This window comes from Chenopodium album, chromosome 23 (assembly GCF_948465745.1).
Source record: "Chenopodium album chromosome 23, dcCheAlbu1.1, whole genome shotgun sequence".
NCBI lineage: Eukaryota > Viridiplantae > Streptophyta > Magnoliopsida > Caryophyllales > Amaranthaceae > Chenopodium > Chenopodium album.
The window spans coordinates 39607104-39679192 of NC_137856.1; the positions used below are offsets into that span (position 1 = coordinate 39607104).

At 36.3% G+C, this 72089-nt stretch overlaps 4 protein-coding genes across 4 annotated transcripts in view; 2 read left to right on the forward strand and 2 right to left on the reverse strand.

Moving 5' to 3' along the window:
- The window catches only part of LOC145608836 (uncharacterized), a 2600-nt gene extending 744 nt beyond the window's left edge, over window positions 1-1856 (forward strand). The window contains exons 1-3 of the mRNA XM_081664427.1: window positions 1-201; window positions 631-774; window positions 881-1856. The exon at window positions 1-201 is cut by the window's left edge and continues 744 nt beyond it. Of these exons, the coding sequence (XP_081520553.1) occupies window positions 1-201; window positions 631-774; window positions 881-1424 (889 nt within the window). The 3' untranslated portion in view covers window positions 1425-1856. The remainder of the gene's footprint in view (window positions 202-630; window positions 775-880) is intronic.
- Window positions 1857-29362: 27506 nt separating this feature from the next.
- On the forward strand, window positions 29363-31343 carry LOC145609572 (peroxidase 40-like). Its single transcript, XM_081665026.1, has 4 exons — window positions 29363-29656; window positions 30125-30316; window positions 30413-30578; window positions 30872-31343. The coding sequence occupies exons 1-4, from the start codon at window positions 29363-29365 to the stop codon at window positions 31267-31269; spliced, it is 1050 nt and encodes a 349-aa protein (XP_081521152.1). The 3' UTR covers window positions 31270-31343.
- An 823-nt stretch (window positions 31344-32166) lies between these two features.
- On the reverse strand, window positions 32167-51693 carry LOC145608329 (flowering time control protein FCA-like). Its single transcript, XM_081663946.1, has 19 exons — window positions 51108-51693; window positions 47494-47564; window positions 46426-46504; window positions 42458-42540; window positions 42327-42384; window positions 41567-41634; window positions 39500-39566; window positions 38662-38741; window positions 38475-38539; window positions 37230-37286; window positions 36949-37117; window positions 36247-36327; window positions 35611-36153; window positions 34879-35076; window positions 34598-34783; window positions 34462-34500; window positions 32926-32985; window positions 32795-32837; window positions 32167-32627 (listed from the first exon to the last, which is right to left on the reverse strand). The coding sequence occupies exons 1-19, from the start codon at window positions 51514-51516 to the stop codon at window positions 32620-32622; spliced, it is 2364 nt and encodes a 787-aa protein (XP_081520072.1). The 5' UTR covers window positions 51517-51693; the 3' UTR covers window positions 32167-32619.
- Window positions 51694-60313: 8620 nt separating this feature from the next.
- Window positions 60314-72089, reverse strand: part of LOC145607627 (uncharacterized) — a 14689-nt gene continuing 2913 nt past the window's right edge. Inside the window, exons 2-3 of the mRNA XM_081663218.1 lie at window positions 63149-63319; window positions 60314-62344 (exon numbers count right to left, since the gene is read on the reverse strand). Coding sequence (XP_081519344.1) covers window positions 60314-62344; window positions 63149-63319 — 2202 coding nt within the window. The remainder of the gene's footprint in view (window positions 62345-63148; window positions 63320-72089) is intronic.

A 72089-nucleotide genomic window follows, 5' to 3' on the forward strand; every position in this document is an offset into this window, starting at 1 on the left:
AATAGATCCGTGTTACAGTGGTTGTTCAACTGTTGTCGTACCTGGGGAATCATCGGAGGCTGTCAATACCCCCGCTACCCCTAATTCTCTCTCTATTTCTTCGTCGTCGTCGGATGCTGTCAACGATGACCTGCCTAACCACCAGAGTAAGACCGCTGACGATGCCGATGATCATCATGAAGAGGACAAGTCTAAGAAACAGTATGCTTTTCTTCTTACATTTTTTTTAATTATTTTTTTATTTTCCTTTTTAATATGTGTCTGAACTTAGTACACATAATTAATTTATTTTATAATTATGTTGGAAAATAAGAAAGGGGCCGAAAAAATTCATGTGAAAAGAATTTTTATTTGGTTGATTGAGCATATACATACATATGTATATAATCCCGTGCTCTGTTTACGCTTGACTAACTACTTAGTCAAACCTGATTTTATGGGGGATAATTAAAAATGAAGAGATGAATATTATTTGGTCAATGGGATTTGGTTTTTTTGATTTGAATTTATAGCTGATTCCTTAATTACTAAGGACTTGGCTTTTTAATTTTGTGAATTTTTATTAATTTTTATACTATATGGTTTTTATTTTAATTGTATTTGTACTATTGTGTGGTGGTATGAACATAGGTTGAAACCAAAGAAGAAGAACCAGAAAAGGCCCAAGGAGCCGAGATTCGCGTTCATGACAAAGAGTGAGGTTGATCACCTTGATGATGGCTACCGTTGGCGAAAGTACGGCCAAAAAGCCGTTAAAAACAGCCCTTTTCCACGGTAATAATAATGCTTTACTTATGATCGAGTTCATCATTTTGTATGATTTATGTTTGTTCTGTGTTTTGTATTGAGGCGAAGAATACTAAAATTGATTGATTTGCAGGAGCTATTATCGTTGCACCACAGCAGCTTGTGGGGTGAAGAAGCGAGTGGAGCGATCTTCTGATGATCCATCGGTTGTAATGACCACCTATGAGGGGCAACATACTCACCCATGTCCGGTGATGACTCGTGGAGGTATTGGTATTGGCATCGGGATGGGGATGGGGATGGGGATGTTCTCGATGCCAAACCACCTGAATCAATGCAGCACCGCTCCCACCACCCCATCTGCTTTTGGTGGAAGCGGTGCTGCTTCCTCCACTCTTCTCTTCCCACACCCTCAACACTACCATCAATCTAACAATCTCTATCCTCAACATCAACATCAGCACCAACAATTTCCGAGCTTCTTTCATAATCCCACTCCAACATCATTGAGCTTCTCAGCTAGTGGTGGCGGCAGCAGCCAGCAACAACCTAACTCGATTGCTCTCATGCGTCCTCCTTGTTCTTCCTCCTCGAACCAGGTTAGAGATGATGGACTTCTTCAGGATATTGTGCCTTCACAAATGCGTAATGATCAACAACCAACTAAACAAGAATAGAAAATCATGGTTTTTATATAAATTCTCTATTCAGATAAAACTGGGATTTTTGTCACATAGTAGTATATCCCTTTTTCCTTTCTTAATTTGTGTCTTTATCATTTGCTTAATTAGTTTTAAGTAGGCATTAGCTCGCTAACTTTCAAAGGAGGAGGAAGAGGAGGAGGAAGGAGACCTAATCTTCATCATTTCTCAAGAGGCCCTCGGTAATCTTGGTTGAAGATTCTAGCTAGTTGAGGGGTATGTAACTTTCATGGTAGATTGGGTTCATGAAATTCCTATATTTTTTTCTTCTTTTATATTTTCTGTATATCAGGCTATTTCTTAATCAAATCTCAGTTATCATGAAGAATGTTCAGCAGTAAATTTTTACCCTTTTAGATCATATCACTTTATATATTTGGAGTATAATGTATATATGCATTTTTTGCATTTTATTTTATCTATTTATGGTGTATAGATGGCAATTTTTTTTTTCTTTTTTACCTCAGTAGCTATCTAGGGTTAGGGTTTTGGAATTGAGCATATATATTTGGATGAGTGCAACTTTTAGAGAATTAGCTTCTCTTTTTGTGTGCCTGAAACTTTAGAAGTAATATATTGGGGAAATGAAGACAATTGTAGCATTACCCAAGCTTTGGAAATTGAGCCTTGTGGCCTGGCTTTTTTCCTTGTTGAGAAGCAAATAGAATAAGGAACCCTAAAGATGATGGAATATGCATATTGAAGTTGTAATTTAATCTTTTAAGATCTTGAAGCAAAACTTTACTAGCACTTTTCTTTAAGTGAGTTTGTTAATGGTAGGGTTATGCATATATGTGTTGAGACAAACCTCTATATATGTATGTATAATGTATGTATGTATGTTTATTTGTTGTTATCGAATGTTTAGTTTTCCGAGAGTAATAATAAAGATGAGATTCATTTTCAAAATCTGGTATCACCCAAATATGTAACTTACTACTTGTACAGTTGTACGGAGTATAATTATAAACTTGTTCATAATCGTGAAAGTAGTGTTAAAGCATATTTTCCCTATTGTTTTACATTTGTGATACAGTACATGAAGAATTTGACCCTCTATTAAGATTTTGAGTAATTTGTACAATTCCTTGAATTGTGCAAAGAAGTCTAAAGCTGAGTGTTTACCTTTTAAAACGGGATAGAGTATATTGAAATCAAACAAGAAAAACCAAAATTTTGACGAGGGAATAATATTAAAGAGAACATTGATCATATGGTGTTCCTTGTACAGTTGTACTATGGCACAATATTTTCTTTCTCAATAAACTTTGGTGTTAAATTACCCAAATTAATGAAACCATGCTTATTATATAATCGTGCACGCTAACTATATTTAGTCCACACTATTCCATATGCATCGCTCCCTATTGTATCATACATGTGGTGTTTAATTATCAGGCTAAAGAGCTACTCAAAATTGATTATTGTACAATCTTTATCAATTTAATGCATTGCACTTATTATTTTCCTTCTTATAATTAATTGAGGAATGGTCTTACATTTTGGTTGAGATGTTTTAATTACTTTCAGTTAGATCGTTGGATGGCTAGGTAGCTGCTTCTTTAATTTATGACTGATTCTGGGCTTATGTGAGTCTGGTATGTCCTTGCTTGTGTTGTGACGGTATGTACGTTGGAGTGCCTTTTCTTTGATTGCTTCTTTGCGGTTTTAATTTTATGGTGTCTACCACTCCGAGTTGAGTGGTAGACGCCAACGATTGAAGTGATTAAAAGGTAATAAACGCGTATGTTGTCTAAGAGTAGAAGGAAGAATTTTTAATCATTCTACTGGGGAAAGGATTCTTTTCACAACGTGATATAAAAGGGATGAAATCTTGTTAAAGTTAACCTTAGAAAAACTAAAAGTGCTTTGTTAGGTTTTTAGTTGCTTTTCGTCTTCTTGTGAATTCATACTCAACTACTAAAAGATGATCAAAGTTCCACATAAAAAAATTATCTTAAGCAACGTTATTATTCTTTTTGTTATAATATAATTCATATACTAATACGAAAGTTTGCAGAATTAAACAAGTGATCATTTAAATTTGAGTACTAAATAATACTAATAAGATATATAATCTTCACTTTTCTAATTCAACTCGAGATACTTGGAGAAGTTGATTCTTATATAGCGGCAAAAATAATAGTACGTGGTATTTCTTCTACCTTTAACATATATAGTTTATAAATTTGTACATGCTTTATTTAGCGACAATGTTACACGATGAAACTATCCCTATTAAATATATCTTCAAATACATAAAGATATGCTCTTAAGTCATTAGATATAAACAATTATTGTTGAGTATGTAACATAACAAAATGTCATAAATTAGTAAAGTATGGAAATCTATTGTTAGTTTGGCAAAGATACTTAAGAACATAAGTATATATGGTCAACAAATTTAATTAAATTTTCTAAAAAACGATTTTGGGATTAAAAGGAATGTGGACGGAACCTCTTTAGATTTTAGGAGCTAAAAGTTTAGCTAGTCTATCAATGTCATTCATAACTAAAGGATTGATAAGGCATAAAAGAAAAATAAAACTTTTATTCAGACGTTACAATTTAAAGAAGGGTGAGGGAGGACATAAATGGGATTTAAACAAAGATATTGGTGAAGAAAGAGATAGATTGCTACCACCACAACACCTTATTAGCACAAGGTGAGCAAAAAGGTGATAACTTTAAAATGGCTTATTTACTAACTTTAAACTTTCAAGTCTTTCTCCAAAAAGGTTAAGCTTATGTTGGGCATGTCTATCTTTTCATTTCATTTAGTCATTGTAGACAGGCTATAACTTTTCAGACAAATGATTGTTGCTGCTCTAATATTCCAATGAATTACTAGCTGTACACGCTTCCTTTAAATATACCCAGCATTTCCTGTTATTCGTTTTGTAAGTATTCTCCTCTTTTTATGAACTAAACATTGTTAGATGAGTACCTTTCTATTTTTAACTCATCAAAAATTGAAATTACTCCAATTTGGTGAATTATTATTTAGTTTCAATTTTGTGACTATAACCAATTCTATTATATGATTGCTTATTGCAATTATATAGGTCTAGAATTTACACAAAATCTGAAGGTTGACATAGTCTATTAATGGACTATAGGATTTTTTTTTTCCCTTCTCTAGATTAGACTCAATAGTTTAAATTAATAGCTTCTAGTGATTTATTCAATCATATTATCAAGAATTTGACTTTTTCAAGTGAAGTAGGTGCAAATTCAAAATGAAATACCGTATACTTTTAGACAACTTTAAAGATAGAGAAAAATTACACAAACGCGCGATTGAGGTTACATCTAATATCTAACTAGTAGCCCATTTAGATTAAAAAGTAGTAGCTAGCTCTTTTAATTAGCTTATACCGCGAGACAAGCAGACAACATAGCATCGCATTTGACCATTAATGAAATAAAAATATCTTACTCCCTCCGTCCCTAAATTACATTTCTCTTTGGAAATTTACACGAAAATTAAGGAGGGAAGAATAAGACAAATAACAATAATTTAATAATGCAATGGGAAGTACAAAGATAGATTAGTTATTACTCATGACAAGTCATCAATCTTTGCAAAAAAAAAGACCAATCACATGCTCCCAATTAAAAAAATTTAACCAATCATATTCATTGTAATTTGGCACAAGGATTATGAGTGAGATTAGGTAAGGATGAGTGAGAAAGCATTAAATATAAAACAGAAAAAGATAGTTGATTTACTAAAAAAAACTTACCAAAAATAGAAAGGAGGAATGTAATTTTGGAATACCAAAAATAAAAAGGAGGAATGTAATTTAGGGACGGAGGGAGTATAATTAAGATCCTTGATTTATTTTTTCTTCCTAACTTTTCTTCATGATTATTATGTTGTGTCCAAATTTCGAAACAAAGTGTTTTTGTTTCTCTGAGAGCTTTATACAATTTATTTACCCTTTATACTTTATTTTATATACAAGTATCTTTATTTCACTATGATAATATATGAGATTACAAAATGCACCATTTACATAAGCTGTCCGTGCAACCTAAATTCCGCCATTGGATGTCCTCTCATATACAGTACTTCGTATGTCTTTGACTATAACCCAAAATGTTTGTATTTAGTCTATAAATTACCACTTAAAAGCTTGGAACCTTGGAGATATCAATACGTACTAAATCCATAACGACCATAAGTGCCTTAAGTATTTTTTGGATCCCCAAATTTTGATAAAATTATCCCAAGAAAAATAACAAAAATACTGGTATAATCCTTATTGGTAGTCAATAAGTAATTTGAATGGAAAAATGATAATGAAGCATATTATATTCTTTCCTCAAGTACGAGTAAAAAAGTCATAGTTTTCTGTTGCAAGAAAGGGAGTAACTCTTTCACTAGTCCATAAAGATTGATTCATGTATTGTAGACAATAAACAACTATGTTGGAAAATGTTTATTCCCCTAGAAAAAAGGCATGCATTGTGGGAATTAGATCCTCTTACTTCTATAATTGTATAGGTTTTTTTACATAATTTGGGGTAAAACTCATAAAATTCTGATAGTATAATTTAATTTGTGCATAATAATCCCCAAACCCTTCTCGTCTCTCTATATTAAAGGTAGAGAATCAATATGGTTTGCAAATTTCAGATATTTACCCCCTCATACCAACAAAGATAAGGTCAAAGTTTGTACGGAAATTTACGATCCTTATATTAATGGTTAAAGTCTATCTTCGATGAACATAAATACCTTCTATTTCAAATATTGAGTGTATATTTATGAGTCATTTTGGGTTAATATCAGATATTGATGTGCAATAACAGAAAATTTTATTCATTTTGTACAGTACTAGGTAATGATATATTGATATTTGAAGGTATTTAGGATTTTAGGTATGTATAGGATTGTAATGAAATTTTTTGCGCATCATTTTAAATGTATTAGGAATATATATGAAAACATCGTATCATTATAGTATAGATTATATTGTAGGTACTATTAGGTATATAATGTAATGTACATATTACTCGTATGTCCTTATTTGGTGGTATCTTATACATATGCTAATATTTACCAAAATGACATGCTATTTGTTTGCAAATCAATATCAGATATTAACTAGGACCTTTGCAAACAATTTAGTAAAAATCAGTATGTACAATTTTTTTATTTTTATTTTGAGCAGATGTAGTTCTATATACTAAATTGGCAAATAAAATTGCATTTGCTAATCACAGTAAGTATAAACAAATGAATTCTAAAAATGGAATGCTCTACTTAAAAATTGCTATTTATTGTCGATCGGAAAGCCCATCATTAGGTCATTGTATAGAGGGCCGTCTAAGTTGGGATCTCCGTTGATTCCGTAGGACCCGTAATATAAAGTTACAAGTATGTACTCAATATCTATTAACTATTACTAATTTAAAACAGAAGTTGCTGATGGCATCATTGCACACGTGTCACTCTCACAATTAAAAATTTCCCGCCTAAATGCAATGATGATGTCATTTTTTTTGACTATTTTTTGCTATCATATTTTACATTTTTGAAATTTTAATATTAGAGGCTTCTACATTACAACTAAAACCTATCAATTTATTGTTGGAAATTTAAACAATTTTAAATAGGAAAAATTGCTCCCATAAATCCCAACTTTGCCTCGTCCGCCCAAATTAATCCCTACTTTTGATTATTATCTATTGCACCCAACTTTAGGGGGTATTAATTTCTATTGCACCCAATTTACCTGAAACCGGTTAATCAGGTTAACATTTGTGAATTAATTTTTTTTTGCACACGTGTCAATATGTAATTGGTTGGAAAAAAAAAGAAAATAAAAAAAATGAAAACAAAAAAAAAATTAATTTCCTAAAACTAATACAGCACTTGCCCCACCTCCACCACCGCACCACCACCACCAGCGCACACTCTCCCCTCACGCAGCCCAGCAGCAAGCCACCACACGCACTCCCTTCGTCACCGGCCACCACACGCACTCCCTTCACCCACCACAATCGAAAACCCATCACAGCCCCCTCACCAAATCGACCACCACAATGGCCGAAAATGGCCAACCACCACCGCACACCGCACGACTGTTTCCCCACCATAAAACAACCCCCTTCCCCAAAATCTACCACCAGAACTGGCCACAAATGGCTGAAATCAGTCGATAATGAGCCTGAATGGTTGATTTCAACCCTTTATCGGCCGATTTCGGCCGTTAGTGGCTGATTTCGTTGCCGTTTTTGTAGTATTTTCGAATGTTAGGGTTAAGGGTTAGGATTTGGGGGATTTTGAGTGGTTTGCAAGGTTGTTGATGGTGGTCGTGGTTGCAACGGGAAGTTGGTAGAGTTGCAGGGAAAGGGAAGCAGGGAGGTTGGTGGAGTACGTGTGTGAAGTGCGTAAGGGGAAGGGGAAGCGGGGAGGTGGGCTGGGAGGCGGCGATACGGAGGTGGGGAAGGGGAGGTAGTGCTGCCGCCGGCTGATTGCGGGTGGCCGTGAGGGAAGGGATGTGGGGAGGAAGCAGAGAGGGAAGGGGGAGAAGGGAGGAAAGAGAAGGTGTTTTAATTTTTTTTTATTTAATTTTAATTTTTTAAACTTTATTTATTTATTTTAATTTTAATTTTAATTTTTTTTGAGCGAATCATATGCTGACACGTGTCTAGGTAACCTGCTACATCAGGTTGGGTGACCTGTTGGGTGCAATAGAAATTAATACCCCCTAAAGTTGGGTGCAATAGATAATAATCAAAAGTAGGGATTAATTTGGACGGACGAGGCAAAGTTGGGATTTATGGGAGCAATTTTTCCTTTTAAATATCACACTAATATATGACCTCCTACATTGAAATATGAATTAGACAACGTTGATCACTATATCATAATTTTGATGAAAATAAATAATTTTAAAATATACGTAATTCTTATTATATTCATGTACAATAGTGATTTATTTTTAAAATGAAGTACAATAGATTTAATATAAATCGTGCATCGCACGGGTTCTAACTTAGGAACTAAATAAACATGCATACTATATACAATAAACAAGTGAACACATGGAATATGTACGTTTGGATTCCTTCCCTCAAAGTATCACTACTTTGTCGGGAATGGACATTACTTAATATAAATAATATGCTCTATCGTTCCTTCAAAAAAAAAAAAAAAAAAAATACTCCCTCCGTGTTTTTGTAAGTGTTGCAATTTGATCGACACATAATTTTAGGCAATTTAATTGACAACCTATAATAGTCATATATGATTCCAAACGTCATTATATGACCCTAAGATGTATTCGCCACCGGGCCCCGTAACATAAAAAATTCCCCAAAAAGCGTGGATAATAGCCTTCAATTTTGGAATTTTTTAACCGTTTTTCGTCCGGAAATAAAAATTACCAAGATGTTTACCATGGTCCCTAATACCCTCCATGAGTCCAATTGGGTAGGTGGAACCATCCAATTTGCCTTAAAACAGTCAATTTACCTGTTCGAAACTTGCACCGATTTCGTGAACTGAACCTTACCACGGACATATTTGACAACCTATAATGATCATATATAGTTCCAAACATCATTATATGATCCTAAGATATATCCCCTAGAGTCTCAAGAATTTTCGCCACGGGCCCCGTAACATAAAAAATTCCTCAAAAAGCGTGGATAATAACATTCAATTTTGGAATTTTTTTAACCTTTTTTCACCCGGAAATAAAAATTGCCGAGAAGTTTACCATGATCCCAAATACCCTCCGGGAGTCCAATTAGGTGGATGAACCATCCAATTTGCCTTAAAACAGTCAATTTACCCGTTCGAAACTTGCACCGATTTCGTGAACTTAAGCCTTCCACGGACATTTTTAACAACCTATATATAATGGTCATATATGGTTCCAAACTTTATTATATGACATTAAGATGTATCCCATAAGGTCTCAATACTTTTCGCCACTGGGCCCCGTAACATCAAAATTGACCTTCAATTTTGGAATTTTTAGACCTTTTTTCGCCAAAAAATAAAAATTGCCGAGATGTTTACCCTGGTCCCTAATACCCTCCAGGAGTCCAATTGGGTGGGTGGAACCATCCAATTTTCCATAAAATGAGCAATTTACCCGTTCGAAACTTCCACCGATTCTGTGAATTGAAGCCTACCACAAACATTTTTGACAACCTATAATGGTCATATATGGTTCCAAACATCATTATATGACTCTAAGATGTATCCCCTAGGGTCTCAAGACTTTTCGCCACCGAGCCCCGTAACATCAAAATTTCCTCAAAAAGCGTGGATAATAGCCTTCAATTTTGGAATTTTTTGACCTTTTTCGCCCGGAAATAAAAATTATCAAGTTGTATACCATGGTCCCTAGTACCCTCCAGGAGTCCAATTGGGTGGGTGGAACCATCCAATTTGACTTAAAATGGTAAATTTACCCGTTCGAAATTTGCACCGATTTCGTGAACTTAAGCAATCCACGGACATTTTTGACAACCTATAATGGTCATATAAGGCTCCAAACTTCATTATATGATCCTTAGATGTATCCCCTAAGGTCTCAAGAATTTTCGCCACCGGGCCCCGTAACATCAAAATTTCCTCAAAAAGCGTGGATAATAGCCTTTAATTTTGGAATTTTAGACCTTTTTTCGCTCGGAAATGAAAACTTTCGAGATGTTTACCATGGTCCCTAATACCCTCCATGAGTCCAATTAGGTGGATGGAACCATCCAATTTGCCTTAAATCGGTCAATTTACCCGTTCGAAACTTGCACCGATTTTGTGAACGTAAGCCTTCCGCGGACATATTTGACAACCTATAATGGTCATATATGGTTCCAAACTTCATTATATGACTTTAAGATGTATCCCCTAGGGTCTCAATACTTTTCGCCACCGGCTCCCGTAACATCAAAATTTCCTCAAAAAGCATGGATAATAGGATTAATATCTTTCAATTTTGGAACTTTTTGACCTTTTTTCATCCAAAAATAAAAATTGCCGAGATGTTTACCATGGTCCCTAATACCCTCCGGAAGTCCAATTGGGTGAGTGGAACCATCCAATTTGCCTTAAAACGATCAATTTACCCGTCTGAAACTTGCACCGATTTCGTAAACTGAAGCCTACCACGGACATTTTTGACAACCTATAATGGTCATATACGGTTTCAAACGTTATTATATGACCCTAAAATGTATCCCCTAGGGTCTCAAGACTTTTCGCTACCGTGCCCCGTAACCTAAAAAATCTTAAAAAGCGTGGATAAAAGCCTTCAATTTTGGAATTTTTGACCTTTTTTCGCTCGAAAATAAAAATTGCCGAGATGTTTACCATGATCCCTAATACCCTCTGAGTGTCCAAGTAGGTGGGTTGAACCATCCAATGTAACACCCCCAAATTACTCTCTAATATTAATAATAATAATCCAACTTAGGGAGTAACATGGGAGTATTACCGCCACGTGATTACGTAAGGCTTAACAGAGTTTTGCAGCGGAAATAGTACTTTACTTTCATTAATGATAATAATAGTAGTAATAATAGTTTGATACACTTTCAAAGTTACTACGCCACTAATACTATGTTAACTAAGTTAAACTAGGTGATCACCGCCCATGGTTCCCAATGCAGCACATAGTTCACGTTGTCCGATCGCCATCACCTATCTACTCATCAAAATGATAAGTAGGGCCAAGCCAAAACAAAACAAATACGCATTAGCCAAAATGCTAAGTACATACAAATGCTAGACATGTAAAATCAATTTATTAATTAAACATGCTTTCGAATAGATTCAACTTTAATAAATCATACTTTATCCAAACCATTGATAAATAGAAATTCATATATAAAAACTTGTCAAGAACCAATTTCCGAAATAACCAACTTTCCAAAGATAATTCCGAATAGGATGGATCAATCCTCATTTTCGTAAATCATTTTACCACCTAAGTGTGCACACCCCCCAAGCTAGTAACTCCTTTACATAGTGCTATCAAGGGGAAAGACTAGGTCATACAAAGCCCATAGTTTTCAACTTACTCCGCGTAGTGGGAGTTAAAAATCCAAAGATCCAAGGAATAAATCCTGATAAATAAACTTTTCAATATCCCATACTCGGGATAATTTAAACAATAAAACTTCCGTCTTGAATATCAATACAAGTTTATAATCAACCATATAAAACATTTAAACATTTGAGATTAAACGATTAAAACATGCTTTACCGAAATATATTTCACAATCATCTAAACATGGTTCGAAATCACTTAACATGTAAATCACGTTTCATATAAAAGTCACTTTATAAAAGATCTAGCCACGTGTACGTACCTCGATCTTTGCACACAATTACAGAGATCCTAATTTCGAACTCGAAATTCCTCCTATAACAAACCAATAATCCTAATCAAATACTTTTCAACCCATAGATACGATGACTTAAAATACCGACTTTGACTAGTTGTGCATGACCAATTTATTAACACTTGTATTTATAAAATAATCTTTAACTATCCGTAATAATAATAATAATAATAATAATAATAATAATAATAATAATAATGCTATTAGTAATAATAAGAGTAGTAGTGGTGATACGTAGGTAAGTAGTAGTATAATAGTAGTGATTGTAGTAGTAGCAACTCAGCAGCAACAACTACAATACTAACATAAATAATAATAATAATAATAATGATAATAATAATAAGGTAGTAGTACTACTTTCGTAAGTAGTAGTGAGTAGTAGTAGTCTAGTAGTATAAAGTAGGAGTACTAGTCATGCTTATAATAATAATAATAATAATAATAATAATAATAATAATAATAATAAGGTAGTACGTAGGTAGTAGTAATAGTAGCAAAATATCAACAACAACAACTACAATACTTACAGCAACAACAATGGTAATAATAATAGTAGTAATAAGAAGAAGAAGAAGAAGTAGTAGTACTAGAGAAAGAAGTTATGGCTTACGGTGCAATACAAGGAAGGAGAGGGCTGCTCTTGTGGTGGTCGGTGGGTCGCCGACTGGTGGTGCACGGCTATGGGAGGGTGGTGTAGAGGGGAGAAGCTAGTTGGAAGAGGAAGTATGAAGAGGATTTTAGAGAAGAAGATAGAATGAAGTAGCCATGTATATGGCTATTTATAGAGCATCCTTGATACTATTTCACTCTTCACCATTAATGGAGGAAGCAAGTGGGCAAGTGGGTGGGTTTTCCCCCTCTTGCCGACATGCTCTAATAATTTTTTTTTTTTTTAATATATATATATATATATATGTAAATATGTATATTGAAGTAGAATGCTAGGTAAATTGACATACAAATTTTGTGTAGTACTAGTGTACTACTTATATATTGAAATAGCGAATTTTGTATTTTTGCCGACTGAATTGGATACAAACTATTAATGGTTGAAAATCTGGTTTCGATACGACAAGTTTCAAATTGACTTGTATAATTAATATCATCATCAAATATAGGTATAAAATTATCATATAATTATTTTGTATGATAAAATATATCGGAAAATCCATATTTAATAATTGTTAAATGACTTAAAATACGGGGTATTACAGTCTACCCCCCTTAAAAGAAGTTTCGACCTCGAAACTTGAGTAAAAAGTTTGGTTAAATAATCCAAGTTAATATAAATTGACTCATGCACAACTTATAATGACTCGAGATGACTTAAACTACGACTCAGACGCAACACATAGCGACTCAGAATGACTCGAAACTAACCAAAAAGGGCAAAAGCGCGAAACTCTATCGCATTCTACCCCCCTTAAAAGGAGTTACGCCCCCGTAACTCGACTACTAACCTCATAAAACAACTCTGGATACCTTTTCCTCATATCTGCTTCGGCTTCCCAAGTAGCTTCCTCGGTTTTATGGTTTGACCATAGAACCTTGACTATCTTAACATCCTTGTTCCTAGTGCTTCTCACTTTACTATCCAGAATCTTCACAAGTCTTTCCTCATAAGTCAAGTTTTCGTCCATCTCGATGGTTTCAGGCTGTAAAACATGGGAAACATCTGGTATGTACTTCCGAATTTGGCTCACATGGAACACATTGTGAACTTTTTCTAGCTCGTTAGGCAAATCCAACTTGTATGCTACCTTTCCCACCTTTTGGATGATCTCGTAGGGTCCAATGTATTTCGGGCTTAACTTTCCTCTTTTCCCGAACCTCATCAATCCCTTCATTGGGGATATTTTCAATAAAACTTTCTCACCTACTTCGTATTCCTCATCCCTCCTTTTCAAATCTGCATAGCTTTTTTGACGATCTTGTGCGGCTTTGATTTTCTCTTGAATCATCTTTACTTGTTTCATTGTTTCCTCGATCATCTCTGGCCCGAGTGTAACTGTCTCACTTATGTCGTTCCAACATATTGGGCTTCTACACTTCCGCCCATACAAAGCCTCGAATGGCGCCATCCCAATACTTGCATGATAACTGTTGTTGTAGGAAAATTCTATCAAGTCCAAATGATCTTCCCACGAACCCTGGTACTCCATAACACATGATCTCAACATATCCTCTAATGTATGTATTGTTCTCTCTGTTTGACCATCGGTTGCGGGGTGGAATGCAGTGCTCATCAACAACTTAGTCCCCATAGACTTTTGTAAACTCTGCCAGAAGTTGGATAAGAACCTTGAGTCTCTATCTGAGATGATGTCCTTCGGCACACCATGGTATTTCACCACAAATTTCACATACGCTCTTCCCAATTGATCCATCGACCATGTACTCCTCATGGGTATAAACGTTGCACATTTCGTTAATCGATCCACTATAACCCAAATTGTATCATTTCCCGCTCGAGTTTTGGGTAAGGCTCCCACGAAATCCATAGAGATCGAATCCCACTTCCAACTAGGTACCTCCAAGGATTGAACTGTTCCTTGGGGTCTCTTATGCTCGATTTTGACTTTTTGACAAGTCAAACATCTAGCCACAAATTCTGCCACTTCCCTTTTCATATTCGACCACCAGAACGTCTTTTTCATGTCCTTATACAACTTGTCCCCTCCGGGATGCATTGAATAAGGAGAACTATGAGCTTCCTCCATCAACTTTTGCTTAAGATCACTTCGATTCTGAGGAACACACCATAACCCTTTAAACCTCATGCTTCCGTCATCGGCTACTGAAAAGTCCAATACTTGCCCTTCTTCGATCATTTCTTTAATCTTGCTCAACTTTTCATCTCCAGGTTGACTTTCTCGAATCTCATCATAGATTGACGGCCTGCTCATCAAGGCACTCAAAATCTTCTTAACTTCTCCTTGTTCCAATACCTCCAAATTCATCTTTTGGAATTCCACACACAATTGATCTGGTAAAATCATCGCATTAACTGTATGACTTGACTTCCTACTTAATGCATCAGCTACAACATTCGCTTTCCCTTCATGATACTGAATCTCCAAATCGTAATCCTTAATTAACTCCAACCATCGCCGTTGTCTCATGTTCAACTCCTTTTGAGTGAATATGTATTTCAAACTCTTGTGATCGATGAAAATCCTACATGTCACTCCGTACAAGTAGTGTCTCCAAATCTTCGATGCAAACACAACTGCGGCTAACTCCAAGTCATGGGTCGGGTAATTCACCTCATAAGGCTTCAACTGTCTCGAAGCATAAGCAATCACCTTTCGATTCTACATCAACACACAACCTAATCCGAACTTTGACGCGTCACTATACACTTCATACTGCTCACTTCCATCAGGCAGGGCTAACACAGGTGCCGTAGTCAACTTCTCTTTCAAAGTCTGAAAAGCCTCCTCACACTCTGGTGTCCAGTTGTACTTACATTCTTTCCTCATCAAGCTCGTCATAGGCCTTGCAATTTTCGAAAAATCCTTAACAAATCTCCTATAATAACCTGCTAGCCCAAGAAAACTCCGAACATCTGACACACTCCTCGGGGTCGGCCATTCACTTACAGCCTTTATCTTTGCTGAATCCACCGATACTCCCTCCTTAGAAATCACATGACCTAGGAAAGCTACCTCTTCCAACCAAAACTCACACTTTGAGAGTTTTGCGTACAATTGATGCTCTCTCAAGGTTGACAATACCTCCCTCAAATGATCCTCATGTTCTTTCGGGTTCCTCGAGTACACCAAAATATCATCGATAAACACCACAACAAACTTATCCAATTATGGCCTGAAAATTCGGTGCATTAAATCCATGAAAACAGCGGGTGCATTAGTTAACCCAAATGGCATTACCGTGAATTCATAGTGACCATAACGAGTCCTAAAAGCACTTTTTGCAATGTCCGACTCTGCTATCCTCAACTGGTGGTACCCTGACCTCAAATCGATCTTCGAAAATATTCCCGCTCCTTTCAACTGGTCGAACAAATCATCAATCCTAGGCAGCGGGTACTTATTCTTGATTGTCACGTTGTTCAACTCTCGGTAATCTATGCACAACCTCAAGCTTCCATCCTTCTTCTTTACGAACAACACCGGTGCACCCCATGGTGACGAACTTGGTCGAATGTAACCCTTTTCCAACAAGTCATCTAACTGAGTCTTCAACTCTTTCATCTCGGCCGGGGCCATTCTGTATGGAGCCTTTGAAATAGGTCCTGTTCCTGACACTAAGTCTATGGTAAATTCGACATCCCTCACTGGCGGCATCCCTGGAATCTCTCCAGGAAAGACATCGAGAAATTCATTTACTACTGGAATATTTTTCCCATCATCTCTATCTCCTTATTCTATCCTTTGGACACTACACAAATACAGTGGATATCCTTTTTCTACACACCTTTTAAGTTGCAAAGCAGATATAATCTTTAACCCTGATCTCTTTCCCTCCCTTCGATAGGTTACCCTAACTTTGCCCGGGCCACACAACGTGACCTTTTGGGCTTCGCAATCAATTTGGGCCTTGTACTTGCCCAACCAGTCCATCCCCAAAATAACATCGAGATCTTGTAAGTCAAGCTCGATTAAGTCTGACGGAAATTCTACTTTTGAAATGACAAGAGGTACACCTTGATGCATCTTAGTGCAACTCACCACTTCCCCTGACGGAATAGCAATATCTAAGGAAACAGACACCGGACTCTCTAACTTGAGTCTATCTACTATACTTCTAGAAATAAAAGAGTGAGACGCCCCTGAATCAAACAAGACTTTAGTAGACATAGAACAAATAAAGAAATTGCCAATTACCACATCAGAAGCAGTTGCACGGCTGTTCATCACGAACACACGGCCCTTGGGAGCGGCTCCACTGTTGTTGGGTGTTGGCTTAGGAATGAACCCATTGGGTTGAGCTGGCTTGGTTTGGTTCTTCTCATCTTGGGGTTTACCCGACTGCTCATCAGAGACTTTCTTATAGCACTCATACTCACGGTGACCTAGCTTTTGACAGTAGCGGCAAGTCACTAGGTTTCCCTCACAATCCCTCCCTGGATGGTTTTTCGCACATCTTTTGCAAAAATAGGTTCTCTTGGGTTTGTCTCCATTTCCCTTATTCCCATTTCCTCTTTCAAAATTCCCCTTATTGTCTCTTTTTCCATTAAAATTCCCACTCGGGTTCCCCTCAACTCTGGGTTTCTTCTCACTCCCGTTGAAAATCCCACTAGTCTTCCTCTTTTCCCCAGGAAAGTTTCCCTCTAGCTCTCTCCCCTTGATCCCATAAAGGTGCGCTGCTCTCCCATAAACCTCATCTAAGGTTTCAAAGGTGACTCCTCCTAATTTTCCTTGAAGGGTCAAAGTCAAACCTTGCTCAAACCTCTGTGCCTTAAGCGCTTCAGTTGGTACTACCTCAGGTGCAAATCTCATCAACTCAATGAACTTGCTATAATACTCATTAATTGTCATGTTCCCCATCCTAAGGTTCGTAAACTCCATACACTTTTGTTTCCTCCAGTAGGAAGGGTAAAACTTCTCTCTTAAAGCTTCCTTAAATTCAGCCCACCCAAAGTTAGGAATACTCAGTAAGTCATTTCTCCTTTGACTCCACCACAAATCGGCTTCCTCTCTAAGGTAATAAACAGCATTATTGACTTTTAGCTCCTCGGGACAATTAATAGCATCAAAAAGTTTATCAAACTCTCTCACCCAATTTTCTAAGCTTGCTGGGTCTACTTTGCCGAGGTAAGTGGGTGGTTTGGCCGCAGCTACTCTCTTAAAAAATTCCCCAAAAGCATCAAGGTCATTATGGACTTTTCCCTGGTTTGAGACAATACCGGCTATGTTTTCGGTTATTTTAATAAGCCTTTTGATGACTGAGCTGACTTTGGACTTACTCCCTTTCTTAATTCGTTGCCTTAGAGACATGATCCTGAATAATGTGGTAATTAGACATAATTTACAAACAAATTGTTCATCTATCCAACAAAGACTCGATAAGCGATGTGATAACTTTACTACTCATGAAATATCTTGAGTACTAAACGTTTCCTCAAATTAACTAGCAAGTCTAAATTGCCATCTTTTAGAAACAACTCTATGTAACATCTCAAAATAAATCATCACAAGATTTATCATAATTTGCATACAATTAAAACATACAAATCCACAAACACTTCACCATATATTTCATCACATAAGAGTGAAATTCACCTTCCAATCCATTTCCAATTTAGGAATAATTATCGAATAATTCAAGAACCTTCACTAATACACTGTGGAAAAATTCCCAAAAGACTATCAATCTTAATGCAATTCGAACCTTTATATTCTAAAACATAACTTGGACGTTCGCTTAGTCCATATGCACATAATTCACATAAAGTTCGAAATCACCTTTTGAATACGTTTCAAATTCTTTTAATTTCGAAAATATTATATATGGTTATAAGTTGAATACTTGATTCATAATGTGGATAAATTGGACCAATGAGATCCCAGGTAGGAGAGGTTAGGGTCGACGTTGCCCAAAGCCCAAATCCAGCCTTAGACAGAGCTCATTGTCAATCCAATAATCCCCATTATTAATCTTTCTTCGTATTAAAATAGAAAGTAGTTTTTACTTAAATATATACATAATATATACTTTCGGAAAAACAAATGCGAAACTCTATCCTATATGCCCTTCTTAAGTCTACCCATCAGTTTTATATTCCAATTTTTATCTTTTTAAGACCCGAAAACTGATACCACTTTGTAACACCCCCAAATTACTCTCTAATATTAATAATAATAATCCAACTTAGGGAGTAACATGGGAGTATTACCGCCACGTGATTACGTAAGGCTTAACAGAGTTTTGCAGCGGAAATAGTACTTTACTTTCATTAATGATAATAATAGTAGTAATAATAGTTTGATACACTTTCAAAGTTACTACGCCACTAATACTATGTTAACTAAGTTAAACTAGGTGATCACCGCCCATGGTTCCCAATGCAGCACATAGTTCACGTTGTCCGATCGCCATCACCTATCTACTCATCAAAATGATAAGTAGGGCCAAGCCAAAACAAAACAAATACGCATTAGCCAAAATGCTAAGTACATACAAATGCTAGACATGTAAAATCAATTTATTAATTAAACATGCTTTCGAATAGATTCAACTTTAATAAATCATACTTTATCCAAACCATTGATAAATAGAAATTCATATATAAAAACTTGTCAAGAACCAATTTCCGAAATAACCAACTTTCCAAAGATAATTCCGAATAGGATGGATCAATCCTCATTTTCGTAAATCATTTTACCACCTAAGTGTGCACACCCCCCAAGCTAGTAACTCCTTTACATAGTGCTATCAAGGGGAAAGACTAGGTCATACAAAGCCCATAGTTTTCAACTTACTCCGCGTAGTGGGAGTTAAAAATCCAAAGATCCAAGGAATAAATCCTGATAAATAAACTTTTCAATATCCCATACTCGGGATAATTTAAACAATAAAACTTCCGTCTTGAATATCAATACAAGTTTATAATCAACCATATAAAACATTTAAACATTTGAGATTAAACGATTAAAACATGCTTTACCGAAATATATTTCACAATCATCTAAACATGGTTCGAAATCACTTAACATGTAAATCACGTTTCATATAAAAGTCACTTTATAAAAGATCTAGCCACGTGTACGTACCTCGATCTTTGCACACAATTACAGAGATCCTAATTTCGAACTCGAAATTCCTCCTATAACAAACCAATAATCCTAATCAAATACTTTTCAACCCATAGATACGATGACTTAAAATACCGACTTTGACTAGTTGTGCATGACCAATTTATTAACACTTGTATTTATAAAATAATCTTTAACTATCCGTAATAATAATAATAATAATAATAATAATAATAATAATAATAATAATAATAATAATAATAATAATAATAATAATAATAATAATAATAATGCTATTAGTAATAATAAGAGTAGTAGTGGTGATACGTAGGTAAGTAGTAGTATAATAGTAGTGATTGTAGTAGTAGCAACTCAGCAGCAACAACTACAATACTAACATAAATAATAATAATAATAATAATGATAATAATAATAATAATAATGATAATAATAATAAGGTAGTAGTACTACTTTCGTAAGTAGTAGTGAGTAGTAGTAGTCTAGTAGTATAAAGTAGGAGTACTAGTCATGCTTATAATAATAATAATAATAATAATAATAATAATAATAATAAGGTAGTACGTAGGTAGTAGTAATAGTAGCAAAATATCAACAACAACAACTACAATACTTACAGCAACAACAATGATAATAATAATAGTAGTAATAAGAAGAAGAAGAAGAAGTAGTAGTACTAGAGAAAGAAGTTATGGCTTACGGTGCAATACAAGGAAGGAGAGGGCTGCTCTTGTGGTGGTCGGTGGGTCGCCGACTGGTGGTGCACGGCTATGGGAGGGTGGTGTAGAGGGGAGAAGCTAGTTGGAAGAGGAAGTATGAAGAGGATTTTAGAGAAGAAGATAGAATGAAGTAGCCATGTATATGGCTATTTATAGAGCATCCTTGATACTATTTCACTCTTCACCATTAATGGAGGAAGCAAGTGGGCAAGTGGGTGGGTTTTCCCCCTCTTGCCGACATGCTCTAATAATTTTTTTTTTTTTTTAATATATATATATATATATATATATATATATATGTAAATATGTATATTGAAGTAGAATGCTAGGTAAATTGACATACAAATTTTGTGTAGTACTAGTGTACTACTTATATATTGAAATAGCGAATTTTGTATTTTTGCCGACTGAATTGGATACAAACTATTAATGGTTGAAAATCTGGTTTCGATACGACAAGTTTCAAATTGACTTGTATAATTAATATCATCATCAAATATAGGTATAAAATTATCATATAATTATTTTGTATGATAAAATATATCGGAAAATCCATATTTAATAATTGTTAAATGACTTAAAATACGGGGTATTACATCCAATTTTTCTTAAAACGGTCAATTTACCCGTTCGAAACTTCCACCGATTTCGTGAACTGAAGCCTACCACTGACATTTTTGACAACCTATAATGGTCATATATGGTTCCAAACATCATTATATGACTCTAAGATGTATCCCCTAGGGTCTCAAGACTTTTCACCACCGGGCCCCGTAACATCAAAATTTCCTCAAAAAGCATGGATAATAGCCTTCAATTTTGGAATTTTTTGACCTTTTTTCGCTAGGAAATAAAAATTGTCGAGATGTTTACCATGATACCTAATGTCCTACAGAAGTCCAATTGGGTGGGTGACACCATCCATTTTGCCATAAAACGGTCAATTTACCCGGTTTAAAACTTGCACCAATTTCATGAACTGAAGCCTACCACGGACATTTTTGACGACCTATAAAGGTCATATATGGTTCCTAACGTCATTATATGATCCTAAGATGTATCCCCTAGGGTCTTAAGAATTTTTGCAACTGGTCCATGTAACATTATAAATTCCTCAAAAAGCGTGGACAATTGTCTTCAATTTTGGAATTTTTTGACCTTTTTTGGCTCGGAAATTAAAATTGGCGAGATGTTTGCCATGCTCCCTTATAACCTCTAGGAGTCCAATTGGGTAGATAGAACCATTCAATTTGCTTTAAATCGGTCAATTTACCCGTTCGAAACTTGCACCGATTTCGTGAACTTAAGCCATCCACCGACATATTTGACAACCTATTAAGGTCATATATGGTTCCAAACTTCATTATATTACTTTAAGATGTATCCCCTAGGGTTTCAATATTTTTCGCCGCCGGGCCCCATAACATCAAAATTTCCTCAAAAAGCGTGGATAATAGACTTCAATTTTGGAATTTTTTTGACCTTTTTTTGCCCAGAAATTAAATGCCAAGATGTTTACCATGGTCCCTAATACCTTTCGGGAGTCCAATTGGGTGGATGGAACAATCCAATTGCCCTAAAAACGGTAATTTACCCGTTCGAAACTTACATCGATTTCATGAAGTTAATACTTCTAGGACATTTTTGACAACCTATAGTGGTTATATATGGATCCAAACTTCATTATATGACTCTAAGATGTATCCTCTAGGGTCTCAATACTTTTCGCCGCCGGGTCCCGTAACCTTAAAATTTCCTCTAAAAACGTGGATAATAGCCTTCAATTTTGGAATTTTTTGACCTTTTTTCGCCCGGAAATTAAAAATGCCGAGATGTTATCATGGTCCCTAATATCCTACGGGGATCCAATTGGGTGGGAGGAACAATCCAATTTTTTTAAAATGGTCAATTTACTCGTTCGAAACTTGTACCGATTTCGTGAACTGAAGCCTACCACGGACATTTTTGACAACCTATAATAGTCATATATGGTTCCAAACTTCATTATATGACTTTAAGATGTATCTTTTAGGGTCTCAATACTTTTCGCCACCGGATCCCGTAACATCAAAATTTCCTCAAAAAGCGTGGATAATAGCCTTTAATTTTGGAATTCTTTGACCTTTTCTCGACCAGAAATAAAAATTGACGAGATGTTTACCATGGTTCCTAATACCCTACGGAAGTCCAATTGGGTGGATGGAACAATCCAATTTTCCTTAAAACGGTCAATTTACTTGTTCGAAACTTGCACCGATTCGTGAACTAATGCCTACCATGGAAATTTTTGACAACCTATAATGGCCACATATGGTTCTAAACGTCATTATATGACCCTAAGATGTATCCCCTAGGGTCTCAAGACTTTTCGCCTCCAGGGCCCCGTAATATCAAAAATTTCCTTAAAAGCATGGATATTAGCTTTCAATTTTGGAATTTTTTGACCTGTTTTCGCCCAGAAATAAAGATTGCCGAAATGTTTACCATGGTCCATAATAATACTCTGCGGGAATCCAATTAGGTGGATGGAACCACCCAATTTGCGTTAAAACGGTCAATTTACCAGATCAAAACTTGCACCGATTTCGTGAACTTAAGCCTTCCACGGACATTTTTGACAACCTATAATGGTTGTATATGGTTCTTACATTCATTATATGACTTTAACATGTATCCCCTAGGGCCACAATACTTTTCACCACCGGGCCTCGTAACATCAAAATTTCCTCAAAAAGCGTGGATAATAACCTTCAATTTTAGAATTTTTTAATTAAAATTTTTTTGCCCGTAAATAAAAAATGCCGAGATGTTTACCATGGTCCACAATACCCTCTGGGAGTCCAATTGGGTGGGTGGAACCATCCAATGTTCCTTAAAATGGTCAATTTACCCGTTCGAAACTTGTATTGATTTCGTGAACTGAAGCCTACCACGGACATTTTTGACAACCTATAATGGTCATATACGGTTCCAAACGTACTTATATGACCCTAATATGTATTCCCTAAGGCCTCAAGACTTTTTCGCCACCTGTCCCCGTGACATCAAAAATTTCTCAAAAAGCGTGGATAATAGCCTTTAAATTTGGAATCTTTTGACCTTTTTTCGCCTGGAAAGAAAAATTGCCGAGATATTTACCATGCTCCCTAATACCCTCCGGAAGTCCAATTGGGTAGGTGGAACCATCCAATTGGCCTTAAATCGGTAAATTTACCCGTTCGAAATTTGCACCGATTTCGTGAACTTATGCCTTCCACGGATATTTTTGACAACCTATAATGGTCATATAAGGTTCCAAACGTCATTTTATGACCCTATGTTGTATCCCTTAGGTTCTCAAGACTATTCGCCACCGGCCCTGGAACATCAAAAATTCCTCAAAAAGCGTGGATAATAGCCTTCAATTTTAGAATTTTTTGACCTTTTTTCGCCTGGAAATAAAAATTTCCGAGATGTTTACCATGATCTCTAATATTCTCCGGGAGTCCAATTGGGTGGGTGGAACCATCCAATTTACCTTAAAACGGTCAATTTACCTGTTCCAAACTTGCACCGATTTCGTGAACTGAAACCTACATCGGGCATTTTTGACAACCTATAATTGTCATATACGGTTCCAAATGTCATTATATGACATTAAGATGTATCCCCTAGTGTCTCAAGCAAAGGCGGAGCCAGAAATTGTTTATTAGGGGGCCAAACTTAATACACTTCTCTCGTTTTTTTTGTTGCACCATGAGTGATTACGTTTATTATTGCATTTTTTTCTATTAATATATAAAATCTTACTTTTATAAATATTATAAAAAGTTAATATTTGAAAAATAGATTTCGAGACGAATCTAATTAGATCTCACATGACTATGTTTTTCCTAATGGATAAATCACCAAATATGGTTAATGAGGACTACGTGACTAGTGTAGAAGCACTTTTGGTGCATTAAAAGAAAACGAAGGAAGTAAGTATATTGAAATTTTTTATTAAAAATAGTGAAACCAAGCATCATAATTGTAATAAAAATAATGAAAATCAATTAAAAAAAATAAAAATAAAAAGTGTAAGGAGTAGGTATCGATCTTGGAGGGAGAGTAGATCTTATAAGCATATATAAGACCAGCTGAGCTAAGAATCTCTACCATATGAATTTGCCAAATTTAATAGATATTATATACCAAGGGGGAGGCCATAGCCCACCCCGGCCCCCCTGGTTGCGCCACTGGTCTCAAGACTTTTGCCACCGGGCCATATATGGTATAATGGTCATATATGGTTCTCAAATTCATTATATGACCTTAAGATGTATCCCCTAGGGCATCAATACTTTTCGCCACCTGGCCCCACAACATCAAAATTTCCTCAAAAAACGTGGATAATAGCCTTCAATTTTTGAATTTTTTGACCTTTTTTCGCCCGAAAATAAAAATTACCGAGATGTTTACCCTGCTCCCTAATACCCTCCAGGAGTCCAATTGGGTGGGTAGAACCATTTAATTTTCCTTAAAATGATCAATTTACCCGTTCGAAACTTCCACCGATTTCGTGAACTGAAGCCTACCACTGACATTTTTGACAACCTATAATGGTCATATATGGTTCCAAACATCATTATATGACTCTAAGATGTATCCCCTAGGGTCTCAAGACTTTTCACCACCGGGCCCCGTAACATCAAAATTCCCTCAAAAAGCGTGGATAATACCCTTCAATTATGGAATTTTTTGACCTTTTTTCGCCCGGAAATAAAAATTGCCGAGATGTATACCATGGTCCCTAATACCCTCCAGGAGTCTAATTGGGTGGGTGGAACCATCCAATTTTCCTTAAAATGATCAATTTACCCGTTCGAAACTTTCACCGATTTCGTGAACTGAAGCTTATCACGAACATTTTTGACAACCTATAATGGTCATATATGGTTCCAAACATCATTATATGACTCTAAGATATATCCCCTAAGGTCTCAAGACTTTTCGCCACCGGGCCCCGTAACATCAAAGTTTCCTCAAAAAGCGTGGATAATAGCCTTCAATTTTGGAATTTTTTGACCTTTTTTCGCCCGAAAATAAAAATTGCCGAGATGTATACCATGATCCCTAATACCCTCCAGGAGTCCAATTGGGTGGTGGAACCATCCAATTTGCCTTAAAATGGTTAATTTACGTGTTCGAAACTTGCACCGATATCGTGAAGTGAAGCATTCCACGGTTATTTTTGACAACCTAAAATGGTCATATATGGTTCCAAACGTCATTATATGACCATAAGATGTATCTCCTAGGTTCTCAAGACTTTTCGCCACCGGGCCGCATAACATCAAAAATTTCTTTGAAAACGTTGATAATAGCCCAGAAATAAAAATTGCCGAGATTTTTTCCATGGACCTTAATGTCCTCTGGGAGTCCTATAGGGTGGGTGGAACCATCCAATTTGCCTATATGCACCCAATTTACCCGTTTTCGTACACACCTCTTGTATTGGCTATAAGCTGTCACGGGGCTTTTATATAACCGAATAATTGTCATGTATGGGTCGAAACAATATTATATGACCTCAAGATGAATCCTGTAAGGTTTTGTGAATTTCTGACACTGGATCCCGACACTTCCTAAATTGATCCAATTTTCGTGTATTATAGACTTCAAATTTGGCCTTCGTGTATCATTTTTTCACCCGAATAGATTATGTATTCAGGTACTTGCATGGGTTCGCAAAGGGCCTTGGGAGTCATAAATAGTGCTCGGAACCGTCTCATTCATCCTTAATCATCATGTCTTAAGGCAAAGTCGATATGCTCTCAAATGTCAAAAATATCTATTTGTATGCCTTGTCCTTGGGTGCACATGTCTTGTGCACATGCCACACGCCCCCTTGCAACATCCAACATCCCAACAGTCCAACACTTAGGCTTTGTGACTTGTGTTATTCCCGTACTTAGCATTTTTTAGCATATAAGATGCACCGTTAAGTAGAATAATATATATATGTCGTATATGGTTGACCCTACGCATGCACAGTTAACATAAAATGCATCATTAAATCCAAACATATACTATACTATCCATTATATTAGCATACGGTGACTAAACTAGGCCTACAACAAATATGGCAATAATTTGACAAATTACCAATTTTAATGGTGCACACAATTAATCATATGTTTCAAGTTGCAAAAGACATTTTTTATTTAATCAGGTTACATGTATACCGACAACCTTCTCTTTTTTGGGCATGATACGTACGTCCATATTTAATTAATGACGATTTTCCCGTTGTTTTTTTTTTTTTTTTTTTTTTTTTTTGACGATTTTCCCGTTGTTTATTATTGACTAATGCTCTTAATTTATTTTGCTAACTCAAAATTACACATCTCATTGAATCCATGGTTTACAATCTCCTAGACACATACATGCATTTCATTCCTTTGATAAGATAATGAGTTACAGAGTTAGGGGAAGAGTGTGAGCACGTATCCAAGCATGCATGTAATACAAGGAAAGTTAGTTCACACTACTCTATGAGTTATGAATTTATGAATATTATGATGGCGTGATACATACTAATAAGTGATGCACCGCGAACATGTATTATTTTATGATGTCAAGTTCCCTTTTTTAAAAACTCGGGTAAGTCATTCTATATTAAGAATAATATATGTCACAAAATTTGCAATTTATAATATTAGTCATAATTTAATAAGATTAAACACTTCTTATTAATTAACATCACCACTTAAACAATCGTAACAAAAAGGATTAGTAATTAGCTTAATTATGAGCTAGGAGTTGAGAAGATATGGCAGCTAATTCAAGATATTAACGTGTAGGAATGTAGCTAGGATCAATGGATAATGTTATCTTTTGCATAATGGACTCTACTCTAAGAATTGAGAAATGAAGAGTAGTACGAGTATATGTTTAGGTACATTCATACATGTAATGTCATATGTGCTAGCGTATGAGATGCATATCTATTTTTTATTAAAAAGAATTATATACTAAAATTAGGAAAGTTTTAGTTATATCAGAACTTAAATGTACCAGACATGTACTGTGGGCAATTTAAAGAAGCTTGTATAACACATTACGAATATATAATATAATGATTTGAAAACCTTATTAAGTAGTGGATATAGCCTCATCTACGTATATATCACTCGGCAAGAATCTCTAAAAAATCATTATGATCTACAAAATACTATTACCATACAGAAAAACACAAACATTTCAACATCATATAGTACATTAAATTGATGTAAAAACTGCTGAAACGAATATTCACAATAGCTGGAGAGATTACTATCAAGTAATTGCTATACCGTAGCCATCACCTTTCTTTTCTTATTTATGCCTTTCTTTTTTTTTCTTAATACCTTTTTTTAGCATTACAAGATTTACAACTCGTATTTTCATCCAAATTATATATTTTTCCTAAATCTTTTGTGTGGTGGATAATCGAATCCTTGAAATTTTTGAAAAAGGAGACATTAAAATCATGATGAGTGGGAATACTTTTTTATAATTTTTCAATTAAGTCAAAAAGAAAGATCCTTTTGTGGTTTTCTAGCTCTAAAAATATATGTGATCCTTAGAATTTTTCCTATCAAATTTTTTGTACGTTGAGATATCAACCAATAGATTTGGATCATCATAAAAATGATCATCAAAATAAGTGGTACGTTTAATTGCTTTTCATGTATACTTTTAGGCTTTAGCAATTACATCCAATGGCTTTTAATCAATCAAGCTAAAAGCTTGGCAAGTTTAGTTAGAATTATTATCATGTCGGCTTCATGGTCTTCAGTGGAACATTCTAGGTGTAATAATTATGCACTTCATATTGCATTAGGATGTTGATACAAAAAAGAGTAGTTTGTGAATGTGATTATATATGGGAATAAGTTGAGTAATGAAAACTACTTGTAGCTTTTTATTTCAATCAATGGTCTTGTACACTCTCAATGGCCTCATTGTATAGGAGTTTTAGTTATATTGTGCAAATATGTTTTTGGTGGAATTTTACAAGATGTGTTAATAGGTGTATCCAACATTATATTTTGTGATACCCTTTTCGAAGATCCGCTCAAAGTGCCTTGTACAACTAACTAATCTAATCTCATAAATTTAACGCAAAACTAAAAGTAAACACAAGAATGTATCACTTGAGATCTATATATATTAACACCATGTATCAAGCCATCTTTGTGTCAAAGGTTATGTTTACTTCAAGTGGTCAAGTGGGCTAAAACTATATCTAACTTTGGGCTGCTATGGGCTGGAAGTGGGCAACTTTATTCTATTTTTGTCATAAGGTTGTATTCAATTCATGTCACTGGTCTTACTGGCCTAAAAGATCATAATTTTGGTTGTTAGAAAATCACAACATACTAAAACCACTACAACTTGAAGGAAATTGCATTCCTAATACTAGGCCATATAGAACAAACATTATGACATTTATGCTAGAGAATGACATAATAATATACACTAGAGGAAAACACTTTCTGTGGGTAGCTTAATGAGTTTTCGAATTGGAATACTCTTGCTGTTTCGTTTTGTTTGTCAGTATGTTTTTTTTTTTCTTGTATAAATCAATGTTTCCATCTCTTCACACGAAAGATTTCAAATGGAACAAACATAAAAGAGCGAAGGGAGTCCATAACAAGCAGCAATCTCAATTATGAAATAAAATGTAGCTCTTATTAATTTCATTATATTACCTTCTTATATTATATTTTTCACTCCACATCGAAGGTATAATTACAATGCAATGATGCATATAAATCAAAACTTCCTACGTTGAGTTGATCAAATGCTACAAATAAAGTGATGACTTCATAGTAGCTAACATCCACATGTTAGGTTTTCTTTGTTTCTATACTCACTCAATCACTTACATCGTTACAATGTCACCTATTCTTTTAATTGACTATTTCCACTGTAATTTTAACCACTATTCCACCTTCTTACGTACACTACATTACTATAAATATGCACCTTCATTTTGCGTACTGATCATCACTTGCATACTAATTTATCGTTGGATTAGGCAACTTTAGCTAGCAATTGAGTGAACTGACTAATCATTATGTATTCGAAAATGAGCATGTTCAATGTTTTGGTGCTAGAGTTACTACTGTTAGTAGTGGTAGTAGCTCATGCAGCAAGCCCGCCGAAAGCCTTGAATAAAACATGTCTTGAAGATGGCAATGTAGCCTATGCAGGGGCTTCTCCAAGTGGTGTACTGCGAGTTGATGCGTATCAAGATAGCTGTCCTGATGCTGAATCCATAATATTTTCGTGGGTCGAAAATGCTGTGCTTAATGATCCTAGAATGGCTGCTTCTTTGCTTCGCCTTCATTTCCATGACTGTTTTGTTAATGTAAGCATCCTCTATATCTTTCTAGTTTAGCTCTTATTATTAAACTTGTTACAAATTTACATATTACAATAGACGAAATTTTAATGTAATTAAGTATACCCGTTGACTTAGAGTTAATAATAAACTGATCTATGACTCAGAAATAATTGTGTTTACTCTCTTTGTCCGGATTTAATAGTTATGTATGAATGTGTGACTCTGTTTGCCAAAGAAGTCAAACTTAAACAAATGGTTTATAACAAAAATATTTTTGTCATCAAAAATAATATTGTACTCAATGAGATTAATCCTAAAAACAATCATTGCGCGTAAATTATTTTACATCATAAATCAAACTGAATAAGATAAAATTAATGGTAATAATCTCAAAGGGTACTATTTTGTTGAATGCATAGATTAACATGAAGCTCTATACAAATTTGTTTTAATGTTACAATATAAATTTTGATTTTCTCTTTGTATATGTAGGGATGTGATGCTTCGGTATTGTTAGATGACACTGGTAACTTTGTTGGAGAGAAAACCGCGGCACCAAACTTAAATTCTCTAAGAGGTTTTGAAGTGATTGATTCTATTAAATCTGAATTGGAGTCTAATTGCCCCGGAGTTGTTTCTTGTGCAGATATTTTAGCTGTTGCAGCTAGAGATTCCGTTCTTATGGTAATTTCTTGATTGAGTTTTATTTTGGTGAATAAAAATTAAATATTTTTAAAGGCTACTGAGCTTTGTTTGACAATATTTGTGCAATTATTGTAGTCTAATGGGCCTGGGTGGGAGGTCCAGACAGGAAGGAGGGACAGTTTAAGTGCTAGTAAATCAGCAGCAAATACCAACATTCCAGGCCCAAATTCAACAGCCCAAACCTTGGTAAAAATGTTCCAAAATGTGGGCTTAAGCCTCTCTGACATGGTAGCTCTCTCAGGTAAAATATGCTTTAAGTTTGGCTTGCAATTCATTTATGCACACACATTATTTTGTTGTAAGTTAAATCTACATAAAACTTATTCAATAATGGAGAAAAAGTTACAAATTCTTGCATGCACTTGGATGTACCACGAAATTGAAGTTCATTTCTATTCCAAATGATTAGATTTCCACTTTAATTCCATGTGCTCTAGATATACCCAAGTGTATAACAGATTGTACTGGAAAAGTTATGAAAAGTAATGTATACTTACATAGTAATATACTAAAATTGTAACATGACATTTATAGGTGCTCATACTCTTGGTAAAGCTCGGTGTTCATCCTTCAATTCTCGGCTTCAAACCAGAAGAGGGGACATCAATGTTGATTTCTTGCAATCATTGCAGCAGCTTTGCTTACAATCCAACAGCAATAACAATATTCTAGCTGACTTAGACCTAGTAACTCCAGCTACATTTGACAATCAGTACTATGTTAACCTTTTATCTGGAGAAGGATTACTGCCCTCTGATCAAGTCCTTGTAGGCGGTGATATTGATCAAACAGGTGAGATTGTCCGATCATATGCCGAGGATGAAGGTGCATTCTTTGAGGACTTCATTGCTGCAATGCTGAAGATGGGAAGCATAGGAGTTCTTACTGAGAATAATGGTGAAATTCGTCGTAACTGCCGTGTTATTAACTGATGATGCCTAAACAAAGTAGTTTGCCTGCTTAGATTTGCAGGCGTTCTGGTGGAGTAGTTTACTTAGTACTATTATGTGAATTGCTAAGTGTTGATGTCGGATTTTTCTAAATTATGTATTAATGTACTCGTACTATGTATGGATAAGAAGTTGATGAACTCTGATTTGAAAATCTTCTGAAATTGAAATCCTGAAAACTATCCTAAACATTGTGCATTACTCTTAAAATTGGGTGCAAATCCTATTTTGGGCTAGATGCAATAGTAGAGTTTTGTCGTTTTAGTTAGGAAGATTGAATTGGACGGATCAAATTGACGAGTGAATGATTGATTTCTGTTCAAAAAATATCAAGAAAAATAACTTTTAAACTTGAAATTTACTCTTAACAATTTAGTAAAATCATTTTTTTTTTCCAGATAATCTCAGACTAAATGAGCTCATAGGATGATAGGACCTCACATAAAAAAATTTCACTAAAATATGTTGAACCAAAAACCTTAAGGTGATTAAGACAAAGTATGTTTGCACCAAAGATCAATATGTAGTCATTTATACACGATACAAATACCATCGAATATAAACTTGCAGTTTCATTTTATACTTTCCACTAATCATTAAATATATTAAACCCTACTCCAGTTTTGTTTAAAGTAGCAAGTACGTAAACAAGCTCTACGATACTCTTCAACACCACCCAATTTGGGACAAAAAATTGATTTACTATCTGTTCCTACTAATGCCTTGACTTTTATGGTCACCTTTTAAAAACTTTGACCATAAAATCACTATTACAAACATCAATCCATATCATATAGATCTGGTTAGATTTAACTTTAAATAAATTCCAAAATTTTAATATTCAAAGTGTAAATAATAAAAAGGAATGGAGAGAATAGCTTATAATAATGATGTTATTAAAATATCGGTGTTCACTATCATTTTTCTTTATTTTCCCTGGTATGAGTGATTATCAATAAATATATGGTACAGATTTACGCTACTGCATTGGCAACTACCCACTCCAAGTTGGGATTAGAGCACCTACTCTCATGACTATCAGTAACCAAAAGATAGCAGCAATGAATAAGTTACTACATACTACAATATCAAAGCTCCACCTAAAACGCCTCAATAATAGAAGCAATAACAATGCTGCGATCAGGAGACCTACTATAGTAACTGAGGCTGAAAAATTAGCAGGACGAGAGCAAAATGCCCAACATTTACATATTACATACAACAGCGCTCAGGTATTTGTAACTGATGATACATTGGCTCCAAAACGTCATGGATTCCATTGACCCAATTCATGATTAGACCATCACTCAGATGCAGAGCTGGATTATGAATTCAGGTTCCTACAGTATGCCAAACAAAACAAGACAAGAAAATAAGCACTTTATTACCCCTTTTTTTTTTTTTTTTTTTTTTTTTTTTTTTATAAATTCCGGGGGGGGGGGGGGGGGGGGGAGTTGATGGGGGAGTTATTTTTAATGTCTAAGCGAAAATGAAAACTTCAACTGACCACCAGAGTTCTTCCAATTCCATTCCTGTGCAGCCTGTGGTCCCTGCGATAAATGATCCCAGAAGATGAAAAACCAACTCTAAAACACACTAACTTTATATAAAGCAGACAATACAAGAGATAGGAAGTACTTGTTGGAAGCGAGCATTGGCTAAATTGGCAGGTGCCTGTAATTGTGGATAAGAAGCCTCCTACAAAATAAAGCACAGTATATCAACCCCTTACAATTCATTTAATATACACACACATGCAGACTTGCATACACAATCGGATGTTAGGGCTTATATATCTCAGTAACAATCAATAAGAGGGATAATAAGACCTCAGATGGGACAAATTAAAGATATGAGGGAAAAGTTGAGCCACCCTAGAAATATTACACTTTCTAAGTTTAACAGGTTGTGCTTTGAAACATGTCATACTACTCTTAGTGATAAACTGATAACCTTGACCAAAAAACAAAACTTGCACTAACATTGTTAAGATGAAAATTCGATATAATGAACAATTGTTGTAGTATATCAACTCTTAATCCTTAGAACACCAATTAAATGTTGCCCTCTTTTCAAAAAAAAAAAATAAAATAAAATTTTTGCCCTATTATATATTGATACGGACAAAAAGAAAAATCCATCCGTTCTTTTTGTTCTTCCTACAAGGAGTTTTTTTTTGAGACAAAAGTCTGACAAGGAAGAACAATAAAAGAACAGGAGTATTAATCAAACAAGAATACAGCACATGCATTTCAGAGGATTCAAAAGCTAGGTATACTGCATAGAATGACTTCCCTCTACATTTATTATTGCTACCCACTCCTTAACTAAACCCTTATCCCTGCCATTGATACTGCAAATTCTAATCAAAATTCTTCAAATAAACAAAATGCTATGTTCTCTATCATATTTATTAAAATTCCAACATATGAAGTTCCTCAAGAGTTTAGATTATAATCACAGACGACTTAAAAGAACCTGATAAACTACTCAAGATTTAACCATCCAAATCACCCAGATAGCCCGATCACTAACAGCCATAAGAAGTATAAGCTTTACGCAAAACAGGTGTACACTTTTGGTAAAGGGAGGCTTATGGTTTTAAACCAATCATCGAGGAACCAGACAGCGCCTGGAAAGCAAAAGGCAAAGACTTGAGGCATAGAACAACAAAAGTAGTCAGTAATTGAAGCACCAGAACCAATGCAATATCAACATCACAAGCAGACGTGTCAGCAATATGGCTTGGACACTGATGTGTGACATGCCTAGGAAACAGAATCGAGATAAGAATTGACAATAAGACTGCAATGGCGGCAATAAAAAAACCCAGACAAGGCAAAGGTGGAAGTTGGAAACATAGCTATAGATATTGTTGGTTTAATCAATGGTTTGGGTTTTTGTTTCTGTAAGCCTGTAACTAGAGTCCATAATTTAGCGATAAAGGCTAGGAGAGGGGGAAAAAAGAAAGAAAAGATATACATGAGCTGGCTGTGAAAACAACTGCATGATTTCAAGATATACACTAAACGGTTGTAGCACAGATTAGAAGCGGGACAAATTTATCAGACAGTGCCAAGGATAAGCCAAATTATACCACCCTTATATTGATAAGAAGCCTGAAAAAAGAAAGTAAGAAATTGAAACGCTTAAACAGTAAATTGAGCAACCTACCTGAGCCATAACGTTGCCCACACCTCGAGGAGCCTGGTACTATAATCATAACGAAAACAAGACAAAACAAAAGTGAGCAAAAGCATAGTAATTGTAAAATAAGCTTTTATAATAGAAAACATGGATGATCACTAACCATTGATGACAAAGGCGGACTCTGCAACTGCTCAGTGTAGCGAAATTGTGTCTGAAACTGAGGTGGTTGTGACTGAATTGCCTGCTGATTTGAAACAGCCTGCAGGCTTGACTGGTTAGATGGAGGTAGAACAGTTGGCTTCTGCTGTTGCTGCTCATATAATGCCAATTCCTCGGGTTTCACCCACTACACATTTAAAATGTACAATTTCACATGTTAAATTATAAATGAAACAAAAAGTAAGACGACACATCTAGGAAGTGAAAGAAATACCATCTTACCCTGCTTTCACCAGTTACACTGTTATAATAGTATTTGTACCCATCAGGAGAGGTATGCTCTGTCCAGTTACATTTAACTGGAGCTGGTCTAGCAGCAGCACTTCCAACAGGTGTAGAAGATGTGGAAGGTGTCTCAGAGGGTGGTGGGACAGCAGGTGTGCTGGAAGCTGTTGTTGGTGTGGCACCAGCCCATTGTGACTAAACAAAAGAAGGGCATTGCTTATTAGAGTATGCAAAGACTACTAAGTACTAACTACTCAGTGCATGACAACAAAGCAAAAAAGATAAAAGCTCACAAGACAAAGATTACGGTACGATAAGCAATTGAGATCAACTAAAATATAAATTTATCTACATGACAATCCCTGTACAGCCAACATTTACAAACCACGATATCATTATATGAATCCATACACGAAAATCCCTGTACAGACAACCTTTACAAACCATAAAGTCAGTGCATGAATCCATACAGGCGAGCATGCTTGCACTGGCGCACACACAGACACACACACTATCACTTGTTTGCAGAGACGAGAGGTGAAAACATGATACATTAAAAAAAAAAAGTCTAGGAAACAAAGCCCTAAACCAACAATCCTTTCATGGGCAAAAATTATCAAGCAGCTAAGACAATTATACAACAATCCCTAGAAACACAGCGGAGTAGCAAATTGTTAAAACAAACAACCAAATAAGAAAAATGCACTTGCAGAATGGTCTATTGCCCACCTGCTGCCTGGAAGCCTGAAAATTCTGCTGTACTGGTTGGTTATGCATTGATGGTTGCATCATTTGAACCTGTTGTTGAAGTTGAGAGAATGCAAGCTGAGATGACTGAAAGCTAGCTTGCAGAGTCTGTCGCTGTTGTGATAACATCTGTGTTATCTGAGAAGGAGATTGTTGATAAGGAAGCGGTTGCTGTGGTGTTGAAGTAGGCAGCTGTGAATTTGTGTTTGTAGATGCAGCATTAGGCCGGGATTGTAAGGTCATAGGTGTTGTGGCACTCTTCTGCGCTTGAAACTGAGGAGGCATATTGCCAGTCGAACCATGAGGCTGTTGCAATGGAATTGGTTGGCTGTATGGGGCTTGAACACCAGCTTGGGGATAATGGGGCCTCATAGAAGCTTGAGACATAGGTGCCTGATTATATGTTCCTGCACCTTGGTGTAGTTTTAAGGGAGTTGGAATGTGCTGAGGTGACTCGAGGGGCTTATGCAAAGGTGATATTTGCTGGCCACTTGGAGGCACTTGTGAAAAAGATTGTTTGAAATTCTACAGCCAATGTTTAGAAGTTACTAATAGCACATGAAAGCGTAGAGAAAAAAAGGAACACAATGGACACACTTATGTAGAAAAAAGACTTACCTGTGGAGATGTTGAAGCAGCAGGAGCAGTTCCTCCAATGCAACCTTCTGTGAGGCTGCCTCCAGGACCAAAATGAGAACCCTAGCATTTGGGGTAAAATGAGTGACTATTTTACATTTCATACTACTCATGTTATTGCTATTAAAAAAGAGAGAGAGAGAGAGAAGATTGGCAATACATTATAGGAAAACCCACATGTCAGACATTCATACTTCTAGCTCTGAGAAACACAAAATACAAAGCAGCTTATCATCTAAAATACGTAGTACTACCTCTGTTTTTTTTTTTTTTTTTTTTTTTTTTCTCTTTTCCCCCGACTCACAGTAGCTATGTAGTTTAAGGAAACTTTGATAAAGATGAGAGGGTATAAGAAAAAGTATAATATTGTAATAAGGTTTGTGGTGTAAAATAAAGACAGGTAAAAAGGTGTAGATGAGGTTAACGGACTGCGTCCAAAGACTTATGTAAACCACAAATATTTTCTCTAAATTCAACTTAAATAACATACTACAGTGAAGCTAGGTTCACCACGTTCACCTATTTTTCTGAGAAGCATATATAACTATATAGGTAATACCACTTCACATATATCCCAAGCCTTAGATTTTGATTTTCTTTTTTTTTTTTTTTGGTTCATTCTTCTCCACAGGGATGTCAGATGTATTAACAAAAAGTAACCAACAGTAAATATTTTCCACTTACAGGAGTCGCAGAAATTGCTGTGTCACCAGTCCTAGGAGGAAACTGATTGCCAAACCCACGGACACCAACACTTGGAGATGGGCCAAGATTCTGCGGGCTCATAGGCTGCCATGCATTTGGTGGTCCCCGACCACCCATTGGACCAGGTAAATTGATACCCGAGGCTGGCCTGATAACATAAAAGTATAAATAACAAACATCAACAAACAGATCGCCAAAACAACTTATAAATTGGCGACACAAAGATCATCAGACCAATTCAAATTAACATTGTACAGTACCGGATCCCTTGTGGTGGAGAAGGACCGAAACCTGGACCTCCAAAAGCAGGATTAGCCCTAAGAAAAGCAAAAGAAAACTATTGAATAAACTAACTTGAAAACCCCCTTTGTGACCAAGATATATTCATTTGCAATTAAGGTATATCTGTAGCAGCTAGCAGCCAAATATTAAGCATCAACCCAAGAATTGGCACTTACACAGCATTTTATACCTGAAACCTCTTCTATTTCAGGTAGTGTAATATTATAAGAAATTAAGGTATCTTTCCAGAGTTTCCACTAATCAAAAGCTTATAAATGTTAGACATAAAGTCCAATAGTAAGAAGAGTACAGCAATCTCAGTCAAAAGATGAAGAATATTAAACTCTAGTTGAAGTTAGAGAGGTATTGTCTGCATTATTCACAGATCTCATTTACTGGTTGCACCACAATGTGTAATGAACTGACTTAGGGGAGGGTATTATGGGTAGTTTAGTATGTTAGTAATTATCAAATGTAATATGGGCAATATGGGAAGTGTAGTATTATTAGGTTAGTAGTTGTTAGCCTTAGTATAAATAGGGAAAGGAGAGAAAGAAGAGGTAGGCAGAATTTTGGAGTAGTTTCTTAGGAGAGTTGTGACCTAAAGTCACTATTGGAGCTTTGTAGGCTAAACCTACTACTATCGTTTGTAAAACCATTAATTTGTTAATCAAATTTCTGAGTTTTTCTCCTTCGTTGTACTGTTAATACACCGAGTAATATCAGTTTATTACACAATGCCAGACACAATATTCAACAGACAGCCCCATAGTAAGAAGAGTCAGCAATCACATTGGTATACTTTGTCAGATGATGAAGTTTATCAAATGTTACTTAAAGTTTGCATATAAGCTTTACTTATGGGTCAAATTTACTGGTTACACCACAATGCCAAACGTAACATTCAACAGAATAACAGCTAACATTGAATCAGATACCACCATAGATGAGCCCAAAAACCAAGATAGGCAATGTTAAAAGGCCCAATGGATAGCATGCTGGCAAACCACAACCCTAAACAAAAGAAAATTACTGGACACATGAGCAAGTTAAAGGTATAGAAACTATAAATAACATTAAGATGATCAATGATCTAACTGTTCTACAAATTGGGGTTCATTGCAGCATCCAGTCTTTATTAACAAAGAACAGAGACATTGATCATCACAGCAGTTTCAGAAGAAAGACATCATGTAAGAGCCAAATTATAAGCATAGTCAAACCTTGTTTCTCCAGCCCTAGGCCTCTTTGGATCAGCAAACCGAACAATTAGAGGTTGATCACAACCCTACAAGCAAATTGAGTTTGTCGAATTAGATACTATTACAACCCATGCATACTATCAATGGGAAGAAGATAGCAACAAAATTTTTTACAAATAAAATAATCATAAAATAAATAAAAGCATACTCTCATAGTAAATATTCCATTTAGAGCGTTGATAGCTGCCATTGCCGAATCCTTACCGGAGAACTTGACAAATCCACAGCCTTTACAAAAGTAGTCATAAATCAGTGACAAAGATAAACTAGTGACAACTAAGTAACTAACAAAGCAAAAACTACACTAGATATGTAGAAGGTTGTCAAGTTATCTTCTATGGGGTTTCTAGAATCTCTCTCCATCCAAAAATAAGTGTCACGCCTTTCATAGGAAACCCAAAAAAAAAAAAAAAAAAAAATGATGACTTAATCAGTGAACCGATCTCTATACATAACCTTAGCATGTGTGTAAGCCTAATTCTGCTACTGCCTAAATAGCAAATAACTAAATACTGGTTGAAAGTGGGAGGAAGAACTTCATAATAAGAATTCTTAACTTCACACTTGGGGCCAGAAAAGAATAATCATTTGGACCACACAGTGACAGATATTACAGACCAAAAAGTCAAGACACGGAGAAAATTTAAATTATTTCTTTTCCTCCATGGCCCAAGGCTAGATAACTATTTTCCAATAACCAATGCTATAACAACAGGGGTATTAGTTCCACTGAGACACTAGTGTCAAGAGACAGATCAACAGAGTTACTCTCCATAAATAAAAGAATATTCAATCAAACGACTGAGAAAGGTCCACATAATCTCACTTGGGGTACAAAAAGAAGCATCAAGCGTAAAAGTACAAATGAATTTTTATTTTCAGGAGGGGTGGAGCCGTGGAGGGAAGGAAGAAGGGTAAACATAAGATAGAGTAGTTATTAATAGAGAAAAAAAAATTATCAAACTAATCAGCACATAGCAACAAACCTCTACTCTGCTTCCTTTCATCACGCATGAGGTATACATCTTCAATACGACCATATGGTGCAAAAATCTGTTAAAAGGGGAAATCCAACTCAATATGTAGCTAGCATTCACGGAATTATAGCACAACAGAAGTAGACAATTTTACGAAATTAGAATGGCCTGAACATTAGGGCAGGAAAGAACAGGTAACAACATAAGAAAAAAAGACCAAGGTTTACATATGAAACAGCAACAGAATTACAAAAAATATTAATAAATTCTACTCCCTCTGTTCCCTTTTGTTCCTAACGTTTAGAAATATGCGCGGTTATTTAGAAAAATTGATAAAGTGAGTACATTCAATCATTTTTGTCATCATAATTCATTGGGAGATGGTAAAAGGGACTATTACTAACAAAAAATAATGAAAAAGAAAAGGTTGTTGAGGAGAGAGGAGAGAGAAAGTAATAATGAACATTGAAATTAGTACGTCATCCACTACAAAATTGGAAAAAGTACACTATCACATGCAAAATAGAGGACAACATGGGATATTAAAAAATAAAGCAAGGGTAAAGTTGTCTAAATTTTATGTCTTAAAATAGAAAAATCCTAAATGTAAAGAATAAATAGGAACACCTAAAATGGACACGTAAAAAACAAATGGGAACGGAGGGAGTAGTAGATATGACAAGGCCCCACCCAGGCACTGATCTCAAGCTGATGACTCAAAATGTCCCTAAATCCCACCAGGGAGTATAAACCTCTAACAGGTTTAAGCTACATTTGGCTTAGAACATATACAGAAAGTTAAAATTCTTAAATACAATTTCTTTGCACAATGAATTTTTTTGGTTCTGGTAGTACCATGAATTTTTTGTTACTAGAAAGTCTTATGATAGTTATATGAACAGTAAGGAGGTGCTCAATAATGTTTGGTAGGACAATTGAAAATAAATGTTTGTCTCACACGTGAGTAGTGCCTTGGTAGTACTCTAAACATGTTTTAGGTCGCTGGAAACCTTTTGGTGCTACTAAAAATGGTACTAAAAGACCTAGGAAGGTTTCTAGCAGTACTGGAAAGTGTGCCGCCAGTACCTCACCTCGTAAGTGAACAATGCAAGACCGATGTGGATTGGCAGTACTATGAAGGTTTTTTAACAGTACTAGCAAGCATTGGGAAGCATTATAACATTTTATAATGATAAATTGAAACGTTGTGGTAGAACTATCAAAAGTAAAGTTGGTTTCATACGTGACTTGGCAGTACTGTATGATGGTACTAGAATATTACCTGGTAAAAGTTAGGAGGTTTCTGATGGAGAGAAGCAGAGCACAGCATAAACAGCGATATTGCCAATAAAATCATTTACCAGGAAAGGAAGGTGGGCGTAAAACTGAAAGAGGATTGGTGAGAAGGTGGTGTTATAAGGGAGAGAGATGAATTGGTTGTTTATAGAGGTGAATGGGTGAGGAGGCAGTAGTGCTGGAAGGGAAAGGATGGGGATAACATAGAGGTGAAGGAACACCTTAAAACCGTTTCTAATGGTTTATACATCTAAGAGTAGACCAGAGTCTAAGAAGTACAGAATGCACCTCATGGAGACACCCCCCCCCCCCCCCCCAAATTGTTCAGATGGAAAGAAGTGCATCAAATAGTAGACCCTGAGTGAGTAACAAGAGTCTAGGGACTACAGTAGGCAACTAGGCACCTCATGAAGAGCACCCCGCCCACCCCCCCCCCCCCCCCCCAAATTGTTCGGATGGAAAGAATTTTAATGCCTATAGAAAAAGAAGATATCAACATTTAAGCCATTAGATATGATGAATCAAACAGTTTTTGGCTCAAAGACAGCAAAAGATCCAATCAGGTTTAGAAAATGAACAAGACATTAATCAAAAGAATAGTGGTCTTCATATTAACAGATGACCCAATGACATATCATTTTAAAAAAAAAAAAAATAGCAAAGTTGAGCAATAAGGTAAAGTGATAACATACTTTACACTTATTAACCTCATCAGCTGGATCACATGAAACAGACTATAGACTTCAAATACCAAAAAAGACAAGAATTTCCAAATAATACCTCCTCCACTTCCTTCTCTGTAGCAAGCTTGTTCAGTGACCCCACAAACAACTTGTACTCAACTGTGCCTAACAAATAAAACAATACACTGAGCTTCAAACCAATCAAGCAATAATGCAGAATGGTGCCTATATAAATAGTTCATGTCATCCCTTCAAAATTTAAAATATACCTCCACCAAATTCCATAATCAAAACCAGCAATACAAAAGATACATAATTTTTTTAACAAGAAAAGAATGCAAAAGATCAATGAAGACAGATGCACCCCCACTGGCCCAAAGACATTTGAAAACACAAAAGGGAATCAATAACTTCAAGAGAGACAAATTTGCAGCTAAATCATACAAAAACACTCCCTTTGTTCTTTTATGTTTGTCACATTTAGCATATCACATTTAAAGAGGAAGAAATTTTAACCTTAACATAATCATGAGATACCTTGTGGGATTTGTTTCAATGTTTAGTTTCAACATATTCATATTTATAAGTATAATTATACGCAATCAAAGATAATACTCAAAAATATGTATTGAAAACTTTGAAATGTCAAATGGGACAAACTCAGGGAACCATGTATAGTTAGCATAGTCAGGAACCAAGATAATAATAATAATATTATTAAGAATCTAGTTAATTGGGTGAAAAAATATAGAAAAAAAAAAAAAAAAAAAAAAAAAAAGGAAGAAAACATTTTTTTAAATGAAAGCCCAGAGCAGTATCTCAAAAGCTTAACACATAGAACCCTGAAGATTACATACCATTACCAAGACGTTCGCGTTCACCGTCAGCATATCTAACTTGTATAGGAGCAAGTCCCTGAAGATGACAAACCATGTATAGTTAGCATAGTCCAATATGCCAAACTGGATCCAGAGGCAATAAAACTCACCCCAGGCAAAGTATATTGGTTGTGTAGTGCTCTAATTGCCCTGTCTGCTTCTTCAGAAGTAGCATATTTAATAAAACAACACCCTGCAGGAGTCAAGAATTTGCCCATAAAATGATTCACTGAGCTGCTTTATGCATCTGATTAAGCAATGAGACAATAAAAAGGAACAAAAAACACATAATACACAGATGGTGCAATAAGGTAATGCAACTCTAGTAAAATACAATGAGAGCTCCATAAGATGACTTTTTGGATTAAAGCATCAAATGTCAGTGTAGTCAGACTGGTCCTGAGATTGAAGAGCCAAAATTGGCCAGGCGTGAAATTATAAACCACTCACACAGTGAATCATTTAAAAAGGTTCAAAAGTGAACATTGGAAACTCATATAACTTGCCCTTTTTTAAGACTGAAAAGCAAGATATGCTTGCCCTAATAATCCTGGGTAAGAACCTGGAATTGCATAATCCGAGAGGGAAAACAGCTCTTGAATGTTCAGAAAGAAAGCAATACATGGGAAAAAGTGTCACAAGTTAACCAACATAGTAACCAACATTAGTCTTACAGCAACTCTCTATGAAAACCAACATAGACGACTCAAGAACATAATATGCGTATCCTGATGTAACTTCCAAAAGCACCAAGTGGGTCCATTGTCATAGGTCTGTGAATGAAGACGGTGTGGCCCCAAGGAAGAGAAACGAAGGGGGAAAAAAAAACTAAAGCCACCTCATAAAATCGCAGCCTCTATTCCAGATTAGTAATGAAAGCAGGATAGCAGCAAATACGGGTAAAAGTACTTGAAATTTTGTACACCGGGGTCAGGAACATGAGCTTAACAATCGAGATACTACTCAGGATTGACACATCTCAGTAACAAGGCATAAACCATTGGCCACAGATATGATATACTAAAAGGGTCTCCATATCATAGATACCATAAAATCAACTACTCCCCCCTACTAAAGTATCTGGCCACGGCAACCGGTAATTCAGTGCTCAACATTCATAGATGACAGTCCAACTACAGCTCCTTAAAAATGCCTGTGTTGATCCAGAATAATGTATTAATGTATGATAAGTCCATCCTGTTTTGCTACATTACCGATACAAAGCCTCACTGCAACTCAATCGAAATTCAAAAATTAAGGTCGAAGACTCAAATATACATCATGTGACAACCGTCGCTGCCCAAAATTCAGCACTTTGTGGCAACAAACATATAGAACACCAAGAAACAAAACATTTCTTCCCAAAAGGATTCTAATAATACTATACCTAATCACTGCAGGCAAGCTAGTCAGGCCTAGAATGTAAAACGATGAGATAAGAGCTCAAACATAAAGACCAGATAGAAAATTATCTGTAAATACTTGTCTTTCCCAAGATAGGATCATAGAATTACATCCAAGACACACAAAAATAAACCCACAAAAGAATACCGCAATAATATGCTACAGATTTATACATAAAAGCCCCTGCAATGCCATTGATTGAATATGACAATAACCACATAGCAAGAGAAGGATGTTGTATCAGCTGGTTCAAGTGACAATTCCTCCAGCTCAGCTCAAATAGCTACAAGCTTTACTTAATATCACCCTAACTAGAGACATTTTTGGTAGACACAATATTTGTTCCAGCTTGTCACAAATAGTCAACGTTCTCAGACAAGGTTTGCAGATATCATTTGGAATCGTGAAAGTCATTGCATGAAAAGAGACAAACAGTGCTCAAAATCACACAGTAAATAGGTATTGGGAGAATTGTTGCTCCATGAAAAATTCTGAGACCCCAGAATAATACATCACAAAGAACCAGCAGATACTAACTGCAGCACAACACTTGCTTCAAAAAGCTTATCAGCCTAACAAATTTTAGGATGAACTACAAAAAAATAAGAAAAAAAGGAATTTAATACATCAATATTGAACTATCATCAATTCAGAATTAAAAAAAGATATATCAAACTTGTTATGAGCACCAATCCAATAAACCCTTGAACATAAAAAGTTGTCCCAAGTCCAATAGCTTTGACGCACCCTGAATTCTTGACTACCAAAAACTAAAGAATGATACCTTTAAGATTTTGGGGAAAAGCTGCCAGCATAACAGACACATAGTATAAAAAAAACGAGGCAAATGCTGAAAGGAATTGTCACTTGCTACAGGTTTCACCAAACGACCTAGAATCCGTCAGATTTCGCAACTTGGAATCCGGGAAGCTCACAGCTGAGCCAGCTTTCTTAAAGATTTGAAGCTGTGATATATGAAATTTTATCCACGTTACCTAGTATGCAATCACTTAAAGGATGCCTTGGAAAATATTGCATATCTCTAACCTAAACTTATAAATCCAAGCACCCATCCCACTTACTAGTGTCTACTGATAACCCATAGACATCAACAGTAGTAGCACGAAGATTAAAATCATTAAATTAGGATGGAACATCACAACATTCAGCCACATCTCAGATGTTATCAGCCAAAAAAAAAAAAAAAAAATCACTGCAAAATTCAACCACACACGAGACCTAGATTCATAATCAGAGGTGCAGAATTCAGTACTGAGAGGAAAATAGCTAAGTTAATAAATGGCTTGGTTTCGCATGTTCAATTGAATCAACTGTCATGGAGGCGTACGATGGGGATAAAGCTCTAACTAAGGTAGAACATATTCCGGATGGTTAATGGTCAAAACCGGGAAAATTTTCCACCATCTGTGATTAGACAATGCTACACCTTCGGCAGCTGAGGAAACCTGAAGATAACACTTGTTGCCTAGGGAACTTTAATCTTTGAAACAAAGCACCAACCCAAAAACAGATATAAAAAGATACCAACTACCATGAGAAAAAGTACTAACTAATTAACTATATAAGCTAAATATAACTTATTAAATAAGAGCAAAAGAAAAAAGTGCTGAATCAAAATGTATCCACGATAACACACTGCTGAATTATGAAGAAACATGCAGTATACCACTAGACAGCTACCGAATCTTAAAAAGCCAACATCCTAAGTGCATTCAGCTAAAACTGAACTCATTAAAATTAAATTGCCCACCGCTCAGGACTACGTTTTTCAGATTCACCGAGTGAAAAATGTCTGTATCTAGCATAAGCAACTTGGAATCCACAGCAATTTCCTCAGCAATAAATATAATCATGTCCAGATGTCAAAATCCTCCTGTAAGGATAATGTGTGGAAACAAAATACGTTCTGATGCCATACACCAGTGACCAAGCTTCATACGGAAACAAGAAACTTAAACCATTGAATCCCTACAGAAAGAAGTATCGCCATATAAAACTATAAGGCCAACAACAAGAGGCCTGAGAGGTTCAGGAGGTAAATCATCAAAATATCCCATAATTGCACCATAAAGTGTCACCAACATCAAAGTCAACTCATCTAACATTCAGACAGCTAAAAGGAAATCCAAACTTATCAGCCTAGCATGGTAAAAGAAATCCAAGGCATCCAAACTTTCGCTATATACCATGGCAAAAGAAATCTGACCAACAGGAGCCCCTTTAGATTAAATGTCACAAACACCCAATCAAATTATAATCCAAAATTTTTGAGTGTACAAAGAGTTTCATAACAAGACATCCTGACATACAATTAGCTATAGATCAGCAAAAGACATTCCCATTACAAATGACTTGCTGGGTAATGCCTTCCCCACTGCTAAAGCCACTAGTACTAGAGCAGGTGCTCCAATTTTAAGACTGGTCTACACAGACAATCTAAGTAGGTCTATGTCCCTTGGCATCTTCTTGTTTGACACTGCAGACTTAAAAGAAAGGTCGCAACCAAAATCGACAGGCTCGAAATTGTTGCAAAAACTAACTGAGACGAAACATAGCTTACACTTGATCCCCATCAACCGCACATCACAGAAGCTTACCTGAAAGGAGAAAGGGGTACAAACAGTAATTATTTAAAACAACTCAAAACACATACCTTGTTGCTGCCCAGTTCTCTTGTCTTTTATCAAAGCAACCTCCAACACCTTTCCTTGTTCTTCAAACAATGGTCGGATCTGACAACAATAATCATACACATTAGCAATTTACCAAAAAGTACAAATAACCATAACAAGGCAAGTAAGCAAGCAGTTGAATCCACTCACAAGTTGACTAGTACATTACAGTTGCTCATTCCCACCTACATTGTTTCTGTTCTTAATTTATTCTTCTATTTGTAAGAAAAAATTTGCTACTATGTTTAAGAAATCAATCGCGCAGACCTTCCGGAATTCAGAAGGAAAAAATAATAATAATAATAATATCTCCACCAGATTTAAATGGTAACGGGTAAGTATGGCAGGATACATACTGGATGGTAGTCTTGTCATTCTATCTGCAGATTGTGCACAATATAGTCTAATAATTACTACCAGAAGTCCAGAACCCTCACAGAGGTTTGGGGGAAATAGAAAGAGGAGTTGGGCTTAAGAAAGAGATGCAACAAGTACAGACAAAAAAGTACCAAGAAAACGTTCTGCAAGCCCCCCCCCCCCCCTAACAACCCTAAAAAGTGGATAAACAGTCCTCGTATCATAATAGGTACAGTTTAAACTCATTAATGATATCAGCACAGCCTACAAAACAAGGTGAAATTCAAATTCACTTTTTGCCATGAGTTAGTTTCCACCAAAAGTGAAAACATAGTAAGAGCATGAGTCATATCCAGCTCTAATAACCCAGGATAAGCATTTACACAAATACACAATAGATGGAAATAGAACAACAAGAAAAAGGAGCATGGACTGCATAAAGCCTTAAACAGCATCAAATCTACTGCCAACCCACATGTACACCTACACACAATATGCAAATAAAATGTTAACACGGTCACAGATGACAGATGTAGACACACCTTAGGCCACATATTCTTTGACAACAAAGAGTTTCTAATCCACACACAACCAAAATTAACGCCGGATACACTTTCCTTTGACTTTGATTACCAAGAGTCCAAAGATCAGAAGGAATAACATGTGAAATAGAATAATTCAGACTAGCTAACCTCTTCTTCTGTCACGGTTCTGGGTACAGAGCCCACAAAAAGCTTGACAAAAAATTTCCCATCAAAATTCTCTGGAAATGAAAATAACAAGTCAGATAATTAACAGGAAAACAAAATACATATCATATAACAACAATTAGATTCTTTTCTTCATCCTTTATATTCCACAGAGGAAAATGATGGTTAAGAGGAAAATGGAAATAAGAGGAATGTAAATGTTCCACATCCCAGCAAACAAGGACAAAAAATTAAATAAAGCCAGATTCAAGGTGAGATAATTAGTCAAAAATCAATCAACTATAAGATGGTAATTCATGAAAAAAAGATATTTGATGAGAAAGTGTATTTAAACCATGAATCACAACATAAAAAAACAAAGAAAGCAAATCACTTGGTTAACAATCAAATGCACTTCATAAAGACATAATATGTACGAACAAGCTCCAATGAGAACCTACATCTTCATGAAATGCAAGATCACACAACTAACAAGCATGTCCATAGTAAGAGACATGTCAGAGACAGAAAAACTCAAGCTACATTTTCCACTATAAAATTTGCCAAGTTAAGACCCTAGTGTCGCAATTCAACCCCCTTTCGATGTTTAGAATTTTGGATGTTTCCTAGGCCTTTTAATCAAGTTTTCTAGGCCTTATATGCAATTATAATGTTACAGCCAAACAACTGTTCATTGTAAAAACAATGTAATTCTAAAAAAGTTCTTTATGGAGTGATATCAATCAAAGACTTAATCCCATAAATGGGGTCGGCTAACATGAACCAAATTTGATTATTCCGTGTAGTCATCGACATAAATCTTCTTCATCCATCCCTTACGATCCAATGCTCTATCCTCATGCAAATCCATATACTTCATATCCTTCCTAACTCTTTCCAACCAAGTCATTTTCGGTCTCTCTCTTCCTCATTTAACCCCTCCATGGTCCTACTCTTCCACTCTTCGAATCAGAGTGGGGTGATATCAAGAAAAAAAATAAAAATCAAAGCTATCCACCCATTGTCGTCTTGCTTTAATACTTATACAGTGTTAAAGACCCTCAAACTCATTTCTTGACATTTAATAAAAAAAACATGCACACCACACCCCCATTGACCTTTGTCCCAGCTTTTATCGTCAATAGGCAAGAATGCCCCATCTTAAGATCAAACGCCCACTTGTATTCCTATGTGCAAACAAGTGACAAGCCCCATTTTGCTAAAGATACTAGGCAAAATGAGTAAAGACTATAGTTACAAGAGCCTGAATCAATCAATTAAAATGCTTATCACCGAAAATGAATCAGGCAACAGTTTATGAAACATTTTACAAGTAATACATAAGGAAAACAAGGATAATTTATCAATAGAATTTCACCATGAAATGTAACATATGGTAGCATATTTTAAACTTTACTCATTAATAAAATTAAATGAAAAATCAAGATTCACCTAAACAATCCAATGGTAGTAATTAAGTGATTAGTGAGAAAATAATTAGACGTCATTATCTATATTCTATAAATAAACCTTCCTCCCTTGACATTTCATATACCATTGATCCAAGTTCTAAACAGCTTAGGTAACGACGATACCTAATCTACATGGAGTTTGACTAGGTCTTGCCTTGAATGTGGTTCATCTCAAGATAAGCTTAATAGTGAAAGAGGTTTACTTTGCAAAATAATTATGTTACTTGGACTCGGGTACCCATGTCCAACATGGGTACGTGTTCAAGCGTCCGACTCAGCTATTTTGTGAAAAAATTCCATGATTTTGAACTAAAATTGAAGTGTACGGGTGTCATACCCATGTCCGAGTGTCGAGGGTCCGACACCGGTACGTGAGGTGAAATGAAGTGTCTGAGTACCATGAAAATATAGAAGCTCTCAAGCTAAAGTGCACAACCCAAATAAGCCCATAATCAATTTAAGCTTGTAGAAGGCTCCCTTGATAGTGAAGTTCTAAAGCTCCTTGCCTAGTAGAATTCAAAATCCTAAGCTTAAGCACAACCCTTGCAAGGCCATCCACTTGGGCTCATTGAAGGCTGACCCCACACGATAGATTTCTAGGACATATAGACTCCTTGAGCCTACCTTTTCATTGAAAGAATGTCAGGTAACCCTAGGAATACGACATCTCAAATGAGTCATTGCATGGTTGTAACTATGTTCAAGAAGAATCAGGAGATATACATCTTTGTATGCAAGAAGCGTTGGAGCAATTGCACACTTTTTACCAAGATGTGTTAAGTCACTAATGCAAAAATTCTCTCTCTCTCTCTCTCTCTCTTAATCACCATCCAAGCTCACTAAAACTTGACACTAAATTAGTAGCCAGCGATTTCAAGTAAGCTTCTCTCTTCTTTATTTTTGTCTCTTCTTCGACTTCACTAATCTCCTTTAATTTCTCTTTGATCTTCCTGCCTTAACATTTCCTCTTCATCTCTTCATTACTCTAGACATCTTCCTCTATCAAGATGAAGCTTTATATATCCCCCTCCCCCCTCCCCCAGTTACCTATTTGTCTTTTCATTTCTTTTTCCCCTCTTATTCTCCTTTGTTTAATTTTTCTTCTACAATTTTTTATTGATCCCTCCCCCCACTCTTCTTCAGGCAGTAGCAATATGTCAGTATAATTAGTGACTTAATATGTTTGAAATATTTACTTTGTGTTAAAGATTTGTATCATTTATAACTATACATGTGTAGTTTAACGATTTCAAAAATAGACTAAAATAATCCCTCGAATTTGAGGGCTGTCTTAGACGTAACTTTTAACAAAATTTAAACAAGGGGGGAGCATTTTGCATGAAACAGCACTTGACTGGAGAATTTAGATATGTCGGATATGAACATATGCCCTCTGCTCTTGAAGGAAAGAAGTAAAGTCCTCTAAAAGTAATAAAATGCCAGATATAACTCAATTTGAGAAAGATGAAGAGTGTGTTGATGTGAGCTTGTAGTTGAAATTAACTAATTAATTAATAAATTAAAGTTCCATAAAGTTGTAACACCTTCAGAGAATGTTCACAAATTCATAGTGGACAATTACTAGCTTGGGTTTGGTTTTTTGGTAATTTTTTTTTTTTTTTGGGAATATCCATTAAGGGGGAGCTTCATAATTGATTAAATCAAGCTCCACAGGGTAGTCAAGCCTTAAGAGAAAGAGTTGACACATAGACGTTGCACCACTAATAGAGGCCTGTAACTAACTTGGGTCATGCTAGTAGCCGATTTCATCCAAAACAAATTAAATCAAGACAAAAAATCCTAACTTGGGAGAGACAATTAAAGGTTGGAGAACATTACAATGTCTTAAACTAAATTAAGTGAACCTCACCTCATTCAACATTCAGATTTAGCTCCACCATTCAAATCCCCTACTTTTAACATTCAATCATCTGTATAATTTCAACAACAAAAAAACACATACACAGCAGCATAACAATCAAAAACACATGTTCGAAACCAGGGAGCTCAATTCATTATAGGTGTCCAATTTAATTCTTTGAATAACAGAAGCGCGCAAATTAGAAGAACACTAACAGAGATGATAATGCAATTGGAACACATGAAGCTTAAATAATACAAACTGTGAAGGAGAACACAATATACCTGGAGAAGCACCACGAGCGGAGAAGGGAAACCCACGTTTCTGGCCAGCAATAGAAGGAGGAGGTTGTTGCCGAGGCGGAACCGGTAAATCGTTCCCAAAACCACCTTCAGGACCTCCGACATCTCCGCCCAAAGGCCAGAACCCTCCACCAACGGGAGGATGATGAAAACCTCCGTTATCGCCAACAGAGGGTAATTGCCGAGGAGGGCTTTCGAACCCGCGGCGGCTACCAGCGAATCCGCCGCCGCGGTAATTTCCGGGACTACGGCTGTGTTCCACCGGAGGACCATCGGAAAATCGAGAAGGCCGGCGTTGTTGGTGGTGGAAATTGCGGTCGCGGTCACGGTCACGGTAATCTCGGTCACGGTCACGATCACGATCACGGTCACCTCTGTGCCTTTCCATCATTGGAGAATCGAAACCCTAACCCTAGGAAGGTTGGTTCGCCGGAGAAAGAGAGGAAGAGTGTGTGTTGCCAAGGGTGATTATGTGCGATTGATGATGAGAGTGTCCGACAAATTGTACTACTACAACTTGTTTCGATCTAATTCTACTACTTCTAAGTTGTAATCCTTTGGCTTTGGGACTGCTTTGGTTATTTCATTACTTTTTTTTTTTTTTTAATTGAATATTTTATCATATAAGGGTATGTTCTCTTTAATAAGTTCACTTTAACTCGGTTTAGTCAATCAAAACATGCTCTTACTATAAAAAATAATTCTAATAAGCTCTAACAAGTTTTGCACCCTAAGGGCCTGTTCATATTTACTTAATTTCAGTTCAGTTCAGCTCCAATCAGTTCAGTTCAGCTCTTAATTTCCCTCTCTCATAAAATATTCATTTCAGCTCAATTCAGTTCAGTTCAGTTCAGTTCAGTTTAGCTCAAATCAGTTCAGTTCAGCTTAGTTCAGTAAATATGAACAGGCCCTAAGTCTTAATTCTGCCAATTACATATTCATCCACTTTTTGTCGCTTTATTCTCATCACCTTGCGATAAATTATAGTCGTTTAATTTATATGCTTTGTATTTTTTCTTTTGGATTGGTAGCGAGATGATGAAAGTACTAATTGACTTTTTTTTTTTTTGAAAAATGAAATACTAATTGACTAATTGGATAAAGTGATGTATTTTCCCAATAACAAGTAAATAAATTTTTTTTTAAAAAAAACGAATACACAAGATTTAACAAGTATGGTTAACACTTGAGAAATTAAAGGTGGGAAAGAGTTAAACTACTTCATATATTTTTACTCTTGAAACATTGTTTTACTAAAATGGTAAGCGTGTTGGCTTTGATTCTTGAAAAAATCGGTTTTTGAGTTTAACGTGTATAAACGGTAAGCGTGTTGGCTTTGATTCTTGAAAAAATCGGTTTTTGAGTTTAACATGTATACTTCATACTACCTACTACCTAGCTAAGTAAGTTAATAATAAAATTAAGTCAAGCTGACAAGCTCTATCTCGTGCCTTAAACTCAACATGACCCTAAGGTCCCTAACATATGACTTTAGCTTGGAGAATTTATCAGAACTTTCTTATTTGTAAATTAATTTTCAATAAGATGATTTTTTAGTGGCTACAATATAATTGTAGTAATTATATTAGATAAAATCTCATCCATTTATTTATTTTGACTTAATATAAACTATTGATTTAGATAATTATTCCAAAAAAAAAAAAAAAAAAAAAAAAAACGTTATTTGATTCTGTTTCTCCTTCAAATTTTTGATCTGTTGTCCTCTCTCATTTGGAATTCTTCTCTATTCATTTAATTTTAAAGGATTTTATAACAAATTAAAATACAATGGAGTTTTCTTTTTTTTTTTTTTTAAATTTTAAAAAAAAAAAACAACGGAGATAATTGTTGATCCAACTTTTTCAAAAATGAAAAAAATAAAAATAAAAAAAAAAAAGAAAAAACATAAGAACATGAGTGTGTCATTGAAGATCTGATCAAAATTAATGGTTTTCATGGTCGTGCATATTTTACTTCAAGCTTTGCCCCAACAATTGAATTGAGGAGGGAAAGGATCAATGGAACATTCAATATATCAAGAAACTTGGACATTGATATGAGAAACAATTGGAGATTAAATATAAACATGTTTGACTTTTAGGTGGTGTTGGGGAGGAAAGGAGGGGGGGTAGCTGGTAAAGTTTTGCTTGGATGTCATAAAACCTGTGGTTAAATGAATAATTGTATTTGGATCAATAATTAGATGAGTGTTATCGAAACTAGTTATAAAGCAAATTACACGAGCACTAGTTGTTAGCCATAAATTATGGGTTTTTTTTTTTTTTTGACGAGAATTATGGTTAGCAAAGGTTATGTGTTCTATGATTGAACAAAAAAATATGGCTACTGTACACTTTAATACTTATGACGCCATGGTCAATTGAAGTTTTTGACATACATGGACCATAAATCATAGTCATTAGAGTTCATGTTTTTCTTCACCAAAAAAATAAAATAAAATTTAGAGTTCATGTTGTTTTACTAGCATACCAATCCCCCTCTCTTTTATCCTTATCTTTGTTAAGTCTAAGAGTGATATATTTACGTAGTATATGGGATAATTATCACTTGGTATTAATCTTCGAGATACCCTTCGTCGAACCGTATTGAAGAAGCTTTGTGTATAGTGTATACATACATAAACCCCCCTCAAATTAAACCCTCATCTCATTTCATTTTCTCCCTCCAAAAAAAAAACTGAAACCCTAAACATATCCACCACACCACAAAGATGAACTCCCGCCACATTACCACCACAGCCCACCCCAATAACCGCAACCCGAACCGGTCTCGAACCTTCACAGTCACTTTATTCTCCACCCCTATCCACACTACCGTGACCTCCACCCCTGCCGTAGCACGCCAATGGATCTACGACCTCCGCTCTACTCACTCCGACGCTCTCTCCTCCTCCTCCCTCGTCATCGGCCTCGGTGTCCAATGGCACCCTTCCTCCACCTCCGCCGCCACTCTCCAACTCTGCGTCGACACCAAATGTCTCATCTTCCAACTCTCTCACGCCCCCGCTATTCCCGCCACCCTCCGGAAGCTTCTCTCTGATGATCGCGTCACCTTCGTTGGGGTCCACAATGGAAGAGACCGGAACCTTCTAGAAGCTTCCGATCATGGATTGGAGGTCAAGTGTTTGGTTGATTTAGCCAAGGAGAACGGGTTTGGGAACACTTCAATGGAGGATATGGCCGAAATTGTTCTGGGTTATTCTGGGATTGTTAAACCTAGAGCGTTGGGTATGAGTGATTGGGATCAATTTTGGTTGTCTGATCAACAGGTTCAGTATGCTTGTATTGATGCTTTTGTTTCCAGTCTTCTTGCTGTTGTACTTGCTGGCGATAATGAAGAAGAAGATGTAGATGATAATGATAATGGTAATTATGGCTGTTGTTATGATGATGAGTATTTGGACTATGATGATTTCTGCAATCCATTGAATTATAATATAGAGGGAGAGTATGATCCAGATAATTGCAACCCTTTCAATTTATATATGTCAGATTTTGAAGATGAGGATTACTTCTGAATTTCACTTTATTATAAGTAATTAAGTAGTACTATGACATATGATTTAATGATTATTAGAATAATTTTGAAGGGTTTTTTTTGGGTTGAATATGTACTCTTGTTTAGATATGGTTGATTTATGAAGATGTTCTGTCAAAATAAAGAAATTAAATCATTTATGTTTTCTGAAAATAGTATAGTGCACCCGGGTGCACCATGTGCATGGTGCACCCGAAAATAACATTGTGCATGGTGCACCCGAAAATAACATTAGGTATATTTTAAAAAATATACTAGCGTTGGAAAAAGAACATGCTAGTGTTTGAAAAAGAACATGCATACTAGATTACTAGTGTATGAAAAAGAACATCTTGTGTTTGGCAAAAGAACATGTTAATGTGTTATTTTTCATGAAATTTAATAAAGTTTTTATCATGTTCTTTGTGTAATGTCTTTATGTTCTTTAATAATGCATGTTCTTTGTTAAAAACATGTTCTTTTTCAAGAAACTAAATGTTCTTTTTCATACACCGAATGTTCTTTCCGCCTTTTTTTTTAACCGGGTGCACCATGCGCATGGTACACCCGGGTGCACCAACCATACATTATATGTTTTCTTTATCATTATTGGTGTGAAAACTGAAAAGTAATGTATTTTGCTTTCTTTGTTTGTTAGTGGAGTCGATGTTTTTCTATCCATGGTTGTTTTTTCTGTTTAATACTTTGATATTAGACTAATGTTCTGTTTTATGGGCAAATATTACCTTAACATATGAGCTAATCCGGATTCGGATCAATTCTAGGTGGTTAAGTTCCAGTCCCCTCCCAATTGTTGTTGTGGGGGATCGAACACAAGTCCTTCCTACCAAATGTAGTCTCAGTCACCACTGCATCAACATCAATTGGTAGTATTCCTTTATTGTAGGATGGCTTTTGACTGACTATAAAAATACAAATTATTTGCTGGCTTTCACCCCTCTTAAATACAAATTAATGATCACTAAATAGTTAAAATACTATATAAAAAAACAAAAAAAAGGTACTCTTAATATGTAGAATTGTAGATGTTACATATCTGCAGAAAACGACATACAAAGTAAGAATTAAGGTAAATCCAAAAAAACATAAATATTAATTCCTAGATGGCACAAGGCTATAAGCTAGATTGCTAGCAATCCAAAATAATGAATCCACTAAAATCTTAGCCCTACTACTTGGGGAACATAAACCACAATTTCAACAAATTGGATTGTAACGTGATTGAAAATTGTAGCCATTTTAGTGTAATACAGACATAATTGAACAACTTTAACATTCTTAAATAAAAAAAATTAATAAAGTTAAAGACAGTGTTGCTTTTTGAGGACATCAAAATTTAAGATAAAATTTTTGAAAGGAATGTACTGCGTACAAGTAAAGGTGATAATTTCGATGTATGAGAAGGATTCGATTAAGTAAAGTCGGATCAAATTTATTTAAAGTTTGAGTCGTGTTAGGTTTTGGCACTCTACATACAAGTTGTTTTTTTTTTTTTTTTTTTCTAGTATATATATGCATACCAATAATTACAGCTAACACATTACTCTCTCAGTCTCTTAAAAAAAAAAATTATGTAGGGTGCTGTCAAAATGTTATAAGTGTACAAATATATATACACTTAATATATATGTGCAATATAATTTACAATATATAATATATAATATATAATACTCCATTCGTCTTATAATATATAATACTCCATTCGTCTCTTTATTAGAGTCCCCTTTCTAATATTTATTACTCACATAATAAAGAGAAAAAAAAATTCTAATAAAGAGACGGAGGGTGTAAAACATAAATATATTGAATATAATATTAATTTATCATATATCATTCATTAGTAAATAAAACGCAATTAAAAAATTTATTGAATACATTCATACCCAGTCTCCCAATGTAACAAATATTAAGAAAGGAACCACTTGAAGGTTCAAGTGCTTCCTCAGCGCAATGTAATCCATAATCGCAAGAACTAAGGCCCCACAGCACTTGATTCGAAGCCCCATGATTAAGATTAAAGTGCTGAAACAATTATACTACCTCCGTTTCGTATTAGTTGCAACTTTGGAATATTTTATATCTCACAAATAATACCCCAAAGTTGCAACTAATAAGAAACGGAGGTAGTAAATGATTTCATAATGATTAAGGTGATCGTAAAATAGTTAATTAAATAAATAAATAAAATCTTACTTACAGGAGGTGCTTGAGTAGAACTTGAGCCGATTAGCCCATAATAATGTCACGAAGAAGAGGGCTGCAAACGACGCCTGAGCGGCTCTCAGTGTCATCCCACTCTTTGTCCCCGGTGCACATATCATTATGATCGATGTGCGTAATGTGGGTAAAAATCTAGTGATTAAGGAGGAGATTAGAGAAGGAGAGGAGAAAATTGCGCTGAAGGTTTAAGTGCTTCCTCAGCGCAATGTAATCCATAATCGCAAGAACTAAGTCACAACACTTGATTTGGAGCCCCATAATTAAGATTAAAGTGCTGAAATAATTATAGATGATTTCATAATGATTAAGGTGATCGTAAAATAGTTTTTTTAAAAAAAATAAAAAAATCTTACTTACAGGGGGTGTTTGAGTAGAACTTGAGCCGATCAGCCCATAATAATGTCACGAAGGAGAGGGCTGCATATGACCCCTGGCAGCTCTCAATGTCAACCCACCCTTTGTCGCCGGTGCACATATTATTATGATATGCGTAATGTGGGGAAAAATCTAGTGATTTAAAAGGAGATTAGAGAAGCTAAGGAGAGAAGAGAAAATTGAGCGTCCTGAGCGATGATTATATATGGTGGGAATAGTGGTGGCTATGGTTGGTTTATATATGGTGGGAATAGTGGTGACTATGGTTGGTTTTACGGTGGCAGTAATGGAGGGTTGAGAGAGAATATACACTAGTTTAAAGAAACTTAGGTTGGTTAGGTAAAGGTAAGTTACTAAGTTTTGTACGTGGGAAGATGAGGTTGCACAGGTCATAAGCTGGCTAATAGTATTGTAGAAATTATAATAAATTGAAATGAGAAAGTGGATTGAGAAGTCCCACCTATTCACCTAATGTCAAGTATGTTGTATATGCCGCTGACTTATTTGCTAGTAACATGATAAATAAGGTGACGGCTGCACAAGTCCTTTGGGCGGCTCTTAACGCCAATTCAACCCAATCATTGTTCCAGGTCTTCCTATCATTTTTTATAATTTAGGAAGAAACAAAAAAAGGCGGAGCAGTTCTGGAATGAGTTTAGGGGAAAAGAGGGACTTGTGGAATCACTATGGAAGCACACAAGGTCATTTATTATAAGAACTCTTCTCCAATAATCTCCATTGTCTGTACAAGTACTTTCTAGACAAAAGCCAATATTATCACTAGATTAAAAGAAAGACAAAGCAGCAAATGAATTGAAAAAAGGCAACAACAAAGAGTACATCAGATTACTCAAACCTATTGTGCAACCTTTATCTAACTTTTATCTACTAAAGGTCATACAATACACTCACAGACTCACAGTAGTATGCCAATATACTTTTTTTTAAGGGGAAGTATTCCAATATACTTACTAAAGAGTATTGAATTTGTTGTCATTTTTGAAGAAAATTATAATATCACTTTTATCTTTTATGCTAAAGTAAATTATATTGGTAACGATGGATTTATCACTTGTATCTTTTTCTCACTTTCTACCTTTATTCTAAGGCTACATCAAACTTGGTTATGAAGGGAGCCAATCGAAGTTTCAACGACTTTCAATTCAACTAGCTAGTCAAATATTCATATTAATTTTTCATAATAATATTAGTGTGTAGGAAAAATATACTCCTATACACTAATATGAAGTATATACTTAGATCTTGTCAAAAAAAAAAAGTATATACTTAGATAATTACAAAAGATTATTTATAACGTCGTTAAATATTCAACTCCCCTCAAATTACTACTTAAATAATAAAGTTGCCATCAATTAAATATTCAGCCTCTTTTTTTTATTACTTTTTTTATATATATATATTTAACTCTGTCTTTTTGATACATTGTACAGGGTACTAATTAACTAATTAAGACATCTAGAAATGATTTGCAAATTGTAAGTGTGTGCTATGCTTTAATCTTAGTTAATGGAAAGAATAATTACGTTTCACAATATAAATTACGTTTTTTACCTCCTTTGTGCATATTTTTACAATATAAATTACGTTGTTTAATATGAGTAAAAGTAAGGAAAAATTGTCAGGAACTACATGCTTAATAGGGGTATTTGGAAACAACTACCCATTAAAAAATTTTATCAAAAAAACTACCCTTAAATTTAAAAAGTTAGAGTAGCACTACCCATTTGCATTTTCCGGTGAGAAATTCCGGCGCGTGGGCCCACTTTTTCAATTTTACTCTGAAAAGACACGACGCGATGACAAATTAGACCTTAATTCGTAACCCTTGGATAACCAATTTGAATTAAAAGCAACAAATTCAACCAATTTTAAATTATCCCCAATTTCTAAGAACCCTAATTTTTTTAATCGTTACACCCTATCATCAAAATTCATAATTAATGGATTAAAAGAGAAGAATTACCTATGAATTGCATACCCTACTTGTTTTCACTTCTTTAATAGGGATTTTTAGAAGAAAAATTGAAAAAGGGGGCCCACACGCCGGAAAATGCAAATGGGTAGTGCTACTCTAACTTTTTAAATTTAGGGAGTAGTTTTTTTGATAAAATTTTTTAATGGGTAGTTGTTTCCAAATACCTCTATTAAGCGTGTAGTTCCTGACAATTTTTCCTAAAAATAAATGCATATCTATACTATATATTAAAAGGTGTTTCTAATCAAGGATACACGCCACGTATCACCCCTCTCTTCCACCAAGAGCATGCCACATCACCCAATTAGAAATGTGAATGCCACGTGTCATTTGAAAAAAGTGTTTTTGTCAAGAATCGAACTTGAGTCCATTGAAAATTAAATAAGAAGTCATACCAACTTTGCTATCTAATAATATGGTTAACTTATTCTTCTTAATATATTTAATGTAGACCATGAGAGTGTTTTTATTTGTACTTTTACATGTCAAAATTTTTTTAGACTAAATCTAAAATAAAAATATATAACACTATTATGTACATACAAAATATTAAAAGTAAAGTTTATCTACATAAAATATAATATATGAAAACTATAATATATGAAAACTATAATATATTAATTTTTAATGTATCGATCCGGGGCATCGCCCGGGCTAAACACTAGTTTTTTATGAAATACCTAACATGTTTCACAATATAAATTACGTTGTTTACCTCCTTTGTGCTATGATATGATGATTTTGAATTTTGATAAGGTGGTACGTTAAGCCTTTTAATTTCCTAATTTATAATGAGACATTTTGTCAAAATAAACTCAAAGTGTGATCTTCTCATTCATCATCAATTCAATATTTATACACATCTCTTAGAAACCTAATCAACGTAGGAATCTAATTCATATCTATCTTAGTAAATATTATCCTACGTAAAGATAACACAATACAAATATATCAAATATATTCCCTAAGATATTCTTCCTTATCTTAACATCCCCCCTCAAGTTGGAGCATGGAGATCACGAATGCCCAACTTGGAAAGTTATGTCTCAAATTGAGCCTTCCCCAAGGCTTTGGTAAAAATGTCTGCTAGCTGCTCCTTCGTAGGTACATACGAAGGGGAAATCAATCCCTCCTGAATTGCATCCCTTACAAAATGCAAATCAATTTCAATATGCTTCGTCCTTTCATGAAATACCGGATTTTTAGCAATATACAAAGCTGACTGGCTATCACAAAATAATTTCATACCCTGTGGATGCTGTACACCCAAAGCTCTTAGTAGTTGTTTCAACCACTTTAGTTCACATGTCGTAGCCGCCATTGACCTGTATTCCGCATCCGCAGATGATGTAGCAACTGTGGGTTGTTTCTTGGTCCGCCATGATATCGGGGAAAAACCAAGCAACACAAACCAACCCGTCAATGACCTCCTAGACAAAGGACAACTAGCCCAATCAGAATCACACCAACCTTCAAGTTGCAATGCACTATCCGAGCGAAGAAGTATTCCTTGCCCTGGATGTTTCTTCAAATAACGCACCACTCTAAGTGCGGCCTCCCAATGTGCTTCCTTCGGATTCTGCATAAACTGAGATAAAATATGAACAGAATATGCTAGATCCGGTCTAGTTACACATAAATAAATCAGACGACCAACAAGCCGTCTATATTTCTCCACATCCTCCAATACTCTGCCTTCCGCAAGAGCTAATTTATGATTTTGTTCCATCGGGAAATCTGCAGGCTTAGCACCCAACAAACCAGTTTCAGAAATAATGTCTAATGCATATTTCCGTTGACAAATATAGATGCCCTGCTTACTCCTTGCAACCTCAAGTCCTAAGAAGTATTTTAATACTCCCAAGTCCTTCATCTTAAAACAATCTCCCAAGTATGCCTTAAATTTTGATAAGGCTACTTTATTGTTCCCTGCAATAATCAAGTCATCAACATATATCAACACATTTAACTGCAATGTTCCTTTGGTAAATGTGAACAAAGAATAATCTGAGGAAGATTGTTTAAATCCATATTTCTTCAACGCCGCAGTTAATTTTGCAAACCAACATCTAGGAGCTTGTTTCAGACCATACAATGATTTGTTCATCCTGCACACACAATCAGAGTTATTTTTATTAAAACCTGGAGGAATTTTCATGTAAATTTCCTCCTCCAAGTCTCCATGTAAAAATGCATTGTGCACATCCATTTGATGTACTTCCCAATTCTTCACTGCTGCTACTGCCAGAAAAATTCGTACTGTAGTCATCTTTGCAACAGGGGCAAATGTCTCATGGTAGTCAAGCCCTTCAACTTGATGGTTTCCCAATATCACTAGCCGTGCTTTCAATCTCAACAAGTTCCCGTGCTCATCACGTTTCTCCGTATACACCCACTTACTTCCCAAGGCTTTCTTCCCTGGTGGAAGTTTCTGAAGAACCCAAGTGCCTTGCTCTTCTAGAGCTTTTATCTCTGCAGCCATTGCATCTCGCCAACCTGCATGTTTCATTGCCTCTTTGAAAGATCTAGGCACATTCCCTGCTGTTATAGCTGCAATATACTGTTTATGCTTCTCAGAAAAACGTGAGCAATCAACAAAATATGTGAGAGGATAAGGAGTACCTGAGGAAGATGATATAGGAGTCGATGTACTTGATGATGGACTGTATTTTCGTATTGTGTGAGTGACAAAATCTCGATATTTTGGGTTTGGAATCTTCGGCCTTAGTCCTCTCCCCAACTCCTCACTCTCACTCGTCACACCCTCTTGCTCACCTCCCTCACCTGACGCCCCCCTATGTTGCTGCCCCGCAGCATCCTGCTGCTGCTGCTCTCCCCGAGACTGCCCCGCAGCACCGTGCTGCTGGAGTGGCTGCTGTGCACCACTGCCAGCGCCAGATGGGAATCCAGCGGGCTGGTCAGGGTGTTGGGGTGGCTGCTGGTCAGTACCTCCAGGGCCTGCTGGGATTCCATCGGCCTGAACAGTGGGTATCCCAAACTCCCACTCATCGTCACTATACCCATCTACCACATCAATCTCTCGCATAGCAACAGTCGATGATGATGCTACCTTAACATCATTATAAGGAAATATATTTTCAAAAAATCTCACATCACGAGACACAAATATTTCTTCAGTTTCGACATCACACACTCTCCATCCCTTTTTCCCGAATGGATACCCCAAAAAAATACACTTCCGACTCCTACTAGCAAATTTATCCCCTTTACTCTTTTGATTATGTGCATAGCATAAACATCCCAAAACTCTAATATGGTCATATGACGGTGGTTTATTAAATAATATTTCAAAGGGTGTTTTATTCTCAAGTAATGGGGTCGGGGTTAGATTAATTAAGTGACACGCCGCTAGAACACACTCTCCCCAAAACTTTAATGGTAGATTTCCTTGGAATCTTAAAGCCCGTGCCACATTTAATATATGTTGATGTTTTCTCTCAACTCTACCATTTTGTTGGGGTGTTCCCACACATGAAGTTTCAAAGATCATGCCATTTTCCGAAAAATAATTTTTCAAAGAATTAAATTCCGTGCCATTATCACTTCTAACAATTTTAATAACTTGATCAAATTGACGTTTCACCATTGCAACAAAATTTAAAAACATCAACTCAACATCCGATTTATTACGCAATAAATAAATCCAAACACCTCTAGAAAAATCATCAACTATTGTTAAGAAATAATGAGCTCCACACGAGGAAGGTATTTTATATGAACCCCACAAATCTATATGAACAAGTTCAAATATACGACTTGCTTTATTCACACTAATTGGAAAACTACACCTAGTTTGCTTAGCACGAGGACAAACATCACATGCTTTATTATGTTTCCTAAAAAAACTACTCACATTAGGAATCATTCTCAACACCGTCTCTGAAGGATGCCCCATCCGTTGATGCCATAGGTCAAACGAAGACTCCCCATCCACTGTAAGAACCTTCACTTGAGGGACACCACGGAAAAGATACAGTCCATCCTCGCGTTCACCCACACCAATCACCCTCCTCATCTGTGGGTCCTGCATAACACATATTTTGTTAGTAAATTGCATAGTACATTTAGACTCATCACTCAATTGGGTGACAGAAATTAAATTGCAAGTCAATTGAGGCACAAAAAGGACATTCTCCAATATCAATCCTCCCTGTAATACCACCGTTCCCAATTGATCCGCATTAGCCGATTGACCATCCGGCAAGCCTACGGGGCAATTCTGTATTTTCTTCACATTTTTAAGCATTGTAAAATCACAAGTTACATGATTTGATGCACCCGTATCCACTATCCAAGGTACTGTATTTATCTTACCATGCAATTGAAAGGAATGGTGTCCTTCGAACAAGTGTACTATTCCGTTAGCGGGTTCAGAATTATTAGAAAGCTAATATATTCAGTAAGGTCAAGTGATCGGAATGCCTGGGTGGAGGCCGCTTCCGATCAGTAATATTAATGGATAATTAATGTTACAGCTTAATCTTGACTGAACCCTTCGGGTCACACCCAAGCATTCAACAAACCGAAACGACGAATTAATTCGGAAGGAATTAATGAGTCGACCGAGTAATATTTATTTAGACGTCGGAAATTCGAGCTTAGAGCGTCGAAACCGAGCGTCGGAAGTCGAGTCGAAAAATAGTGAAAGACGAGACGAGAAATAGTAATAAATCAACAAAAGACCAAAATACCCCTAGCATCGGAATGCCCTAGCAAACCGAGTGCTAAGGGCGTATGGCCTAGCATGGTGGCTAGCATGCGCACCAAGCCGAGCCTAGGCTGGCTGGTGCGTGCTAGCGCACCCATGCTAGCATCGCAAGGCTAGGCGCTGCCTAGTGCGTGCTAGCATGCTAGGCTTGTGCGCGCAATGGCTAGCAAGCCATGCCGCAACAAGCTGCTGGAGCTAGCACGCTAGGCGCGCCAGCCCGCAACAGCTAGCAGCAGCATGGCTAGGCCATTGCTTGCTGCCTAGCAGTGCTGGCCGAGGCACAAGGCCAGCAGCAGCAGCCCGCATGCTTGCTGGGCCTGCTGTACGTGGCTGCCGAGGACAAGCACCACATGGCAGCCCACCTTGGCTGCCTTGGTGCCCAAGGGTGGGTGCCATGTGGCTTGTGGTCCATGTGTGTGTGTTGAGTGTGTTGGCCGGGTATGGGAGAGGGAGTGGGGAGCAAGTTTGGTCCCCCCCCTTTCTCCAAATGGTCCTCACCTAACCACTCACATGAGCTTGCCACTTGTTGATTTATTACTAGCTTGATTATTAATTTTATTTTAGCTTTAAAATAAAATGGAAAAATCAAAGTATCCCACATTGATGGGAGAGCAAATGATACTCCCATCATTTCCTATAAATACCCAAGTATGGGCATTGGGAAAGATGCTTGAGTAAGAGTTGGAAAAGGCATCACATTTAGTGAAAACCTTTGAACTCAATATTATTACTCGGGTTTTGTTGGTCGGGTCTTGCTAACTCCAAGACATTGGACCTAGTCGGTTTTGTTGGTGCGGGTGGACTTCGTTGGAGGTCTCCGTGCGAGCGGGACTTGAAGCTTTCAAGTAAGAGCTCATTTGGAGCGAAGCACGCGTCAAGGGTAATTAGCTTATCTTAATCTTGTGATTAATTTAATTATGTTTATGGTTTTATTTATTGCGAGTGCGGTCTTGGTTTTGGGTTTGTTTTCCGCGGTGAGTCGGACTCACCAAACCCCAACAGCGGTATCGGAGCCTCGCTCGTTTATTTTTAAAATCATAATATTTTCAAGGTGTTATTATGGCTTATTTTTCTGGTTTTAAGTTGCTAATTATATTAGTAACTCGTTTTTCAAACTTTACCTCGTATTTGAGCTATCTTCAGCCCCGAACTCAGATTTCGACCCAAAAATAGTGAATTTTGGGTGGAAAACGTGTTCTGGAAATGGTTTTACCCTCCTAGGGCTCGGTTTTTAGCCAAAAAACGACCAGAAATGCATTTTTCGAGGGATTTTTCGTTTTGACGAAAAATTTTAAGTCTTTCTAACCTTGAAATTTGGTTGCATATTTATGGTGGTTATGTAAATGGTTCTTTCCTTATTTTATATGCAATTTTAGACCACTTTAAGCATGATTACTTGGTAGTAATTGGTGCTTGAAAGTTTGGTTTTATTTTTCACATAATTGCAAATTAATTGCATTGAGTGTGAAATAGTTGTTCTTTGATGCTTCCAAGTATTAAAGATTCAATCTTTACTTATGATAAGTGATTGAAACTTTGAGTTACTAAATTCCATGAATTTTGGTTAAACTTTGTTGATTTAATCATTTTTAGTTGATTGGAATCATAAAGTTTAAAACTTGTGATAAAAAAATTAGTTTATCTTCATATTGGAAGATATAATTTTTCATGAAGTCACAAGTATTAAAGTTGGAGTCTTTATTGAACTTATGTTCATTTTTCCAACTCCCTTTTATTTTGTCAAAATCTCAAGATTAATTTAAAGTGATTAAATTAATAGTGAGAAATGCCCTATTTATTTTTGTTACACCAAGTTAGACCAATTTTATTAAAGAATGATTCTTGGTAATAAATTTGGTTAATTGCTTTGGATGAATTATTTAAGTTGGACTTGTTATTTTTCATTTTTCCTCAAAAATTGATTCTAAAATTAATTTAGAATTAATTTATAATGTCACACATAAAATTCGATAATTTTCGAAGCATTAGCACGCAACACGAGGCCTAAGAGCCCCGAGCTAGCTCTCGGCCAGCTGGGTTGCTCACGCAACCCATATGTGGCTGCCGAGGCTGCTGGGTGCCTCGTGCCTTGGTGCGTGCGACTGTGTGTGCGAGGAAGGGCGTGGGCTGCTGCTCGCTGCCAGCCATTTACCGCACCAGCCAGCAACGAGCAGCAGCATGGCGCAGCAGCAGCATAGTGCTGTGCGCGCTGTGCTTGCTGCTACGCTTGGCTTGGCTGGGCGTGGCGTGGGCGAGCACAAGCAGCCCATGGGCATGCTTGGTGTTGCGGGGTGCCGATGGTTATGCTACGAGCTTGTTGTACGGTATGTACGATTCAATAATTAGCATAATAACCCCGGGTCATTAAGGCGATGCTATTTTAAAGTTAATTTTAGCATTGCTTAATATGTAAATAAGGGCAATTTTGGGTTCCAAGTCTTAGTGCTAGGCACTTAGACATTATGGAATACGTAATTTTGCTTAACTTGTCGTTTTAATTATTTTTAATTATTTTGTTTATTTAATTAAAATTTTGGAGGCTAGGCCTCGGGTTTATGAGCGACATTTGCAAAATTAATTTTGACAAATATTTGGGTTCACCGACTTAATTAATTGGATTAGTTAAGTTTGGATGCGGAATTTAGTGGGAGCGTATCTTAGTCATTACCTTAACCGGATAAAACAATTTTGACTAGTTTAATTAGGCGTGTTAATTGGATTAACCACCTAGATTAATTACTAGTTCGCGCGCGGTTTTATGCATTGTTACTTGTTTGATCGTTGTAAAATGCATGGGCCATTCACAGATAGTGAATGGATGAATGGAATGTAAAATTCTCTCACAGGTTTTATAAAATGGCAACTAGTGGGGCCCGATTAGGATAGAAAATACGGACTGTGATCCGTGATGTATTTTTGTAAATCTAAATACGGTCTGCGAACCGTTGAGTATTTTTTGTACCTTAATATTTAGATTAGTCCTAATCGTAGTAACTAGCAATTATATTATTTGGTCAAGTCTTGAAGACGGGGTTCTTAGAAGACGAAGCCATGAAGTCACAAAAGAAGACCTTTTGAAGACTTGAAGATCTCAAGGGGTCATGCTAGTTGCCAAATGCATCTCTATTTATGTTTTCGATATATATTTATGTTTATATATATATGAATTATATGTTAGATGCATGGTTAGGATTTCGAATGTTGAGATGATTAATTAAGTTCACTTAAATCAACCAACATAGAAACCCTAGGTCCCTTAAAATTGAGTAAAACTTGCCATTCCAAAACACACTTACCAACCGAACGAGGGTAGTGGTGGGCTACGCCAAAGCGAGGCATCACTACTTCTCCAAGGAACGTAAGGCATACTAGGTATGCAAGTGGTTTTGGTTATACTCAACGATATGAGTGATGGAGTCCTAACATGTCGTGGCAAAGTGAATAAATTGTTTAGAGAGCATGGGATGCGACGATTTATTCAACCAAGAGTGGCTTGGAGCCATTAGCAAAGCGTTGCTTACCTTAGGAGATTGAGTGTTAAGACAAGCCAAAGCATGCTTAACCACTCTTTGTTTCTTTGGATCTTGGAATCGACTTATTCTCACCAAAATTGGGGACAATCTTTAATGTGTGAATAAGACGTTTTAAATAAGTTTGATTAAAACGCATGATTTCAATCTTATTTAAGTATAATGAATGGTTTTTCATTTTAAATTCTTTCAATTGTAGAATCATGTCTTCAACTAATGATAACGACCTTATGCTCCCGGAATTGCCCAAAAAGTTGCCAATTTCTCTGAACTTGGTAAACTTTAAGGAATGGGAAGAGGAACTCCGAAAGACCCTCCGAAATTGCTACCTAGAGCACATTCTGGACACTCAAATCCCGAGTCTCTACTCAAAGGGGATTATGAGTGATGAGGCACATGAGGAATGGAGTGAGGATTGCAAAAGAGTTTCCAGACTCATGGCAAACTCCATCCCGGTACAATGGAAGGAGAAGTTCTCCAACTATTTTCCGGACATGATGCTCAAAGCTCTAGAAGACGTAGTCAATTTGAGAGTCACCAAGAGTACCAGAGGCAACTATGATGGACTTGTGGAAGATGTGACTAGGTCACTCTCGAACATGAGGATCAAGCCACCGCAAGATGGATGTCTCATCAAAGAGAGACAAGAAGTATGGGCTAAGGTCTATAATGCAAGACTTAGACCCGGGATGCCACTTCAAGCTCATGTGCTCAACATGACAAGGCTATTCACCCATCTGGAGCTAATTGGCAAACCAGTGGAAGATGAGCAAGCAGCTCTCATGCTACTAAGCTCACTACACTCGGGGTATGTTGCATTAAAGATGCGACTTACGGCCAAGCGGAACAAACTTTCCTTGATGGAAGTTGTTCAAGAACTCCAGAAAACCTATTCTTGCAAGAAGGCTAAGGTTGCCCTGAGACCAAAGAAGAAGGAGTTCAAGAACAAAGCTAAGATGCGCTGCTTCTATTGTAGTAGACCCGGACACTACAAAAGAGAATGTAGCATGTATCTAGCAGATGAGGCGAAAGGAAAAGTAACCTCGATCTCAGGTATCATCTTTACACTTGAACATAAGCAATTTATGAGGTATTAGATACCGGAAAATTGGCTCACTATATGCTCCTATTTCAGGAACAAAGTGAGCGGTGCTTTTCAAGTGGATATGAGTACAAGTGGAAGAAGAAGATAATCTTTCAAAGAAAGCTTGTAAATCTCATATTTTGTCTAGATTTAAAACTTTTTTAGTTTTATCTACCATATTTTGATCTTGTGGCGTTGGACGTCATTGTAAACTTGATCACAAGACATATCATCTTGTTTATATTTATGGAATGACACGTTTGTGTCTTTGGACAAATTGTTTATAATGATACCAAAAGAGCTAAGACCATGGAGTCAAATCAGACTTACTTGTGGCATTGTCGTCTTGGCCACATTAACATCAAACGCATCAAGAAACTTCTACAAGAAGGTGTTCTTGACTCTTTCGGTTTAGAATCGTTTGAGAATTGCGAAGGATGTCTATTAGGCAAGATGATTAAACAGCCATTCTCCAAGTTGGGAGAAAGGGCAAGTGACTTATTGGGTCTTATACATACCGATGTATGTGGACCAATGAGCTCAACCACAAGAAATGGACATCGATATTTCATCACTTTCACAGACGACTATAGTAGATATGGCTATGTCTACCTCATGTCGCACAAATCTGAATCATTTGAAAAGTTCAAAGAATTTCAGAGTGAAGTTGAAAATCAGCTTGGCAAGAAAATCAAAGCCCTTCGATCGGATCGAGGTGGTGAATACTTGAGCCAAGAATTCGATGACCATCTGAAAGAAAAGGGTATACTTTCAGAATTGACACCTCCAGGAACTCCACAATGGAACGGAGTATCCGAAAGGAGAAATCGGACCTTGTTAGACATGGTACGATCAACAATGGGTCTTAGTGATCTTCCTATCTCTTTCTGGGGACACGCACTTCTAACTGCGGCACTAACACTGAACCGTGCTCCATCAAAAGCTGTAGAAAAGACTCCATATGAATTATGGACGAAGAAACCTCCTAGGTTATCTTTTCTAAAGATATGGGGATGCGAAGCATATGTCAAGAAATTGATCTCTGACAAACTTCATCCCAAATCTGATAAGGTTTACTTTGTGGGCTACCCAAAAGAAACCAAAGGGTATTACTTCTACAACAAATCGGAGAACAAAGTGTTTGTTGCTCGCGATGGTGTCTTTTTGGAGAAGGAGCACCTTTCCAAAATGACAAGTGGGAGGAAAATCGAACTCGACGAAGTTCGTGAGGATGAGCAAAAAAATCATAATGACAGTCAAAGTGCTCAAACAGCATCTGTTGACGCAGGTCAAAATGATCAAAATGTGCAAAGTCGAACCGACAATGCAAATGCTCAATCCATTACCCTACGTAGGTCTCTGAGGCCGAGATCTCAACCTGATAGATATCTTGGTTTAGTATTAACCGAGAATCAGGACATCCTGATTATGGATGGAGATGAACCGGCAACCTACAAGCAAGCGATGGCAAGCACCGACTCTGCTAAATGGCAAGAGGCCATGAGATCTGAAATGGATTCCATGTTTGATAATCAAGTCTGGGACTTGGTTGACTTACCCGAAGGTTATACACCGATCGGATGTAAGTGGATTTTCAAGATGAAAACCGACAAAGATGGAAATGTATTCATTTACAAAGCTAGATTGGTGGCAAAAGGTTACAGACAAGTTCATGGTATTGATTACGATGAAACCTTTTCACCAGTTGCAATGCTTAAATCCGTTCGGATCCTCCTAGCGATTGCTGCATATTACGACTATGAAATATGGCAGATGGACGTCAAAACCGCCTTCCTTAATGGTTATTTGGAAGAAACTGTGTATATGACACAGCCTGAAGGTTTTGTCGACCAAAACAATGCTAGGAAAGTTTGTAAGCTTAAGAAGTCCATTTATGGATTAAAGCAAGCAAGCAGAAGTTGGAATCTGCGTTTCGATGAAACCATCAGTAGGTTTGGTTTTATCAAGAATCCAGATGAATCTTGTGTTTACAAGAAGGTCAGTGGGAGTGACATCGCCTTCCTAGTCTTATATGTCGATGACATATTGCTCATTGGAAACAGCATTCCGTTGTTAGAGTCTGTAAAGGCCTGGCTTGGAAAGTGCTTCTCAATGAAAGACTTGGGAGAGGCTCAGTACATACTAGGCATCAAGATCTATAGGGATAGATCGAAAAGGATGATTGGATTGAGTCAGAGTACTTATATTGATAAGGTACTTGCTCGATTTGGCATGGAGGAGGCCAAAAGAGGTCACCTGCCAATGTCACATGGCATAACCCTAAGCAAGAAGCAGTGTCCACAGACACCTGATGAGCGGGTAAGAATGAATCAGATTCCATATGCTTCGCTTATTGGATCTATCATGTATGCCATGATATGTACTAGGCCAGATGTGTCGTATGCCTTGAGTGCTACGAGCCGTAACCAATCAGACCCAGGAGAGGCGCATTGGACTGCGGCCAAAAATATCCTAAAGTACCTGAAAAGGAACAAGGATAAATTCCTGGTGTATGGTGGCACAAAAGATTTGGTTGTGGAAGGTTATACCGACGCAAGCTTCCAGACAGACAGAGACGATTTCAAATCGCAATCTGGATATGTGTTCTGTCTAAATGGAGGGGCGTTTAGTTGGAAGAGCGCAAAGCAGAGTACAACTGCAGATTCTACAACTGAAGCCGAATACTTGGCAGCTGCTGAAGCAGCTAAGGAGGCTGTTTGGATTCGTAAGTTCGTTGGCGAACTTGATGTTGTACCCTCTATAAAGGGTCCAATAGCCCTCTATTGTGACAACAATGGAGCTATTGCTCAGGCCAGAGAGCCTAGAGAACATCAGAAGGTCAAACATGTCAAGCGGCGATTTCACATGATTCGAGAATGGAAATCAGAGGGTGAAATCAGAATTTGCAAAGTTGGAACGGATGACAATGTAGCCGATCCACTTACTAAACCTTTGCCTCAAGTGAAGCACAACAAGCACGTTGAGGCAATGGGAATCAAGCATGTAGGAGACTGGCTTTGATTTCCTTGTTTAGTGTTTTAGTTAATTTTGAGAAAAGTTAATGTAAGACACTAAGGAAAACCATTCATGTTTTGGAGTAATATAAAATTTCATGCAACATTTTATTACTCCGTTATGCTATTTAATTGTGGTTTAGGATTAAATAATGAGTCCATTCGATTCTGAGAATATTCAAAATAGGGTATCAAGACCAGTCTTGGTAAGGAAACACCTATTAAGTGAACATTGAATATTATAATCGAAAATTATCCCTAATCAAGGTCATTTAAACGATGGACGATTAATGACCAATTGAGATTAGTGTGTAGTCTGATTTATAGCACCGTTTCATGTGCTACGGGGACATGATTGTCATAAATCATTTGCACAGGTATTGGTTTAGAACCATACTGGATCGACCTATGAGAATACTTTAAGAAATTAAAAATTTGTCATAAGTATACTTCTCATT

What these genes read in the sequence shown, in the direction of transcription:
- LOC145609572 (XM_081665026.1), top strand. Translation starts at nt 29,363, where the DNA reads ATGTATTCGAAAATGAGCATGTTCAATGTTTTGGTGCTAGAGTTACTA. An exon ending in CTAGAGATTCCGTTCTTATG is followed by an intron (nt 30,317 to 30,412) that starts GTAATTTCTTGA and finishes CAATTATTGTAG; the next exon opens with TCTAATGGGCCTGGGTGGGA. An exon ending in TGACATGGTAGCTCTCTCAG is followed by an intron (nt 30,579 to 30,871) that starts GTAAAATATGCT and finishes TGACATTTATAG; the next exon opens with GTGCTCATACTCTTGGTAAA.
- LOC145608329 (XM_081663946.1), bottom strand. Translation starts at nt 51,516, where the DNA reads ATGATGGAAAGGCACAGAGGTGACCGTGATCGTGATCGTGACCGTGAC. An exon ending in ATGGAATATTTACTATGAGA is followed by an intron (nt 38,540 to 38,661) that starts GTATGCTTTTAT and finishes ATTTGCTTGTAG; the next exon opens with GGTTGTGATCAACCTCTAAT. An exon ending in TGGGCAACGTTATGGCTCAG is followed by an intron (nt 32,986 to 34,461) that starts GTAGGTTGCTCA and finishes TTTATTTTGTAG; the next exon opens with GAGGCTTCTTATCCACAATT.